The sequence below is a fragment of the Bombina bombina genome, chromosome 6 (assembly GCF_027579735.1).
Source record: "Bombina bombina isolate aBomBom1 chromosome 6, aBomBom1.pri, whole genome shotgun sequence".
NCBI classification, from domain to species: domain Eukaryota; kingdom Metazoa; phylum Chordata; class Amphibia; order Anura; family Bombinatoridae; genus Bombina; species Bombina bombina.
The window spans coordinates 743916827-743988915 of record NC_069504.1 but is presented as its reverse complement, the minus strand read 5'-3'; the positions used below and the strand labels follow the sequence as shown (position 1 = coordinate 743988915).

At 40.8% G+C, this 72089-nt stretch overlaps 1 protein-coding gene across 2 annotated transcripts; it reads right to left on the bottom strand.

Annotated features, from left to right (window-relative positions):
- Positions 1-29420: 29420 nt before the first annotated feature.
- Positions 29421-67987, bottom strand: AP3M2 (adaptor related protein complex 3 subunit mu 2). Of its 2 annotated transcripts, none has more exons than XM_053717998.1 (9): positions 67838-67987; positions 64242-64569; positions 61930-62101; positions 61101-61238; positions 42964-43049; positions 42752-42885; positions 41130-41337; positions 32012-32156; positions 29421-30172 (listed from the first exon to the last, which is right to left on the bottom strand). In XM_053717998.1, the coding sequence occupies exons 2-9, from the start codon at positions 64512-64514 to the stop codon at positions 30072-30074; spliced, it is 1257 nt and encodes a 418-aa protein (XP_053573973.1). In that variant the 5' UTR covers positions 64515-64569; positions 67838-67987; the 3' UTR covers positions 29421-30071. The 2 variants fall into 2 exon arrangements, with proteins under 2 accessions (XP_053573973.1, XP_053573974.1); XM_053717999.1 differs by having other exon boundaries at positions 64242-64521; positions 67838-67970.
- Positions 67988-72089: the final 4102 nt, after the last annotated feature.

Sequence of the window (72089 nt, the reverse complement as noted above, 5' to 3'; positions counted from 1 at the left end):
GTTTTAAAAAAAGGCCTGTCATTTGTTCCTACAGCTAAACTTGACAAGTTTGAGACTATTAAAGATGTGCATTTATTTACAAGGAAAATACTACTTAAGAAATATTTTTTCCTCTAATTCTGATATTGAGGGTTTAGATAGGAATGATGCAACTGCAATTAAAGATCTTATCTCCCTCTTAGAAGAATCTGAAAGGGATCCCAAAGAGACCCCACATAGTTATACAAAGTGGCGAGATGTATTAAAAACTAAATCTCAATTTATACCCCCATCGAGCACTTCATATAATACTGCAACATTTCTTGATTTAGTGTGCAAAGACATTTTGGCAATTTCACCAGAAATGGACACATTGGCTGATAACCTCTCTGAGGATGAAAAATTAGCACTTAAATCTATGAAACAATGGACGGATGTCCAGATTAAACGAAGTGATAAGGGAGGTAACATTGTAATATGGCCCACTGAAATGTACACTATAGAGGTTAAAAAACAATTAAATAATCCAAAGAATTACAAAAATCTCTTTGGTAATCCAACAGAGGACTTTCTTAAAAAGTATAAAAAATTGATTTGTTCAGCAGCTGCTGATGGCATCATTGATAAAAAAAAGAGCTACAATATCTTGATGTTAAGCACCCTACAATAGCAACACTATATCTATTACCTAAGATCCATAAAAACCTAGAATGCCCACCGGGGAGACCCATTGTCTCTGGCATTGGGTCAATGACTGAGAAGGCCAGTAGATATGTGGATGCTAGGCTTAGATATATAGTGGATGGTTTGACCTCTCATACTAGAGATACTATGCACATACTAAATAAAATTAACACATTAACTGTAAATTCACAGTCGATTTTAGTAACGTGCAATGTGGAGTCCCTCTACACAAGCATAGATAAGAAGTGGGGGTGCACTGCAGTGTCCCATTTTCTATCAAAAAACCCAGATTTTACAGATGAAACCAAACAATTTATCATTGATCTGTTAGAATTTGTGCTAGAACACAACTACTTTGTTTTTGATGGCAAGTTTTATCTTCAGTTGTGTGGAACGGCGATGGGGACATCCTGTGCCCCTACCTATGCAAATATATACCTGGGCTGGTGGGAGGAAACTGTAGTTTTTCACAATAATCTCTTACAGTTTACCAAACACATCACCCACTGGTCCAGGTATATAGATGATATCTTTTTTGTATGGGAGGGCTCTATAGAACTACTCCATGAATTTATCTCTACCCTTAATGATAACCCTTTTGGACTATATTTGACTATGACACATGATGTTAACAGGGTAGAATTCCTAGATTTAACGATTAACCAGGGTGATTATAATCTAGAGACGGAAACCTTTAGAAAACCTACGGCTACCAACAATATTCTGAATGCAAACAGCTTTCACCACCCCAACACTATTAGGAGTTTACCCATTGGGGAATATCTAAGGATCCGCAGAAATTCTACATCATTAGACTCCTTCAAAAGGGCTGCCAATGAACTAAGGGAGAGATTATTGTTGAGGGGTTACTCAAGAAAGTCTCTTAAGAGAGCCTATCAGAAAGCATTACAAAAAGATAGAGAGGAGCTTCTTAGACCAAAAAAGAAAGAGGAAAATTCCAACCCTGTAAGATTCATCTCTACATATTGTAGCCAAAGCCAACAGGTGTCTAACATACTATTAAAACATTGGCATATACTACAATTAGATGAACAACTAAATTCCACTATCCCACAGAAACCATTATGTACCTATAAACGTGCCAACAATTTAAGTGATCAATTAACTTGCAGCCACTTTGATAGAAATGCCAAAAAAGCCCCATTATATAAAGGTTCCATAGCATGCAGTAATTGTAAAAACTGCATATATATGGTTAAAAAGAAATATATGATGGATAGGTTCAATAGAAAATGGACAATTCAGAATCACATTACTTGTAAAACCTCAAATGTGATTTACTGTCTATCTTGCAGCTGCAATTGTTTTTACGTAGGCATGACTACAAGGCAAATGGGTGTTAGAATTACTGAACATCTTAGCAATATAAGAAATGCAGCAAAGGATGTAGAAAAAGGCAAACAAATCACCAGTGTTGCGAGGCATTTTTTACATCATCACAAAGGCAAAACTAACACATTTCAATGCTGGGGACTAGAAACAATACGTCCAGGTATACGTGGAAAAGATATGGAACAAATACTTCTTAAAAAAGAAGCAAGATGGATATTTAATTTAAATGCTGTCATGCCTAATGGCATGAATGAGAATAACAATTTTTGGGCCTTCCTCTGATGCTCTAAGTTTGCTGAACATATCATTGAATTTACTTTACTTTATTTATTTTCAATTCTTTTATTCCTTGTAAAAATATGACACATCTGGATAACCATCAATAAGCCGTTTTCTCATGTGCACCCAGAAATTAAAAATTCCCTTAGAGGGTTCCTAGATACAGTTAATGGAATTTGTTTTTTAATTGAATTAATTGTAATGTTTTTTGTTTTTTTCTCACAATGATACATGTAAACTATCGAACCTTTCTGTTCATATCTGTCTACACTCTCACTTTATGCAGTGTATAATCAAGGGCATTTAGTCGCCCAGGCACGCAGTGCATATATGATAATATTAATGACAGGATACTCATCATGTATAGGATTATTTTCATTGTGTCAAATCCTCTCTTTGGGAACAGTATTGAGGTAAATACCAAGCAGTGTTCCATTCATCAGTCTGTGTGGCGAAACTCACTACTATACCTTTCTGTAACAAACAAAAGTGCAGATCAACCAATAATAGGGAGATAATAACATCTACACACTATTAATTCATCAGAAATTAAACAAATAAATAAGTTCTTCCAATCCTTTTTACATTAACTATTTTAGTATCAATGGGCATAACTCTAATTTTGAGCCGCTATGTGTCTTTACAATCAGGAAGTGTCAGGCATGTTGTGCATAGGTTAACGTTATACCGCCATGCTAAATAAAGATTTTAAGACATAATTAGCCCTTGAATTAATAATTTGGGTGCACATAGAAACGACCTTGAAAGTGATCTTATCTACCGATATCCACATATCTATTTACATGTTGATTGTAGTTTAATAGTTCGGACGTAAATGGCTAACAGTGATTGGATGTGCATTGAAGTTGCAACATCCAATCGGTAACCCAGTCTTATCTCACAGCATGATAGTAATATATCGAGCGTGATTCGTCTAAAGGTGGGCGTGTATTATAGGCACGCTGTGATTGGGCAAATCACGCTAGAGGCGGATATATAAGCTACGGGTAATGAGACACTCGGCTTGTCATTTTTAACAATTTGCACATTGAGAAAGGCCGCTACTCGGCCGAAACGCGTTTGTGCACTACACAATAGTAGACTATTTTATATAGCTGCTTTTTAACAATTTGTATTTGGCTACTCCTGTCACAGTTAACCCTCTGCAAGGGACGTGTGCACACAGCAGAGAAACCATCCCTGTCACCTGAAGCCAGCGTATCCAGTTACTGGCCAGGAATACAGGGGGGTGGTGGAATCTGTGCGCATGGTCTGGGTATATTGCAGTAGGTTCATTACTAGTGTGTGTGTGGAGCAATTTGTTAAAAACCCCCCTGTGTGTTTTTTTCTTTTTTAAGTGGTTAAAATAAATTATAAGTTTTAATTAATAATTATCTAGTCATAGTTGAATGTATCAACATAAACACTACTAATTACAGGAATGAGTGCTTAATTAAACCCTTCTTAGCCAGTCTTCACCCTACCCCTCTCTATGTGCCAAAGAGTGTGGCCATTGTGACCTATAGTAGTATAAATATGCAACAGAGACTATATGACTGTAGTTGGTAATAAAGCTTAGTTGTAATGAGTGGTGAATGATGCTGGAGGAATGTTAGCACTTTCTGTAATAGGGTATATGCTATCTAGGAGCATAAAGAGCGGGAATGGAAGGGGAGCAAATAAACTACCTAGTAGAGTGAGCTGTAATTCGTTCAGGAGGCTACCGTCCGGCAGTCTCATAAGTCAATCGGATGATGCTTTTCAGCCAAAAGGAAAGAGAGGTAGCAGTAGCTTTTTGCCCTCTCCTCTTAACAGAATAAACAACAAACAAGGATGAAGTTTGTCTGAAATCCTTAGTTGCCTCTAAGTAGAATTTTAGAGCACGGACCACATCTAGGTTGTGTAACAAACGTTCCTTCTTTGAAACTGGATTCGGACACAGGGAAGGAACAACTATTTCCTGGTTAATATTCCTGTTGGAAACCACCTTTGGAAGAAAACCAGGTTTGGTACGCAAAACTACCTTATCTGAATGGAAAACCAGATAGGGAGTAGAACACTGCAGAGCAGATAATTCAGAAACTCTTCTAGCAGAAGAAATAGCAACCAAAAACAGAACTTTCCAAGATAGTAACTTAATATCTATGGAATGTAAGGGTTCAAACGGAACCCCTTGAAGAACTGAAAGAACTAAGTTTAGACTCTATGGAGGAGTCATAGGTCTGTAAGTAGGCTTAATTCTAACTAATGCCTGTACAAACGCCTGTACATCTGGCACGACTGCCAGTCGATTGTGTAACAAAACTGACAGAGCAGATATCTGTCCTTTTAAAGAACTAGCTGACAAACCTTTATCCAAACCCTCTTGGAGAAAGGAAAGAATTCTAGGTATTTTGACTTTACTCCAAGCAAAACCCTTGGACTTGCACCAACAGATATATTTTTGCCATATCTTATGGTAAATTTTCCTAGTCACTGGTTTTCTGGCTTGAATCAGAGTATTTATAACCGAATCAGAAAACCCACGCTTAGATAGAATCAAGCGTTCAATTTCCAAGCAGTCAGTTGCAGAGAGACTAGATTTGGATGTCTGAATGGACCTTGAACTAGAAAATCCTGCCTCAAAGGTAGCTTCCATGGTGGAACCAATGACATATTCACCAGATCTGCATACCAAGTCCTGCGTGGCCACGCAGGAGCTATTAGAATCACCGAGGCCTTCTCCTGTTTGATCCTGGCTACAAGCCTGGGAAGGAGAGGGAACGGTGGAAACACATAAGCCAGATTGAACGACCAGGGCGCCACTAATGCATCCACCAGTGCCGCCTTGGGATCCCTGGATCTGGAGCCGTATCGAGGAACCTTGGAGTTCTGACGAGACGCCATCAGATCCATATCCGGGTTGCCCCATAGTTGAGTTAACTGGGCAAAGACCTCCGGGTGGAGTTCCCACTCCCCCGGATGGAAAGTCTGACGACTCAGATAATCCGCCTCCCAGTTGTCTACTCCTGGGATGTGAATTGCAGATAGATGGCAGGAGTGATCCTCCGCCCATTTGATGATCTTGGATACCTCGCTCATCGCCAAGGAACTCTTTGTTCCCCCCTGATGATTGATGTACGCAACAGTCGTTATGTTGTCCGACTGAAACCTTATGAACCTGGCTTCCGCTAGTTGAGGCCAAGCCAGGAGCGCATTGAATATCGCTCTCAGTTCCAAAATGTTTATCGGGAGAAGAGACTCTTCCCGAGACCATAGACCCTGAGCTTTCAGAGAGTCCCAGACCGCGCCCCAACCCAAGAGGCTGGCGTCGGTCGTGACAATGACCCATTCCGGTCTGCGGAAACTCATTCCCTGAGACAGGTGATCCTGAGTCAACCACCAGAGAAGTGAGTCCCTGGTTACCTGGTCTACTTGAATTTGGGGAGACAAGTCTGTATAGTCCCCATTCCACTGTTTGAGCATGCACAGCTGTAATGGTCTTAAATGAATTCGAGCAAAAGGAACCACGTCCATTGCTGCAACCATTAGTCCTATTACTTCCATGCACTGAGCTATGGAGGGCTGAGGAATAGAATGAAGAACTCGACAAGCGTTTAGAAGCTTTACCTTTCTGACTTCTGTCAGGAAGATCTTCATTTCCACAGAATCTATTATTGTTCCCAGAAAAGGAACCCTTGTGGACGGTGACAGTGAACTTTTTTCTATGTTCACCTTCCACCCGTGAGATCTGAGAAAGGCCAACACAATGTCTGTATGAGCCCTTGCTTTGGAAAGAGACGACGCTTGGATTAGGATGTCGTCTAGGTAAGGTGCTACGGCAATGCCCCTCGGCCTTAGGACCGCTAGAAGGGACCCTAGCACCTTTGTGAAAATTCTGGGAGCGGTGGCTAAACCGAATGGAAGAGCCACGAACTGGTAATGTTTGTCCAGAAAGGCAACCTCAGGAACTGATGATGAGTTTTGTGAATTGGGATATGCAGATACGCATCCTTTAAGTCCACGGTAGTCAAATATTGACCCTGCTGGATTGTCGGCAAGATTGTCCGAATGGTTTCCATTTTGAAAGATGGAACTCTGAGGAATTTGTTTAATATCTTTAAATCCAGAATTGGCCTGAAAGTTCCCTCTTTTTTTGGGAACTACGAACAGGTTCGAGTAAAAACCTAGACCTTGTTCCCCTGAGGGGACTGGGTTTATCACTCCCATCTTTAATAGGTCTCTTACACAATGTAAGAATGCCTGTTTCTTTATCTGGTCTGAAGATAAGCGAGACAAATGGAACCTTCCCTTTGGAGGAAGTCCCTTGAACTCTAGAAGGTATCCCTGGGAGACTATTTCTAGTGCCCAGGGATCCGGAACATCTCTTGCCCAAGCCTGAGCAAAGAGAGATAATCTGCCCCCTACTAGATCCGGTCCCGGATCGGGGGCTACCCCTTCATGCTGTCTTGGTAGCAGCAGTAGGTTTCTTGGTCTGTTTACCCTTGTTCCAGCCTTGCACGGGCTTCCATGCAGGTTTGGGCTGGACAGCGTTACCGTCTTGTCTAGCGGCTGTAGAGTTATTAGCCGGTCCGTTCCTGAAATTGCGAAATGAATGAAAATTAGACTTGTTCTTGGCCTTGAAAGGCCTATCTTGTGGGAGGGCATGGCCCTTACCCCCAGTGATGTCTGAAATAATCTCCTTCAATTCCGGCCCAAAAAGGGTCTTACCTTTGAAAGGAATATTAAGTAACTTAGTCTTGAACGACACATCTGCCGACCAGGATTTTAGCCAAAGCGCCCTACGCGCTACTATAGCAAAACCTGAGTTTTTTGCCGCTAATTTCGTTATTTGAAAAGCGGCATCCAATATAAAGGAATTAGCTAACTTTAGTGCGTGAATTCTGTCCATGACTTCTTCATATGAAGTCTCCTTCTGTAGCGACCTTTCTAATTCCTCGAACCAAAAAGACGCCGCTGAGGTGACAGTAATAATACACGTAGCTGGTTGAAGAATGAAGCCTTGCTGAACAAAAATCTTTTTAAGCAATCCTTCCAATTTTTTATCCATAGGATCTTTGAAAGCGCAGCTGTCCTCTATAGGAATAGTTGTGCGCTTCGCTAATGTTGAAACTGCTCCCTCAACCTTCGGGACCGTCTGCCATGCGTCCCTTCTAGGGTCTACAATGGGAAACATTTTCTTAAATATAGGAGGTGGGGCAAAGGGTATACCCGGCTTCTCCCACTCCTTATTCACTATGTCCGCTACCCTCTTGAGTATTGGAAAGGCGTCATCGTGCACTGGGACCTCTAAGAATTTGTCCAATTTGCACAACTTCTCTGGGACTACCATAGAATCACAGTCATCAAGAGTAGCTAATACCTCCTTAAGCAGGGCGCGGAGATGTTCTAGCTTAAACTTAAATGCTACTATATCAGGTTCTGCCTGTTGAGAAATTTTTCCTGAGTCAGAAATTTCTCCCTCAGACAGCCCCTCCCTCACAGCCAATTCCAATTGATGTGAGGGTAAAATAGATAAGGCATCGTCAGCGTCTAATTGTTCATCCTTTTTATCTGTATTTAAAACTGAACAATCACGCTTTCTCTGAAATGCTGGCAGTTTGGATAAAATATTTGCTATAGAATTATCCACTACTGCTGTTAATTGTTGCATAGAAACAAGTACTGGCGCGCTAGGTGTCGCCTGCGCGGGCAAAGCTGGTGTAGACACAGAAGGAGAGGATGTAGAACTATCCCCACTACCTTCATTAGATGAATCATCTTGGGCAACATTATTAAATGTAACAGAGCTGTCCTTACTTTGTTTGGACGCTATGGCACAATTATTACAAACACTCGAAGGGGGGACCACATTGGTCTCTATACACACAGAACATAGGTTATCTGATGGCACAGACATGTTAAACAGATTTAGGCAGGCAAACAATGTAATAAAAACGATTTTAAGCAAAACCGTTACTGTCTTTTTAAATAATAAAATGACACACTTTATTTCTGAATGTTCAAAAAACTATGAAGGCAATATCCGATTTTTATGAAATTTGGACCCCAGTGTCTTAATGCTTTGAGAGTATTGCACACCAAAAATAGAGACTCTAGACCCTAAAATAAGCAAACCGGAGCTAATTGTTGAATTTAACCGGTTTTACACACTACAGTCCCTGCTACAGCTTTTGCTGTAGCTTTTACCTTCCTTAGGGGTCAACCACCACAGAAATAAGCCTTCCGGAGTCACTTTCTGAGCCACAGGACCCTCTCACATGAATCTGCATGCACTGCCTTGAAATCAACTGCGCAGCTGAAGCGCGAAAATGAGGCCTCCTCCCTCAGCATACTAGAGTGAAGGGGCCTTCCTGACTAGATTAGGCGTCTAAAACAAGCCAGATCTAATAAAAAACGTTCCCAAGTGTATATAAGTTTATAAAACATCTCAAATGCTATGAAATTGTAATAAAAATCAATCGATTTGGCCCACAATAGTGTCTACCAGCATAAAAACTAGAAAAAGGAAGCCTGTTATCTTGTTGCTGAGTTCTAAGAAAAATGGCTTACCGTTTTCCCTGAGGGGAAAAATGACTGTCTTCTAGCAATAGCCTGTGTTGTTAGAAAGGAGACTAGTCATACCTGAAGCAGATGAGTCTGCAAACTGTTACCCCCAACTGAAGTTCTCTGGTTTCAACAGTCCTGCGTGGTAACAGCAATGGATTTTAGTTACTTGTGCTAAAATCATAGCCCTCTTAAACAGAAATCTTCATCACTTTTCTGTTGTAGAGTAAATAGTACAAGCCAGCACTATTTTAAAATAACAAACGCTTGATAGAAGAAATAAAAACTACAACTAAACACCACAAACTCTTTACCATCCCCGTAGAGATGCTACTTGTTCAGAGCGGCAAAGAGAATGACTGGGGGGCGGGGCCAGAGGAGGGGCTATATGGACAGCTTTTGCTGTGTGCCTCTTTGCCATTTCCTGTTAGGGAGGAGAATATTCCCACAAGTAAGGATGAAGCCGTGGACCGGACACACCTATGTAGGAGAAATAAGGTTTACCATGCCAGAAGGAGTTTCAGGGTTATTACGGTATGTAATTAGTCCACATAACATTTAAAACTGAGTCAACAATCACATGCACTCCACTGTATAGAGCTCATGTAGATGCCCAAAAGTCCTAGCTATAAAGAAGCCTGATATTAGAGCGGGTGGTTACGGCTTCAGCAGCACAGCGTCTAGTATCACCCTATTCCGACTTTCATGGAGCAACTGAAGGGGAGGCCACATTCAGGCTGCCATGCGAGTCCACATGGCGTGTAGGTCTTGGTAGGGTATTTGGCAGAATGGGACCACAGTAGCGCTCTTGTTGGCGACTCCATCTTGAAACTGCTCCGCAGCTTATCCAAACCCTCTTCCCATGTGACTGGTATAAATTCAGCTAGAGTGGTTGCCGGGCTTGGTGTGATCCTCTGCTCTACGACTGAATTCACGAAAGCGGGATCATTTACCACCTCTCTCCTGAGCTGCACCGGGTGAACTAGTTCCTCTGCGGTAGTCATTAGGGAGTCCTTTGTCGGTATCTGAACAGAGGTAAGTAAAGCTGTAGGGTCTCGATCATAATATGAAGAGGAGTTTGTAGAGTAGACTATAGTAGGCGTGGGTTGATTGTGTAGAACATTACAGGCTTCTCCCGAGGTTATCCATTCTTCTTTGAAAATGTCTCGCAGATTGCAGAAGTGGGTGTCAAGCTTAGCCTCAAGTTCCTTCAGTATGAAAACAATTTCTGCCTCCATTTTAACTGTGTCACTATGCAGATGCGAAATCTCTCAGGTTTGAAAAAAGAAATGCTCCAAGTAACTAAGCCCCATAGATCCACTAGCAGTTATGGGTAAGTCCAGCTTCACAGTTTCAGGGTTAGAAAGATATAATTGTACACTCAGACAGGCCAGAAGGGAGGTTAAGAATAGTTTGACGTGGCTCGCAGCTTGCTTCTTAATAATATTAGGTTTAGGGCTCCTTTTGGTAGAAGAGTGGCTTGAGTATATCAATCCTTGACTTTTAACTTGGAACATATATACTGAGAAGGTAGATGCAAGGTTTGTCCTAAGATATATTGCAGATTAGGGGCGCGATCCGATATAGATCGTAGTTTGCGGCGCAAGCGAAGTAACCCGCGTCGCCCGCAGTTTCAGCTCGCAACTCGAGCTATCCAATATTCAGCGCCATCAGATGCTAAACTGGTGTAAGTAGGAAAAACCGGCGAGCAGGCAAAATGTGCGCAAATACACATTTTAGTCGTCGCAAGTACTTGCGCCTGTATTTTGTTCACGTAAAGTCTCAATAAAGTGTAGTTTTATGCAAATTAGCCTACGACTCGTAAAAAATAACGCCAGTTCTAAGAGATGCGCCACGTAATGACGAGATTCAAAATCCATACTTAAACCCCTGCACAGCCGCCATTTCTTTAGTGTGTTTGGTTGGTTCTTGGAGCTACAGCACACTACAGTGAGTAGGAGAAAGTCGTTAGAGTAGAGAGAGAGGCGCATTGCATAATTTTTAGTTAGGTCGGATTTGGAGGATTTGATAAGCTTGTACATTTACTGTCACTTTTTTACATATTGCACACATTTTGCATACACACATATACAAAATACACAACACTTTTTTTTGATAACACCTTACACATTTTATTTATCTTTTACACTTTGAAAGGCTGAGTGTCTGGTTGTGATTGTGTGTGATTGAAGTGGGAGTGAGTGTGAGTGTGTGTAGTGTGAGGATGTCAGGGAGAGCTAGGGCTGGGGGGAGGAGGGAAGGGGGGTTGCAGGGAGAGGATTATGGACAGGAGGAGCAGCAGGGTCCCCGTCAGGGAGTGAGCGGAGTGGGGAGAGGGAGAGCCAGAAGGGAGGATGGGAGTGGGGTTGCCCCAAGGCCAGGCACACTTAGAAGAGGGATAGAGGGTGCATATGGGGATAGAAGGGGGGAGGAGGGAGAGGATAGGGAGGAACCCACACCAGGGACATCCCAGGGAGGGAGCCAGGCGGCCCAGGACGAGGAGCGTATGAGGTGTCCTAACTTCAGTTTTGCAGAAAACCTCGCTCTAGTCCAGGCTGTCCTGGAGAACCATAATGCCCTCTTTGGACAAGAGAAGGGCAAAGGAGTTGCCCGTAGGCGTAAAGATGCTTGGCAGAAGGTGGTCGAGGCCGTCAATGGTGTGTCCCAACAGAGGAGGAATGTGGATGGCCTAAAGAAGAGATGGAATGATTGTAAGAGGAGAGTCAAGGAGAAGATGGGCCAGGAAGCAATGTCCCAGAGGGCAACAGGAGGTGGGCCTCACTATGAGGCGGAATACAATGAGTGGCAGGAGCTCATTTGTAGGTCCCTGAGCCTCACAGCAGTCCGTGGACTTCCAGGGGCTCGTGACTCAGGGGCTGCAACATCAGCACAGCATGCTGGTGAGTAACATCCCACACACCAGTATTATATGTATTTGAGTTATAACATCCTATATTGTCACACATTCATGTACACAATTATGAGCATGGTATTTTGCTTACTAACAAAAAAATATACAATGAGATTTAACATTAAAGGGACATGAAACCCAAATAATTTTATTTCATTATTCAGATAGAGAATACAGTTTTCAAAAACATCCCAATTTACTTCTATTATCTATTTTTCAGCATTATTTTCATAATCTTAGTTTATTAAATATCAATGCACATGGGTGAGGCAATCACACGAGGCATTGATGTGCAGCCACCAATCATCAGCTTATGAGCCTATCTAGAAATGCATTTCAGCTAAGAATATCAAGAGAATGAAGCAAATTAGCTAATGGAAGTAAATTAAAAAGTTGTTTAAAATTCCATGCTTGGCTAGCTGAATCATGAATGAATAAATATGGGTTGCATGTCCATTTAATGCTACTTAACACATTGAAAATCATGATATGAGGTGGAATAGTGAAATACTAACATGTCTCAGAGTAACACAGGCCACAAGCCACATGTAGACTTTTCAGTAAATGGACACTATAGTCATCACAACCATAGTGTCACTTAAAGAACACATTTTCTCCATCACTGACATGTACACAGAACTATTGTATGAAGCACATACATGTATACTTTGCATATTAAAACCCATCATATCACAAATCTCAATGTGCACATGCATGGTATAGAGTTTGACATGAGAATGTGGATAGGCCCTAGCATGTACATTGTATGCCCACATGGATATATATCTGACTGTACTAATCCCTCTCATCATTTGACTCCTCCACAGAACCTCCAGTCACCAGGGTGCCTACGCCCATGCATCCCCCTCCAACACCGGATCAAAGTATATCTCCACCTCAACCACCGGTCCAGAGAGTCCAGCAGGAGTATGCCAGGCATGACATGGGTTGGACTGCCTCAATTGAGAATCCCAATGTTATGCCGCCTGCATTACAGGAGGATACCTGGCATGAGCCCTGGCCGGAGGATTATTCCTTTGGCTTGGAGGGGGAGCCACGCCAGCCCCGAAGGGTAGATGTCTTTACCCCCCCACAAGAATATCATGCCACTCAAGGATTATACCAGCAGGCTGAGTGGATGCACACCAGCAGCCAATGGGACTATCAGTCCATCCGGACATCTGTACCATCGGCAGCAGTTGGAACAGCTCCACCAACTGAAATTCATCGCCCTGCACCCCCAGCTGAGATTCCGGGGCCTGCACCTCCAGCTGAGATTCTGGGGCCTGCACCTCCAGCTGAGATTCCGGGGCCTGCACCTCCAGCTGAGATTCCGGGGCCTGCACCTCCAGCTGAAATTCCGGGGCCTGCACCTCCAGCTGAGATTCCGGGGCCTGCACCCCCAGCTGAGGATCAAGAAATGGAACCAGTGTCTATAGTCCCTGCTGGGGAAGAGCCCATGGATCCACTGACTTCCGCCATGGGTGAGGAATACATTTCCCTACAGAGGAGGCAAACATTGACCTGTGAGAGTCTAACGTCAACCTGTGAAAGAATGCAGAGGGACCAACGCAGGTTCCATAGGAGCCAACAGCGTTTACAACAGCGATCCATTGAGCTGCAAAGGGACATGGCAGCATCTGTAACTGCTATGGTACAAAACCAATCACAAATGCTGAGAGTCATTTCGGACATGCAAATCCAGAGTGACCACAGATGGAGGGAACAGAACCAACTGTTGGGTGTGTTGGTGGAGCATTTCACCCACCAGCAGGACATCGCCTCAAGCATCTCGTCTGTGACCAGCACTCCTACTGGATCCACACAACCCAGGAGAGGCAGGAGACCCACTCCAGGCCCCTCAGCCCCCTCATCTAAGAGGCCTAAAAGAAAATAAATCTTATTCTATTTCATCCAAAATCTTGTCCTCTGTTATTTACCATATAATTGTCATCCACATCCATGTGAGGTGTGTTTTAGTACAGTAATATTGTTAAAACATATAATAATACCTGTGTTGAAATGGCCAAAAAAGGTATTATTATAATGTTTCTGACATATTCCTGTTCGATAAACCACATCACATAGTTGTGTCTGAACGGTACATATAGTAATATTCACTTCTAAGATGTAAATCAAGGTTTCTCACATCCAATATAAATTTACAAGTTGTTATATATAACTAATAATGTATTTAAAGAAGGTGTGAACATAAGGTATAAATATCCATTATCCTCATTCTTAATGATAGTGAACTAAACATGAATGAAACAAATGAGAAATATACAGTAATTAGGGTTGTTAAAGGGACATGAAAGCAAAATTGTTTCCTTCATGATTTGTAAAGAGCAGACAATTATAAACAACTTAATAATTTGCTTCTATTATTTATGTTGCTTCATTCTATTGATATTCTTTGCTGAAAAGCATATCTAGATATGCTTGGTAGCTGCTGATTAGTAGCTGTATATAGATGCCTCCTGTGATTGTTTCACTGTGTGCATTGCTATGTCTTCATTAAAGTATATCTAAAGAATAAATGAAAATAGGTAATTGAAGTAAATTTTAAGTTTTTTTCTAATTATATTCTCTATCCTTAATCATGAAAGAATATGTTTGTGTATAGTGTCCCTTTAAGGGAAGGGGGTTGGGATGTAGTAGTTTCACTTACATGCAGTGGAAATCCAAAGTTAGAAATTCTGCAAGACATGATATATACACATGCAATGGTTGGTGAGGTACTGTCAAACATCATAATACATGTGAATGTTACGGTTTACTGTACTTATGAATAAGTAACTTACAGGTGAAGTATTCCCGGATGACATAATCCCTCACTTCATTCCCCCTCAGTGTCCCCCTGTCCACATCCTCAGGTACAGGAACCAGCTGCTGCTGCTGCTCTGGGTCAATGTCCCCCAACAAACGTGTGTCCACAGCAATGTTGTGTAGAATACAGCAAGCATTGACAATGGAACACACTTTGTTGGGGTTATACTGTAGTGCTCCGCCTGTAACATCCAGACACCTGAACCTGGTTTTTAATAGGCCAAAGCTCCTTTCAATGACATTCCTTGTTCTTATGTGTGCCTCCTGGTACCTGAGTTGTGGCTCTGTAATGGGGTGCACCAAGGGGGTTAATAGCCATGGTCTGCAGCTGTACCCTGCGTCACCTGTCATGTAACATATGTGTTTGGATTACTACAGGTACATCATGTGCTTTAAAGGGACACAACATGAATTTCATATAAAAGATAGATTTAATAAAAACATTAAATTTGTGCATTATAAGCAATCTACTTTTATGCCAGTATTAGTCTAGACCAAAAATCTATTTTAAAGGACCAGTCAACACAGTAGATTTTCATTATCCAAAAATGCTAGATAACAAGACAATGCAATAGCACTTAGTCTAATATCAAAGTTATTTTTTAATACAATTTAAAGTGTTATGTATTTTGAAACTCCCCCTGTACCATGTGACATCCATCAGCCATTCACAAATGCATACACACTTATTCTTGCACATGGTCAGTAGGAGCTGGTGACTCAAAAATATAAAAGATACAAATACTGTGCACATTTTGTTAATGGAAGTAATTTGGAGAGTTTATTAAAATTAAAAGTCCGATCTGAATAATGGAAGTGCAATTTATACTAGACTGTCCATTTAATAAGAACCTGCAATTGTTAGCAGCTTGATAATTTACTTAGATTAGATCATTTTCTCCATTCTATAGATAACTTTTGATGACAAGCATATTAGATATGCTCAATAGCTGCTGATTGGTGGCTGCACATAGAAGCCTCATATGATTGGCTCATATATGTGAATTGCTATTTTTGTAAAATAAGATATCTAAAGAATAAATACAATGAGATAATAGAAGTGAATTGTAATGCTGTTTAACATTGTATTCTCTATCTGAAACATGAGATTAAAATTTGTGTTTAGTGTCCCTTTAGTAGAAATATACAGACAGAATGAAGGTACTCACCGAGCAGCCATCCTCCCGAGAGTGTTCCATTTTCAAACATATTGAATAAGGAGGTCTGGCGCAGGATGTAGGAATCATGTGCACTCCCCGGGAAGCCTGCATACACATGTAAGAATTTCAGATTGGCAATTCAATGAGTGAAACCCTTTCCTGTTAATATAGAGGAGTGGCTCCTCATGTGGGGCCACGATACGCACATGTGTGCAATCAATTGCCCCCATGACATTGGGAATACCCCCCAGTCGATAGAAGCCTTGTTTAAGACGGATCCATTCCTGGGGGGTACGGGGGAAATGAATGTATCGTTGTGTCTGGTTATCTAGAGCAGTCAGAACCTCCCCTAGAATCCTGGAGAAGGTAGACTGCGCTAGGCCAGACACAAGCCCCTCTGTTGACTGGTATGAGCCAGTTGCCAGGAAGTGTACAACACACAACAGCTTCTGCATACCAGTCAGAGCTTGGTTCCTATACGCTTGAGGGTCAATATCATCCTTCAAGACCTCATATAGGTTAATGAGGCTTGCAGATGTCAAGCGATATTTTTCCCTGACCTCCACTTCTGTCATCCCAAACAGGGTGACCCTAACCCTGTGTACCCTTGGTGCTCTTCCCCTCTACTGATGCCTTCGTCTTATAGGTCCTGCTGGCCTATGGGCAGCTGCAGCAACAGCAGCATGGGGAGCACCAGGAACAGGGACAACAGCAGGAGGAGCAGGGAGGGCAGCAGCAGCAGCTGGAGCAGGGACAGCTACAGCACCATGACCAGGGACCTCAGCAGCAGGGATACCATCCAAAACAGGGGCTTGTAGGGGTTCCAGCACCCCTTGTGCCCCACGACACTGTCTCACTCTAAATGCAATATACTGCAAGGGAAACATGGTGGCTAATGAGGGTGTGCATTTGCAGGTGTTTTAAGGCTGCAGGTGAGAGGTTGTGCTGTTTGTGATTGGTTTGACACACTTGCAGGGGCAGGAATAATAAATGCTTTTAAGAGGTTAACTATTTGTGAACAAGCTGCTGCTATGTATATTGTTAAGCATGCATTTGTTAGGCCTTCAGAGAGTTACGTTGGTTTCTAAGTCAGTGCAAGGGTTCCTGCGCCTTCAATTTGTGGCGAGCTGAGAATGGAGTAGATTTTGTGAAATCTGCGTGCGTAAGTCCTTACGCCGTATATTGGATAGCAAATTGCGCGTGTTTTGTATGTCAGTCTATGGGCGAAAAAACTACGGGCGACGCCAGGAATCTACGCGCGTAACTTCTAGCTTACGCCGTATATAGGATACCAAACCCGCGCAAATATTGGCGTCGCCAACTTTTGCGGGCGACGATTTTTATCTGATCGACCCCCAGATTGATAAAGGCACGGAGCTCTCAAATATGCTGCCATCCATGTCTGGTGCTTGGACACGCCCCCCAGTTTTGGAGATTCTAATTAACAAACCATCCTGTAACTTGAATTGTGATCTGGATTTCATTAAGATTTTCCTTGCCAATACCGTCCTCTTTTGAGATGGGGTTGCTTTCAGGATCTTCTATGTGTTTATAAAAGATGCCTACAATGGGGTCTTCTTTTTGACTAGTGATCAGGTCCTCACTAGGAGAATCCTGATTCCATTGTACCAGGTTAGGCTCACTTTGTTGTTTAGACTGGTTTCTGGTAATGGCTTCTACCTGAATTGCACCCACTAAATTGTCGATATTAAGGAGTTCTCCAGTTATGGCTCCTAGTTTGGCTAATGAATCCGCAAGGTCATTGCCTTCCTTATCAGGACCTAGAACCCTGGAATGACCTTTGGTCTTTTTCCAGTGTATGGTTAAATCATTGGACATCACTAGATTATCAATCTCGCAGAACAACTTGCCATGTTTGACTGGTTTGTTGTTAGTTTTCTGCATGCCATTTCTTTTCCAAGTTGGCAGGTATTCAGCAAAACTGTCACGCACGTCAGTAATGATCACAAATTCATTAATACCGTGTTCAATAGCCAACTCAATGGTTTTTAGAACAGCAGTTAGTTCTGCAACCTGACTGGATCTTGGTCCAATATTGAAACCTACAGAAATATTTGGGAATCCACTTGCCCAAGTTATACCAATGCCAGCGATTAGTCTGCGCTCATTATCAATAGTGGCATGGTAAGAACAACCATCAACATATACCCAAGGTAATGCTTGACAATGGTCCTCATTGTATAGTTTATATGGGGAAAGCAATTGTTCCTCCAGGAAATCATCTTCTAATAACTCTCCCCCATGATCCTTAGCAGTACAGTCGTGGAGCTCAGCAAGCCCCGGTGCGACTGAATTCTTTTTATTCTGCTTGTAGCAAATTTCTAAAGGCCAGCCTTGTAAGGAAAGAGTCCAAGCTGTTATGTGGCTGTTAGACAAATTCCCATCTCTTATTCGCTCACTTTGCAGATATAGCAAAGGCTGGTGGGCCAGTTCTACAATAATTTTCTCGCCCTGTTTAAAGCTGCGGAAATTTTGTAGAGCCCATACAGTAGATAAGAGGGCTTTTTTACAATCGCTAAATTTTATTTCTACTGGGGATAGAGTTTTGCTCGCATAAGCAATGACTTTGCCTAAATTATCATGCTTCTGGTATAAAACAGCACTCATGCTTATATATGTGTAACCTGTCTCTAAGTAGAAAGGTTTACCCCCTTCAGGGTACGCTAAGCAAGGTGCTTGAGTGAGTTTTCTCTTCAGCTCCTTGATGGCTGTCTCTTGAGTCTCACTCCAGTGCCATTTCACATCCTTCTTTAGGAGAAGTAGCAGTGGTTTAGCTAATTCTGCATCATTTTCAATAAATTTGCGAGAGTAATTTGTCATACCCAGGAATGATCTCAATTCCTTTACGTTAGTTGGGTTTTTAGAATTTATTATAGCTTCCACCTTTTTCTCCTGAGGATTTAACCTTTCAGAAGTAACTTCATGTCCTAAGAAGTTTACACGAGAGCGGCACCATTGAGCTTTTTGTAGGGATAATTTGACACCTGCCCTTTTAAGTTGGCTGAGGACGTATTTAAGTTCTGTGATGTGTTTTTCAAAGTCTGTGCTTTTGATTAAAACATCATCAACATAATATAAGGCCCCCCTTTCCAGTGCATCATGCATAGCCTTATGCATGAATACAGCAAATTCATGTCCTGAATTTATGTATCCAAACTGGAGCCTTTGGAATGCATACTGGACCTTTTGGAACGAGAATGCAAGCCTATACTGGTCCTCTTCATATACCTTTATGGTCCAATATCCCTGTGCACAATCAGTGGTAGTGAATATTTTAGATCCCTGCATCTGTGCTAGGCACTGGTAAATATATGGCCCAGGCCAGCCAGACATGTACACTCGTTTGTTTAGCTGTCTTAAATCAGCACACAAATGCCTAGAACACCTAGAATAGGATTGTTATAAGAGCTGTGCACCGGTCTGAAAAACATAATTTATGTAAGAACTTACCTGATAAATTCATTTCTTTCATATTAGCAAGAGTCCATGAGCTATGGGATATACATTCCTACCAGGAGGGGCAAAGTTTCCCAAACCTCAAAATGCCTATAAATACACCCCTCACCACACCCACAATTCAGTTTAACGAATAGCCAAGAAGTGGGGTGATAAAAAAGTGCGAAAGCATATAAAATAAGGAATTGGAATAATTGTGCTTTATACAAAATCATAACCACCACAAAAAAAGGGCGGGCCTCATGGACTCTTGCTAATATGAAAGAAATGAATTTATCAGGTAAGTTCTTACATAAATTATGTTTTCTTTCATGTAATTAGCAAGAGTCCATGAGCTAGTGACGTATGGGATAATGACTACCCAAGATGTGGATCTTTCCACACAAGAGTCACTAGAGAGGGAGGGATAAAATAAAGACAGCCAATTCCTGCTGAAAATAATCCACACCCAAAATAAAGTTTAACGAAAAACATAAGCAGAAGATTCAAACTGAAACCGCTGCCTGAAGTACTTTTCTACTAAAAACTGCTTCAGAAGAAGAAAATACATCAAAATGGTAGAATTTAGTAAAAGTATGCAAAGAGGACCAAGTTGCTGCTTTGCAGATCTGGTCAACCGAAGCTTCATTCCTAAACGCCCAGGAAGTAGAAACTGACCTAGTAGAATGAGCTGTAATTCTCTGAGGCGGAGTTTTACCCGACTCAACATAGGTAAGATGAATTAAAGATTTCAACCAAGATGCCAAAGAAATGGCAGAAGCTTTCTGGCCTTTTCTAGAACCGGAAAAGATAACAAATAGACTAGAAGTCTTACGAAAAGATTTCGTAGCTTCAACATAATATTTCAAAGCTCTAACAACATCCAAAGAATGCAACGATTTCTCCTTAGAATTCTTAGGATTAGGACATAATGAAGGAACCACAATTTCTCTACTAATGTTGTTGGAATTCACAACTTTAGGTAAAAATTCGAAAGAAGTTCGCAACACCGCCTTATCCTGATGAAAAATCAGAAAAGGAGACTCACAAGAAAGAGCAGATAATTCAGAAACTCTTCTGGCAGAAGAGATGGCCAAAAGGAACAAAACTTTCCAAGAACGTAATTTAATGTCCAATGAATGCATAGGTTCAAACGGAGGAGCTTGAAGAGCTCCCAGAACCAAATTCAAACTCCAAGGAGGAGAAATTGACTTAATGACAGGTTTTATACGAACCAAAGCTTGTACAAAACAATGAATATCAGGAAGAATAGCAATCTTTCTGTGAAAAAGAACAGAAAGAGCAGAGATTTGTCCTTTCAAAGAACTTGCGGACAAACCCTTATCTAAACCATCCTGAAGAAACTGTAAAATTCTCGGTATTCTAAAAGAATGCCAGGAAAAATGATGAGAAAGACACCAAGAAATATAAGTCTTCCAGACTCTATAATATATCTCTCGAGATACAGATTTACGAGCCTGTAACATAGTATTAATCACAGAGTCAGAGAAACCTCTTTGACCAAGAATCAAGCGTTCAATCTCCATACCTTTAAATTTAAGGATTTCAGATCCTGATGGAAAAAAGGACCTTGTGACAGAAGGTCTGGTCTTAACGGAAGAGTCCACGGTTGGCAAGAGGCCATCCGGACAAGATCCGCATACCACAACCTGTGAGGCCATGCCGGAGCTACCAGCAGAACAAACGAGCATTCCTTCAGAATCTTGGAGATTACTCTTGGAAGAAGAACTAGAGGCGGAAAGATATAGGCAGGATGATACTTCCAAGGAAGTGATAATGCATCCACTGCCTCCGCCTGAGGATCCCGGGATCTGGACAGATACCTGGGAAGTTTCTTGTTTAGATGGGACGCCATCAGATCTATTTCTGGAAATTCCCACATTTGAACAATCTGAAGAAATACCTCTGGGTGAAGAGACCATTCGCCCGGATGCAACGTTTGGCGACTGAGATAATCCGCTTCCCAATTGTCTACACCTGGGATATGAACCGCAGAGATTAGACAGGAGCTGGATTCCGCCCAAACCAAAATTCGAGATACTTCTTTCATAGCCAGAGGACTGTGAGTCCCTCCTTGATGATTGATGTATGCCACAGTTGTGACATTGTCTGTCTGAAAACAAATGAACGATTCTCTCTTCAGAAGAGGCCAAAACTGAAGAGCTCTGAAAATTGCACGGAGTTCCAAAATATTGATCGGTAATCTCACCTCCTGAGATTCCCAAACTCCTTGTGCCGTCAGAGATCCCCACACAGCTCCCCAACCTGTGAGACTTGCATCTGTTGAAATTACAGTCCAGGTCGGAAGCACAAAAGAAGCCCCCTGAATTAAACGATGGTGATCTGTCCACCATGTTAGAGAGTGTCGAACAATCGGTTTTAAAGATATTAATTGAGATATCTTTGTGTAATCCTTGCACCATTGCTTCAGCATACAGAGCTGAAGAGGTCGCATGTGAAAACGAGCAAAGGGGATCGCGTCCGATGCAGCAGTCATAAGACCTAGAATTTCCATGCATAAGGCTACCGAAGGGAATGATTGTGACTGAAGGTTTCGACAAGCTGCAATCAACTTTAGACGTCTCTTGTCTGTTAAAGACAGAGTCATGGACACTGAATCCATCTGGAAACCCAGAAAGGTTACCCTTGTCTGAGGAATCAAAGAACTTTTTGGTAAATTGATCCTCCAACCATGATCTTGAAGAAACAACACAAGTCGATTCGTATGAGATTCTGCTAAATGTAAAGACTGAGCAAGTACCAAGATATCGTCCAAATAAGGAAATACCACAATACCCTGTTCTCTGATTACAGACAGCAGGGCACCGAGAACCTTTGTAAAAATTCTTGGAGCTGTAGCTAGGCCAAACGGCAGAGCCACAAATTGGTAATGCTTGTCCAGAAACGAGAATCTCAGGAACTGATAATGATCTGGATGAATCGGAATATGCAGATATGCATCCTGTAAATCTGTTGTGGACATATAATTCCCTTGCTGAACAAAAGGTAAGATAGTCCTTACAGTTACCATCTTGAACGTTGGTATCCTTACATAACGATTCAATATTTTTAGATCCAGAACTGGTCTGAAAGAATTCTCCTTCTTTGGTACAATGAAGAGATTTGAATAAAACCCCATCCCCTGTTCCGGAACTGGAACTGGCATAATTACTCCAGTCAACTCTAGATCTGAAACACATTTCAGAAATGCTTGAGCTTTTACTGGATTTACTGGGACACGGGAAAGAAAAAATCTCTTTGCAGGAGGTCTCAACTTGAAACCAATTCTGTACCCTTCTGAAACAATGCTCTGAATCCAAAGATTGTGAACAGAATTGATCCAAATTTCCTTGAAAAAACGTAACCTGCCCCCTACCAGCTGAGCTGGAATGAGGGCCGCACCTTCATGTGGACTTAGAAGCAGGCTTTGCCTTTCTAGCTGGTTTGGATTTATTCCAGACTGGAGATGGTCTCCAAACTGAAACTGCTCCTGAGGATGAAGGATCAGGCTTTTGTTCTTTGTTGAAACGAAAGGAACGAAAACGATTATTAGCCCTGTTTTTACCTTTAGATTTTTTATCCTGTGGTAAAAAAGTTCCTTTCCCACCAGTAACAGTTGAAATAATGGAATCCAACTGAGAACCAAATAATTTGTTACCCTGGAAAGAAATGGAAAGTAAAGTTGATTTAGAAGCCATATCAGCATTCCAAGTTTTAAGCCATAAAGCTCTTCTAGCTAAAATAGCTAGAGACATAAACCTGACATCAACTCTGATAATATCAAAAATGGCATCACAGATAAAATTATTAGCATGCTGAAGAAGAATAATAATATCATGAGAATCACGATGTGTTACTTGTTGCGCTAAAGTTTCCAACCAAAAAGTTGAAGCTGCAGCAACATCAGCCAAAGATATAGCAGGTCTAAGAAGATTACCTGAACACAGATAAGCTTTTCTTAGAAAGGATTCAATTTTCCTATCTAGAGGATCCTTAAACGAAGTACCATCTGACGTAGGAATAGTAGTACGTTTAGCAAGGGTAGAAATAGCCCCATCAACTTTAGGGATCTTGTCCCAAAATTCTAATCTGTCAGACGGCACAGGATATAATTGCTTAAAACGTTTAGAAGGAGTAAATGAATTACCCAAATTATCCCATTCTTTGGAAATTACTGCAGAAATAGCATTAGGAACAGGAAAAACTTCTGGAATAACCACAGGAGCTTTAAATACCTTATCTAAACGTTTAGAATTAGTATCAAGAGGACCAGAATCCTCTATTTCTAAAGCAATTAGTACTTCTTTAAGTAAAGAACGAATAAATTCCATTTTAAATAAATATGAAGATTTATCAGCATCAACCTCTGAGACAGAATCCTCTGAACCAGAGGAATCATCAGAATCAGAATGATGATGTTCATTTAAAAATTCATCTGTAGGGAGAGAAGTTTTAAAAGATTTTTTACGTTTACTAGAAGGAGAAATAACAGACATAGCCTTCTTTATGGATTCAGAAACAAAATCTCTTATATTATCAGGAACATTCTGCACCTTAGATGTTGAAGGAACTGCAACAGGCAATGGTACTTTACTAAAGGAAATATCTGCTTTAACAAGTTTGTCATGACAATCAATACAAACAACAGCTGGAGGAATAGCTACCAAAAGTTTACAGCAGATACACTTAGCTTTGGTAGATTCAGCACTTGACAGCGATTTTCCTGTAGTATCTTCTGACTCAGATGCAACGTGAGACATCTTGCAATATGTAAGAGAAAAAACAACATATATATAAAGCAAAATTGATCAAATTCCTTAAATGACAGTTTCAGGAATGGGAAAAAATGCCAAAGAACAAGCTTCTAGCAACCAGAAGCAATAAAAAATGAGACTTAAATAATGTGGAGACAAAAGCGACGCCCATATTTTTTCGCGCCAAATAAGACGCCCACATTATTTGGCGCCTAAATGCTTTCTGGCGCCAAAAATGACGCCACGTCCGGAACGCCGACATTTTTGGCGCAAAATAACGTCAAAAAATGACGCAACTTCCGGCGACACGTATGACGCCGGAAACGGAAATAGAATTTTTGCGCCAAAAAAGTCCGCGCCAAGAATGACGCAATAAAATGAAGCATTTTCAGCCCCCGTGAGCCTAACAGCCCACAGGGAAAAAGTCAAATTTTAAGGTAAGAAAAATGTTAAATTAAAATGCATTATCCCAAATATGAAACTGACTGTCTGAAAATAAGGAAAGTTGAACATTCTGAGTCAAGGCAAATAAATGTTTGAATACATATATTTAGAACTTTATAAACAAAGTGCCCAACCATAGCTAGGAGTGTCACAGAAAATAAGACTTACTTACCCCAGGACACTCATCTACATATAGCAGATAGCCAAACCAGTACTGAAACGAGAATCAGCAGAGGTAATGGTATATATAAGAGTATATCGTCGATCTGAAAAGGGAGGTAAGAGATGAATCTCTATGACCGATAACAGAGAACCTATGAAATAGACCCCGTAGAAGGAGATCACTGCATTCAAATAGGCAATACTCTCCTCACATCCCTCTGACATTCACTGCACGCTGAGAGGAAAACAGGGCTCCAACTTGCTGCGGAGCGCATATCAACGTAGAATCTAGCACAAACTTACTTCACCACCTCCATCGGAGGCAAAGTTTGTAAAACTGAATTGTGGGTGTGGTGAGGGGTGTATTTATAGGCATTTTGAGGTTTGGGAAACTTTGCCCCTCCTGGTAGGAATGTATATCCCATACGTCACTAGCTCATGGACTCTTGCTAATTACATGAAAGAAATACCTCTTTTTTCCAAGTTCTTTATGATTTCTGCAAGAGAATCATATGAGGCTAACGGAAGTCTGTATTGTTTAACAAAGACAGGCGGTGCATTGGGATCTGTTTGTATTCTTGCAATGTGCAAGTCTGTAGTCGCACAGTCATAAGAATCCCTAGCAAAAATATCCTTGTACTCCATCAGGAGTTCTCGTAGCTGTCGGCGTTCATCATCACTGGAACAGCCATTAGCTAAGGAAATTTGCTCTTCGACTATTTTCTGAAATCCTGGAAAGATTTCAGGCTGTCCTACTTCATAGGCTTCTTCCAACCTAGAGGTGAGATCCCCTTGATTATAATTTACATTGCCCGCATGAGTATTGGGGTATTCTTGATCTTTGATCGGCTGATCAAATACTAGAGAGGGTTCTTCAATTTTACAGATGCCTTCCTCTGAGCTGAAGGGATAAATAGACTGAATTGTAAATAGTCCCTCTGGCATAGATGCAAAGGATTGTTCTATTAATTGTTCTTAATTTCTGACCTCTTTTTACCTGTAAGGATAAGAGGAATTTATCAGCCCCAGCAGGAATTATAACATCGTTAGACACCTGCATATTCACAGCATATGGCAAATGCTGGTTTGATTTCAGGGCGGCATTTTCATCCTGAAATTACTTCAGGGTCCCCCTTTAACCTGCTCCAGAGGCAAGAGTTAATCAAATCTATTTGTATGGCATATCTATGTAAGAGATCATTGCCAATGTATATTTGATTGTGGGGAGTATTTAAAACTAAAAACAGGTGCTTCGCTGATTTATTACCTATATAGATAATAAGCACATAGCTGTGTCATTATAGCTTTCAGACCAGTCATCCATTCCGTGGACACAGTGGTCTTGGGGAGAAAGAAATGTAATCACTTTAGGTTCAGCTATTTGCGCTAATAAGCCTTCGCTTATATAGCTAGCTTCCTGTTTTAAGTTCAATTTAGCATATTTGGTTTTTCCAAGGTCATGCACTTTCATAAGGACAAATAGATCCTCTTTAACTTTCGCAATCTCTGGGAGGAATTGCGAATGTTCTCCCCCTTTAGGGATTTTATGATCCCCCTTGTGGAGAGATATGGTTAATACATTGCCGTCTAAGGAAATATTTGCTATCTTTCCAGGCAAAATTTTAAAAGTATTACCATTAGAGCTGCTTAAAGGAGTCTGATCATCTATTTGTAGGATAGTGATTTCAGGTATAGAGTCATTCCTGAAATGAATCTCCACAGCATCCGGCTTCTCTTCCACCACGTGACAGTTATGTCGGGTGTGAGATATACCGGATCACTCATAATTAATAGGCCTTTTTACTTGTGACCAAATTACGTTATTTATGCAATCAATTATAGTACTTAATCGCTTCAGGAGATCACTACCAATAATTAAATGCTGAAAAATATGAAGAAAGAGAAGCGCAGCACGCTCTAAGTGTAATCTGTTTGGTAGTTATCAATTATCAAAACCCCCTTCCCTGGGTATTACTCACAGGATCGTTCTGTGTGATGTGCGCATCAGGTTGTATACAACCATGGAGTTTGTTCCTCAGATAACCTCCCTCAGTGACGTCTGGAAAGCCTGTCCAACCGGAGAGATTGTTTCACTTTCCCACGGCAGTCCACAATCAAACATGGAAGGGATACCACTCCAGTGTTTAAAGTATAACACGTTTATTGTGAAATAAAATATAAAAACTTCAAATTCAATTCAAATCAGGACACCTGTGCAAGTAAGGGGATATATAAGGAGCATATTTGTTTAAGGAACATACTCTTGAAAAAGTTTCTGGCATAGAAACGAAACGTACGTAGAGAAGTTCTGTTTTTAAATTTATTGTCTCAGGGAGGCTACCAGAGCTCAGATGTTGTGGGCACCTATTGGGTAAGCTGAGAGACATAGATTTGTAAGTTTTTATATTTTATTTCACAATAAACGTGTTATACTTTAAACACTGTTGAAAAGCAGGGATGTATGCTTAGGAGCCAGCCCATTTCTGGAGCACTATATGGCATCAGTTTTGCAAGAATTTTATCCATTTGCAGCAGAGAGGGTGGGTGGGAGTGGGCGTGGCTGGGAGAGTGGGTGGGAGTGACAGGGCGTGGCCTGACGGGACCGCTGCACTGCAGAAAATGGCAGTACCGAGTGTCTGCAGTATAATGGATGGACCTTTGTGAATGGGGTCCATTCATTATACTGCAGACACTCGGCACTGTGGGGAGGGGATTGTGGGAGGGTGTGAGCACTGGCGGTGATAGTCAGTCTCAGTGGAGGCCGCCCTCTGGGGGAGATGCCAATTGGCGGTCCAGTGTGCGTCTGTGTGTGACCACCTATTTATCGGAGACTCCATATCACTGCGGGAGGATAGCTTTCTGGACAGCTGATAAAGGTCCAGCAGACGTTTGTGGCACTTCTCAAGTGCATTATACTTTGTAAGTATAACTGTTTGTTGCGTGTCAAAGACCCAGTCTCACTGATTGTGCACTATTGGTGCCCTCTTCTTTTTCTACCTATCTACGGACAAGTTATAGAGCAGCGGTCTTTAGACTGCTGCTTCATAACTTGGTGTTTCTGGCGAGCCTGAAGGCTCACGAGAAACACAGGGCTTCAAGCTTCATACGGAGCTTGATAAATATGCCCCCTTGTCTGAACTTCAAATGAGTAGTAGATTTTTTTTCTGACAAATTTCAAAGTTACTACCCCTGTATCATGTGACAGGCATCAGCAATCACAAATGCATATACGTATATTCTTATTCTGTGAATTCTTGCACATGTAAATATAAATAGACTGTGCACATTTTGTAAATGAAAGTCATTTGGAAAGTTGTTTAAAATGTAATGCTCTATTTGAATCATGAAAGTTTAATTTTGACTTGAGTTTCCCTTTAAGTTAGAGGGTAGAAGATTCAGGAAAAAATGTGAGGAAGCAGGGTTGGTTTTGTTTTTTGGTGTTTTTTTACAGAAATGGTGGTTCATAGGGGACCAATTTATCAAGCCCCATATGCATGTTTCCGCTTGAACGTTCAGGCTCGCCGGAAACAGTAGTTAAGAAGCAGCGGTCATAAGACCATTACTCCTTAACTCATCTGCCACCTCTGAGGTGGCGGACAGCAATCGACCTGATCGGATATGATTGGGTTGATTGACACCCCCTGCTAGCAGCCGATTGGCCGCGAATGTGCAGGGAGCAGCATTGCACAAGCATTTCACTAGAAATGCTTGTGCAATGATAAATGCAGAGAGCGTATGCTGTCAGCATTTATTGATGTGCTACAGCGGATCATGTCCACTCACACTATTAAAATCGGCCCCATGGAATAAACTTCCAATAGAGGTAGTGAACACAAGGACTGTAAAATAATTTCAAAAATGTCCAGGACCCGCATAAGGCTATTCTAAGAAATAAGTAAGTTTACACTGCACAAGTAATATGTGTAGACTTGATGGGCCTTTTGGTTCTTATCTACAGACAAATTCTATGTTTCTATGAATGCACTAAATATATCTGTATATGTCTATGCTATAAAGAAACCCAATCAGCAGAAGCTTAGGCCTCACAATACAAATAGACAGCAATATGCGTATACCTGCCTTAGGGAGAGTCAAATATATTGTGTTACGTAAGATAGCCACAGTTGTTAGTAAAGAGAAGATCTAATTACCAGTCCTGTGATGAGTTACTAGACAACCATCTCCTCCCCCATTTTTTAAAGGGACACTAAACCTCAATATTTTCTTTTATGATTCAGATAGAGAATGCAATTTTAAGCAAATTTCTTATTTACTCCTATTATCAATTTTTCTTCGTTCTCTTGCTATCTTTGTTTTAAAAGCAGGAATGTAAAGCTTAGAAGCCAACCCATTTAAGGATCAGCACCCTGGATAGCGCTTATTGGTGGATACATTTAGCCACCAATAAAGCAAGCATAACCCAGGTACTGAACCAAAAATAGGCCAGCTAATAACCTTACATTCCTGCTTTTTAAATAAAGATAGCAAGAGAACAAAGAAAAACTGATAATATGAGTAAATTAGAAAGTTGCTTAAAATTGCATGCTCTATCTGAATCATGAAAAAAAAAAAAATTGGGTTTAGTATCCCTTTAAGTGACCTAAGATGTGAAACTTATATCTAATTCATTGCTTTTTGAGTTTATGTATGTATGCAACTTATGGTGCTAAGTATGTGCTGCCAATTTTGAACTCACTTTTTACGTTTTTTTTCTTCTTCTATTATATACAAAACAAATAAATCTAGTGATTTTGCAATCTAGCAGCACTTTAGCTGCATGATTTAGAAAGAGGAGGAGGGGATGGTTCATTGAGAAGATCATAAAATAATTCACCAAATGTCTTAGACTTAATAGGTTTTATTACACATTGCATCAAACATCTCACAAGATAATTTCCAGTAAACTGTCCAGCAGACATAGTCAGGTTTTACTGGCAATAGCCTCATGCATAACCCATCAGCAAGCAGTTGTTATCCAAGGGATATTTATCAATCAGAACGTGGAACTCTCCCATGTGAAGAAATAGGACTATAATATCAGTGCTATACTTATACTACAGTATTTCAAAAAAGAGTAGAACATCCAATTAAGATTGTATAATAGTGCAACACAATACAGAACACTGCAGGATCACACTCAGTAGTTTGTACCAATGGTTTAACACAGCAGAGCTGCAGTACAAGGGTGATGTTCAAACTACACTTATTCACTGCAAGGCAGCATGTAAACAAAACTATAAGGCTTTCCCTAAACACACACAATTTCTTTTCTGTATTACACCACGGAAAGATGACCCATCCTTTACAGTCATCCTGCAAAATAACGCAGCAGCAACTATACAGGTGTTTCAAAACACATGTATAAAATAGCACCCTCTCTAGACACACACACATACAGGATCGTCTTCACCATTCTTTTTTACGCATCAGGAATGGTTCAACAGATTGTGGTAACAGTAGTAGCTCTGGATACTGAATGGTTAAGATTCTCCATTACGTCCTGACTTGGAACTTGCCAGCCTTCGTCATGTATTTGATGCCTTTAAAAGGTTTATATTTCTCCCCATACATGTCCAGTCTGTTAACTTTTAATCCTGTAAAAAGTAAAAACAGATAAATGACACTGTGGCGTAAATAGCTAACTGCACTGATAGTATAATTAGTTAGATGCAAAGAGAGACACTATCTTGTGAGCTTGAACAAAAAGATCACAAAGGGTGACGATTCATCTCACGGTTTTACTATTACTTTGGCAATTATTATCAATGCCAATGGCACCATCTTACTGATTTATTACCATAGCTGGAAGTAAGATCTGGGCGCCTTATTTGTATGTGAGTGATGCTGATATCTTAGTTGATTTAGAGTTTGTTTCCTTTTTTTTTTTTACTATATGGACACACCTTTTTTTAAGCCCTGGCACAACAAGGGAGTAACTTTGTTTTAGCAACCGTCATCCCAGTTATTTTCTTATTTATGGCAGTTTTAACAACCTGAGTGCACCTAACAAAGCAGTGCAACCAAATAAACAGCAACCCCCTTCCTATGATTACTAAAGTTTGATATTTCTCTAGTTACCCACTCTAAAGGTTAGTTATATCACCTGACAAAATAGTTGCAATTGCCAGAGTGTAACCCTCCTCCTAACACCTACTAAAAAGTAATCCTACTCCTGATACCCACTAAACCTTAACCAAACTCCTGAGCTAACCTACAAACCCTTCCTGAGTTCTCCTTGTACGACTTTTATACCCAATAAAAAGGTAAACCTAATGTTCAGCTAAACTGATATGCCAACAATGTCCACTAAAATATACAACTCCTACTGAGCTATGATGATGACAGAGACAATCTATAAATGACCATTAAATACAGCAGAATTACATAATCAATAAATGCATAATAAAAAGACAATGCAATTGCACTTACTCTGAATTTCAAATTAACAGATTTTATTTCTGTCAAATCTCAAACTTTCTACCATAAAACCAACCCATTTCATGTGACAGCCATCACCAAATCACAGACTCACATACGTATATACACAATAAACTCTTGCAAGTGTACAGTAGGAGTTGGTGCCTCAGAAAGTTTGAATATGAAAAGACTGTGCACAATTTGATAGTAGAGATGTGCGTTTGGCAGTTTCGTTCACTGACGAATGCGGAAGAGAAAAGAGCCGAATATCGCAAGCTGCATCTTACTTCCATATTCTGTAGTTAACGAAACTGCCGAATGCACGTCTCTATTTGATAATGGAAGTATATTGGAAATTGCATTTGTTTTTTAAATAACATGCTCTATTTGAAAATCATGTACGTTTAATGTTGAATTTACAGTCCCTTTAATGGACAGTCTAGTCAAAATTAAACTTTCATGATTCAGATAGGACATGTAATTTTAAACAACATTCCAAATTTGCATTGTTCTCTTGGTATTATTAGTTGAAAGCTAAACCTAGGTAGTCCCATATGTATATATAATTCTAAGCCCTTGAAGGCTGCCTCTTATCTGAATGCATTTTACAGTTTCTCATAGCTAGAGGTTGTTAGTTCACGTGTGCCATATAGATAACCTTGTGCTCACGTCCGTGGAGTTACTTATGAGAGGGCACTGATTGGCTAAAATGCAAGTCTGTCAAAAAAACTGAGATAAGGGGGCAGTCTGCAGAGGCTTAGATACAAGGTAATCACAGAGGTAAAAAGTGTATTAATATTACAGTGTTGGTTATGCAAAACTGGGGAATCTGTAATAAAGGGATTATCTATCTTTTTAAACAATAACAATCTGGAGTTGACTGTCCTTTTAAGTAGCCCTTCCCTTGAACTCACCTGATATGACAATCAAGCTCTCTAAACACTAATCTTTCTCTTGAGCTCACATGATATGGCCATGATACCCAAAGAAAAATCACTGGACTCTTCCGTGCTCACCTGATATTGCCAGCTGCTGGATCTTAAAGTGAAGGTTGAGTGTGGGGTTCTCATCTGGCTTGGAAGTTCCAGCTTGAAGAATCATGGTCCCTTTCAGACATGGCAGCTTCTGAGGGTTAATCTTTCCTACATCCCATGACAACAACTACAAATAAAAAATGGACAATACAAAACAAGTTCAGGTATGAGCATATAAAAAACTTAATCCACAGATCCAATTTTTTTTTTTTTTTTTTAATAAGTAACAGAATTTATGCTTACCTGATAAATTACTTTCTCCAACGGTGTGTCCGGTCCACGGCGTCATCCTTACTTGTGGGATATCTCTTCCCCAACAGGAAATGGCAAAGAGTCCCAGCAAAGCTGGCCATATAGTCTCTCCTAGGCTCCGCCCACCCCAGTCATTCGACCGACGGACAGGAGGAAATATATATAGGAGAAACCATATGGTACCGTGGTGACTGTAGTTAGAGAAAATAATTCATCAGACCTGATTAAAAAAACCAGGGCGGGCCGTGGACCGGACACACCGTTGGAGAAAGTAATTTATCAGGTAAGCATAAATTCTGTTTTCTCCAACATTGGTGTGTCCGGTCCACGGCGTCATCCTTACTTGTGGGAACCAATACCAAAGCTTTAGGACACGGATGAAGGGAGGGAGCAAATCAGGTTACCTAAACGGAAGGCACCACAGCTTGCAAAACCTTTCTCCCAAAAATAGCCTCCGAAGAAGCAAAAGTATCAAATTTGTAAAATTTGGCAAAAGTGTGCAGTGAAGACCAAGTCGCTGCCTTACATATCTGGTCAACAGAAGCCTCGTTCTTGAAGGCCCATGTGGAAGCCACAGCCCTAGTGGAGTGAGCTGTGATTCTTTCAGGAGGCTGCCGTCCGGCAGTCTCATAAGCCAATCGGATGATGCTTTTAAGCCAAAAGGAAAGAGAAGTCGCTTTTTGACCTCTCCTTTTACCAGAATAAACAACAAACAAGGAAGATGTTTGTCTGAAATCTTTTGTAGCCTCTAAATAAAATTTTAGAGCACGGACTACGTCCAAATTGTGTAACAAACGTTCCTTCTTTGAAACTGGATTCGGACATAAAGAAGGTACAACTATCTCCTGGTTAATATTTTTGTTAGAAACAACCTTAGGAAGAAAACCAGGCTTAGTACGCAAAACCACCTTATCTGCATGGAACACCAGATAGGGCGGAGAACACTGCAGAGCAGATAACTCTGAAACTCTTCTAGCAGAAGAAATTGCAACCAAAAACAAAACTTTCCAAGATAGTAACTTAATATCTATGGAATGTAAAGGTTCAAACGGAACCCCTTGAAGAACTGAAAGAACTAGATTTAGACTCCAGGGAGGAGTCAAAGGTCTGTAAACAGGCTTGATCCTAACCAGAGCCTGAACAAATGCTTGAACATCTCTCACAGCTGCCAGTCTTTTGTGTAGTAAGACAGATACAGCAGAGATCTGTCCCTTTAGAGAACTTGCAGATAATCCTTTCTCCAGACCTTCTTGTAGAAAGGAGAGAATCTTAGGAATTTTGATCTTATTCCATGGGAATCCTTTGGATTCACACCAACAGATATATCTTTTCCATATTTTATAGTAAATCTTTCTAGTTACCGGTTTTCTGGCCTGAACCAGAGTATCTATCACAGAATCTGAAAACCCACGCTTCGATAGAATCAAGCGTTCAATCTCCAAGCCGTCAGCTGGAGGGAGACCAGATTTGGATGTTCGAATGGACCCTGAACAAGAAGGTCCTGTCTCAAAGGTAGCTTCCATGGTGGAACCGATGACATATTCACCAGGTCTGCATACCAAGTCCTGCGTGGCCACGCAGGAGCTATCAAGATCACTGAGGCCCTCTCCTGATTGATCCTGGCTACCAGCCTGGGAATGAGAGGAAACGGTGGAAATACATAAGCTAGGTTGAAGGTCCAAGGTGCTACTAGTGCATCTACTAGAGTCGCCTTGGGATCCCTGGATCTGGACCCGTAGCAAGGAACCTTGAAGTTCTGACGAGACGCCATCAGATCCATGTCTGGAATGCCCCATAATTGAGTTATTTGGGCAAAGATCTCCAGATGGAGTTCCCACTCCCCCGGATGGAATGTCTGACGACTCAGAAAATCCGCCTCCCAGTTTTCCACACCTGGGATGTGGATCGCAGACAGGTGGCAGGAGTGATCCTCCGCCCATTGAATTATTTTGGTCACTTCTTTCATCGCCAGGGAACTCCTTGTTCCCCCCTGATGATTGATATACGCAACGGTCGTCATGTTGTCTGATTGGAACCTTATGAATCTGGCCTTTGCTAGTTGAGGCCAAGCCCTGAGAGCATTGAATATCGCTCTCAGTTCCATAATGTTTATCGGGAGAAGAGACTCTTCCCGAGACCATAGACCCTGAGCTTTCAGGGATTCCCAGACCGCGCCCCAGCCCACTAGACTGGCGTCGGTCGTGACAATGACCCACTCTGGTCTGCGGAAGCTCATTCCCTGGGACAGATGGTCCAGGGTCAGCCACCAACGGAGTGAATCTCTGGTCTTCTGATCTACTTGAATCATTGGAGACAAGTCTGTATAGTCCCCATTCCACTGTTTGAGCATGCACAGTTGTAATGGTCTTAGATGAATCCGTGCAAAAGGAACTATGTCCATTGCTGCAACCATCAACCCTACTACTTCCATGCACTGCGCTATGGAAAGACGAGGAACAGAATGAAGAACTTGACAAGAGCTTAGAAGTTTTGACTTTCTGACCTCTGTCAGAAAAATCCTCATTTCTAAGGAATCTATTATTGTTCCCAAGAAGGGAACTCTTGTCGACGGAGACAGAGAACTTTTTTCTATGTTCACCTTCCATCCGTGTGATCTGAGAAAGGCCAGAACGATGTCTGTATGAGCCTTTGCTTTTGACAGGGACGACGCTTGTATTAGAATGTCGTCCAAGTAAGGTACTACTGCAATGCCCCTCGGTCTTAGAACCGCTAGAAGGGACCCTAGTACCTTTGTGAAAATCCGGAGCAGTGGCTAACCCGAATGGGAGGGCCACAAACTGGTAATGCTTGTCCAGAAAAGCGAACCTTATGAACTGATGATGTTCTTTGTGGATAGGAATATGTAGGTACGCATCCTTTAGATCCACGGTAGTCATAAATTGACTTTCCTGGATAGTGGGTAGAATCGTTCGAATGGTTTCCATCTTGAACGATGGTACCCTGAGAAATTTGTTTAGGATCTTCAAATCCAAAATTGGTCTGAAAGTTCCCTCTTTTTTTGGGAACTACGAACAGATTGGAATAAAATCCCATTCCTTGTTCCTTTATTGGAACTGGGGGTATCACTCCCATCTTTAACAGGTCTTCTACACAATGTAAGAACGCCTGTCTCTTTATTTGGTTTGAGGATAAGTGAGACATGTGGAACCTTCCCCTTGGGGGTAGTTCCCTGAATTCCAGGAGATAACCCTGAGAAACTATTTCTAGCGCCCAGGGATCCTGAACATCTCTTGCCCAAGCCTGAGCAAAGAGAGAGAGTCTGCCCCCCACTAGATCCGGTCCCGGATCGGGGGCTACTCCTTCATGCTGTTTTGTTAGCAGCGGCAGGCTTCTTGGCCTGCTTACCCTTGTTCCAGCCTTGCATTGGTTTCCAGGCTGGTTTGGGTTGTGAGGTATTACCCTCTTGCTTAGAGGATGCAGAATTAGAGGCCGGACCGTTCCTGAAATTGCGAAAGGAACGAAAATTAGACTTATTTTTGGCCTTGAAAGGCCTATCTTGTGGAAGGGCGTGGCCCTTTCCCCCAGTGATGTCTGAAATAATCTCTTTCAATTCTGGTCCAAATAGAGTTTTACCTTTGAAAGGGATGTTAAGCAATTTTGTCTTGGATGACACATCCGCTGACCAAGACTTTAGCCAAAGCGCTCTGCGCGCCACGATAGCAAACCCTGAATTTTCCCCCGCTAATCTAGCTAATTGCAAAGCGGCATCTAAAATAAAAGACTTAGCCAACTTAAGTGCGTGAACTCTGTCCATAACCTCCTCATATGGAGTCTCTCTACTAAGCGAGTTTTCTAGTTCCTCGAACCAGAACCACGCTGCTGTAGTGACAGGAACAATGCACGAAATGGGTTGTAGAAGGTAACCTTGCTGTACAAAAATCTTTTTAAGCAAACCCTCCAATTTTTTATCCATAGGATCTTTGAAAGCACAACTATCTTCGATAGGAATAGTAGTGCGTTTGTTTAGAGTAGAAACTGCCCCCTCGACCTTAGGGACTGTCTGCCATAAGTCCTTTCTGGGGTCGACCATAGGAAATAATTTCTTAAATATAGGGGGGGGAACAAAAGGTATGCCGGGCTTTTCCCACTCCTTATTTACTATGTCCGCCACCCGCTTGGGTATAGGAAAAGCGTCGGGGTGCACCGGAACCTCTAGGAACTTGTCCATCTTGCATAATTTCTCTGGAATGACCAAGTTGTCACAATCATCCAGAGTAGATAACACCTCCTTTAGCAGTGCGCGGAGATGTTCTAATTTAAATTTAAATGTCACAATATCAGGTTCAGCTTGTTGAGAAATTTTTCCTGAATCTGAAATTTCTCCATCTGACAAAACCTCCCTCATGGCTCCTTCAGATTGGTGTGAGGGTATGACAGAACAATTATCATCAGCGCCCTCCTGCTCTTCAGTGTTTAAAACAGAGCAATCGCGCTTTCTCTGATAAGTAGGCATTTTGGATAAAATATTTGCTATGGAGTTATCCATTACAGCCGTTAATTGTTGCATGGTAATAAGCATTGGCGCACTAGATGTACTAGGGGCCTGCTGTGTGGGCAAAACTGGTGTAGACACAGTAGGAGATGATGTAGTATCATGTTTACTCCCCTCATCTGAGGAATCATCTTGGGCAATTTCATTATCTGTGGCAGTACTGTCCTTATTTTGTTTGGACGCTATGGCACAATTATCACATAAATTTAAATGGGGAGACACATTGGCTTTCATACATATAGAACATAGCTTATCCGAAGGCACAGACATGTTAAACAGGCTTAAACTTGTCAACAAAGCACAAAAAACGTTTTAAAACAAAACCGTTACTGTCTCTTTAAATTTTAAACAGAAAACACTTTATTACTGAATATGTGAAAAAGTATGAAGGAATTGTTCAAAAATTACCAAAATTTCACCACAGTGTCTTAAAGCATTAAGAGTATTGCACACCAAATTTCAGAGCTTTAACCCTTAAAATAACGGAACCGGAGCCGTTTACAAATTTAACCCCTATACAGTCCCAGTTATAGCCTTTGCTGAGACCCAACCAAGCCCAGAGGGGAATACGATACCAATTGACGCCTTCTAGAAGCTTTTCCAGCAAATTTCAGATCCTCACACATGCATCTGCATGCCCTGCTCTCAAAAAACAACTGCGCAGTAATGGCGCGAAAATGAGGCTCAGTCTACAACTAGGAAGGCCCCCTGACTGGAAAAGGTGTCTAACATAGTGCCTGCCGTTTAATAAACGTTCCCCAAGTTTATAAATGCGAATTGCCAGCATAAATATGAATAAAATGCCCAAATAAAGCAATCGATTTAGCCCATAAAAATGTCTACCAGTTTTTTAGCCCATATTAAGCCCTTTATTCTGTTTGTTTTGACTAAGAAAATGGCTTACCGGTCCCCATGAGGGGAAATGACAGCCTTCCAGCATTACATGGTCTTGTTAGAAATATGGCTAGTCATACCTTAAGCAGAAAAGTCTGCTAACTGTTTCCCCCAACTGAAGTTACTTCATCTCAACAGTCCTATGTGGAAACAGCAATCGATTTTAGTTACTGTCTGCTAAAATCATCTTCCTCTCACAAACAGAAATCTTCATCCTTTTCTGTTTCAGAGTAAATAGTACATACCAGCACTATTTTAAAATAACAAACACTTGATAGAAGAATAAAAACTACATTTAAACACCAAAAAACTCTTAACCATCTCCGTGGAGATGTTGCCTGTGCAACGGCAAAGAGAATGACTGGGGTGGGCGGAGCCTAGGAGGGACTATATGGCCAGCTTTGCTGGGACTCTTTGCCATTTCCTGTTGGGGAAGAGATATCCCACAAGTAAGGATGACGCCGTGGACCGGACACACCAATGTTGGAGAAATAGAACTTATGATGTGTAGATATACTAATTTATTGATCCTTAAATGGATTTACTTGGAACTAAAAAAATCACTATTGTAATTTTACTCAGAGGCAATTTTTGTGAAGACACAAAAAGAGTTTTGCTTGTTTTTCAATGTTTTGTTCTTAGAAAAATAAGAAGAAAAATACAAATATAGGGGGGTGGGTGCGTTATAACTTCAAGTGAAGGTAAACTTGAGTGTACTCGCTCAAGTCATAGGATAGAATTAAAAAAATGAGTGAGACTTTCATTCATCAAATGGGTAATTTATCCTGATCTCCTGAGATTTTTACATTTTAATGCCAGAATGATAAGCGCCGTTCCTCCGCCTGCCATAGTCCTCAGTTGATTAACAGATGCCGAATCTGCAATCCACTAATCGTTGTTCCCCCCCGGGCCATGACATTTGTGCAAAGGTGCTGAGCACCCCGGTGGGGGAACAACAATCAGTCATCTGTCAATCAACTGAGGACTATGGCGGACGGGAAAACAGTGAGTGCGCTCAAGTTTACATTCACTTTAAAAGTTAGATTACAAGTGGAGTGCTATTTATCGCTCCAGCTTGTGATTTAACTGCACTAGAAGTAAAAATAGAAAGCAAAAAGAGAGAGCGCCTGATGGTGTAATATCGTCAAGATCAAGAATGGTACAGGTATAAAAAATCTCTGCCAAATGGATACTCACAAAGAGCTTGGCACTCGCAAGTAGTGCATATAGGCGGGCTGACCTTTATACAGCAGTCAGTACACTGAATCTATGGTGGTCGTATCAGAAATCTGTAGTAATAGAAAAAGAAACACAAAAGACCAATAGTGCAATATCGTCTGAAACCGAAATGGGCACAGCAAAGGGCACGGGGTCAGCAAGATGTATACTCACAATGGAGTTGGCACTCCCAAGTAGTGCATTAAGGCAGGCTGACCTTCATACAGCAGTCAGCGCGCTGATAGTTAATCGCTGTAGTTGGTGGCTGTAGCTGTTATCGGTTTAAGCTTGTCCTCTGCTCACCGGCGTGTGTGCTGAATACTCAGCTATAGCTAGGCTGTTAGCTGTAGAAAGTAGATCCTCAAGGTATGCCGTGAACACACCCAGAGATGCACCTGAGGCTCGTCACAGGCCTCAGAAAACAAGGTGCATACAAAATGGTCAGCCTGCCTTAATGCACTACTTGGGAGTGCCAACTCCATTGTGAGTATACATCTTGCTGACCCCGTGCCCTTTGCTGTGCCCATTTCGGTTTCAGACGATATTGCACTATTGGTCTTTTGTGTTTCTTTTTCTATTACTACAGATTTCTGATACGACCACCATAGATTCAGTGTACTGACTGCTGTATAAAGGTCAGCCCGCCAATATGCACTACTTGCGAGTGCCAAGCTCTTTGTGAGTATCCATTTGGCAGAGATTTTTTATACCTGTACCATTCTTGATCTTGACGATATTACACCATCAGGCGCTCTCTCTTTTTGCTTTCTATTTTTTCAGTTCTACCGACTTACCACCGGTTTGGAGTGGAGCAGCCTTCCAGAATTATTGATTTCAACAATTGCATCTATCTATCAATGACTCTGCACTATATGTGAAATCGTTTGTATTGTTTTTCACATATTTTCTAATAATATAATATTTCATTATATTCTATCTATTTTCAATATAAATAACACTGTATCACTTGATTTATATGTATACATTTTTTAGGGGATGAAGTTTTTGTGAAATATACACCATTGTTTATGTAAAGTCACTTATCTATTTTTCCAGAACTATATAGTTCCTTAGGTATACTCTTGTAATAGGACATCCTATATACATTTTGAGCGATTTTTATACTAATTGCACCATCCACTTCACATACATTTATTTGCACATACTTTGTATATTAATATAGCGCACCCTATTGTATGATTTTATATCGTACATATCATTCTTGCACTAGAAGTAAGCTTTTTGCAAGCGTTGGGTAGCGTGTTTTACAAGTTGAAAGTAAAAAGTTTTCACATAAGGGCTAACCCGTCGAGCACAAAAAGCAGCAGTTAAAGTATTCCCTCATAGAAGTCAATGGAGCAAAAATAGTGAAAAAAACCTAACACCCTACTTGCGTGCAAAATCTATGGCATTTTCTCAAGTGTGCTAAACCGACATAAAAATATTAATATTTCACATTCTAATGTTCTACACATAGCAGAATATGTTCTATTTATTCATAAATACATATTTCTACAAATATTTGATGGTATTTAAAAAAACAAACAAAAAAACACACACACACACACATATATATATATATATATATATATATATATATATATAGGTATAGATATATACAGATATACAGAAATACATATTTAAAATACATAGAACATATTCTGCTATGTGCAGAACATTGGAATGTGAAATCTCTCTCTGTCTAAATATGTGTGTATATGTATGTATATATCTCTATTTTAAAGCCCCTTGCAGTCCTTTTGAGACCTTATATATTTGAGCCCTTATAAATTTTTTGTGCAATATTTTTTAAAATAATTTTTAGCAGATAGTATTATGAGTGTAACTGTACTTTTCAAGATATTTTTGATGTTTCGTGACACTTTGTATCGTCGAACAGTTAACCAGAGCTCTGAGGTCACGGTAATCATTCTAGCGTAGATGGAAATTTCGCTCATGCGTTTGCATTTACTTTCAACTTGAATTATGAGAACACCTTACGACACGTGCAAACAGCTGCGATAAACCCGATATCGCTTGCAAGAAACAGCACGTCACTCATGATCTGGTCGTAAATTGGCAATGAAGCACAGGGTATTTATGTGTGTGTAAGAAAGGTTTAGATGTTTAATATGATCTAGCTGTGTGTCACATCTCATTATCACTGGTTAGGGGTATACAAATGGATTTGACAATTATGATCTTGATTATTTACAAATATACCTTTGTCACTGGGTCAAAGACATATGTCCCCTGAGAAGAAGTTAGTGTCATGTTGAGGACACCCTTTGGCATTTGTCCGGTGACAGTGACTCCCTCCACAGACTTGCCCATGCTCTGCTTGGGTCCCAGTGTCACCTCAAAGCGTCCAGAACTGCCCCCTTCACGGAAGCTTATTCCATGTTTGACATACACTGGAATTGCCACCAGACTACAAGGAACAATGAATGACAAAATAAGCATTGAAGCCATGGCTGATCTGCAAAGTCACACAAGTAATGAACAGTGACAAGTCACAGTAAATAAATCATTTTAATGAGAAGCTCAAAATAGGTTCAACTAAAAAGAGAACAGTTTTAAATGAATATTAAATCTGATATTTTATCCTTTAACGTGTGTTATGGAAGGCTTTGGTTTTTCGAATCTCCAGTCCTGCAATTTATTTAGAAAAGGTATTGGCTTCTCCAATATCACTAATAGTAATGAACTCAGTTATATTGGCTTTGCCATTGGCTAGTAAAGGCAAATCCTTTTGCAAATAAATACATAAAAACTGAACTTGCATGATTTCAATAATTTTATTTGTAATGCCTGTCCATACTGTATATATATTTTTCTTCTCTATTCCTTTAATTGCGACTCCAATAGCAGATGTTTCTAATTTTAATTGGTTGTTGTAATGTTTTTTTTAATGACTTGTTTTTATAAACTGGTTGGTCCCCTATACGTTTTCCTACTGTTTTGTAACATGGCAATAGACATTTCTACTTACAGGAATAATGCTGCTGCTTTTATAGCCTCTAAATAGGTGTCCTGGAAGTATTTTTTAGAACTGTAGGAACATGTCAAGCACTCTCGATGGAGCACTATTACAATGTATGCGAGTATAGCTACTGTATTACAAACATATTGTAGAAAAAATATACCTCTTGACTGGAATAGCATCTGCCCCAAATGTGTGGATCATCCTTTTATGCAATAGATTGCTATTAATGCAATTTAAAGGGACAGTATAGTCAAAATGAAATATTCATTATTCAGAGCATGGAATTGTAAGCCACTTTCCAATTTACTTCTGCTATTCGATTTGCTTTGCTCTCTTGATATTCTTTGTTAAAAAGTACATTGAGGTAGCCTGATAGAAGCTTAGGAGCATGCACGTGTCTTTAGCAGTGTTGCAAACCCTGCTGCCAGATGGCTAAAGACACGTGCACACTTCTGAGTTCATCTAGGATTGCTCTTTAAGAAAGGATACCAAGAGAACTAAGAACAATTGATAATAAAAGTAAATTGGGAAGTTGTTTAAAATGCCATGCTCTGCCCTATCCATTTATGTGTAATTTTGACTTTGTCCCTTTAATGTGGCATTTTTATGGGTTATGGTCTTTAATAAATTTATATGTAGGATGTATTATATTTAAGTAAGTTACTAGTGTAGAGGTAACTTTCTTTTATGGGGAATAAAATGGTGCTTAAACAATTCTAAGATAACTGTCTTGTAAAGAGTCTCTGCCTTAGATTTGTACATGGGTTATGGATTACTAAGGAAACTTGTCTACAAAAATGACTTAGTAACTGCAACCTCTTTCGATGTGTAATTTTTTTTTGTAGTTTTCCCAACTTACTTCTGTGCGCTAACATGATAGGACAGGAGGCGGAAGTTACCATCAGGAGGGATGAAGGATAGAATCCGCTCTGACTCCCATCGCTTGAAACGAACACATGGGTGGAAGCTGACATCATCCAGTAATCGAGGGTTCTGCAATTAGATGTCATGTGAGCGTGATTATGTCTCTTCCCAGTTTACATTTTAAAATTAAAGTTATAACGGTCTTACCATAAACGATAGTGTCAAATCAGGCATTCCACTCAGTTTTACACAAGCGTCAATCACACCCTGGATTTCAGCAGTTACTGTGCAGCCTAAAGTTAAATGAAGCACAATTAGTTTCTCAAAATTCGCCTAACATTACCATGGATATTATTATAATAATCACGTTGTGGAATCAGAGAGTTTAGAGTTAAGGGGCTATATGAAATGTGGAGAATGCAGTTTGGGTAATAATATTAGATAAGGTAGTACATCAGTGGTTATGTATTTTTGCAGTGGGGATATTTTTTATTTATTTTTTGGTTAGGGTTAACAGTAGTGAATGGATTGAGCCAGTGGCAGTTATGGTTAATTGTGGTGGTTGGCAAGATTAGGCAAATGGCAGTTAGGGTAAACTGCATTAGGACATGTTAACAGGGTAAATTATTTTAAAAAGGAATTGCCATTAGTTTTCATTGTGCTGGTACAGGGTCATGGTTTGGATAAATTACTAACTGGATGGCTGGGGCAGCATCAATATTTAATTGTATTTACTGCAGGTGAAGACATTGTTAGGGTAAAAAAGAATATAACACAGGCACTGTTGAAATAAAGGTTCCAGATTGATTTTAGCTATATTTTATATATTTATATATATATTTTATTTATATATTTGTGTTATTAAACCACAAATACAATTTTAAGAGCCACGTGAACTGGACTTGCTCACAAGTTTTAATATTGAAAAACTATGTAAACAGCCAATAAAATTAAGGAAAAAAAAAAAGATAGAAAATGTCCAAATATACCATAAAAATCTTTTTTTTCTCTCTCATGATTCAGATAGAGCATGCAATTTTAAGCAACTTTCTAATTAACTCCTATAATAATGTTTTCTTTGTTCTCTTGTTATCTTTATTTGAAAAAGCAGGAATTGTAAGCATAGGAGCCGGTCCATTTTTGGTTCAGCACCATTTTTTGATTGTAGCCACCAATCAGCAGACGCTACCCAGGTGCTGAACCAAAAATGAAAAAAAAAAATTGGGTTTTGTGTACCTAGTGACCAGATCATTTTTCAATGTTCTTACTGTTAAGGACCAGGGCTCTTTTTACATTTCTGCAATGTTTGTGTTTAGCTGTTTTTCTCGCAAATTAAATGGACTTTCTAAAGATACCATTATTTTCACCATATCATATAATTTACTATAATTTTTTTTTTATAAAATATGATGAAAAAATGGAAAAAAAAATACACTTTTCTCCTACATTGGTGTATCCGGTCCACGGCTTCATCCTTACTTGTGGGGATATTCTCTTCCCCTACAGGAAGTGGCAAAGAGAGCACACAGCAGAGCTGTCCATATAGCTCCCCTCAGGCTCCGCCCCCCCCCAGTCATTCTCTTTGCCGCTCTGAACAAGTAGCATCTCCACGGGGGTGGTAAAGAGTATGTGGTGTTAGTTGTAGTTTTTTATTTCTTCTATCAAGAGTTTGTTATTTTAAAATCGTGCCGGTTTGTACTATTTACTCTACAGCAGAAAGTGATGAAGATTTCTGTTGAGAGGAGTATGATTTTAGCACCAGTAACTAAAATCCATTGCTGTTCCCACGCAGGACTGTTAACCAGAGAACATCAGTTGGGGGGAACAGTTTGCAGGCTTAACTGCTTCAGGTATGATCAGTCATTTTTCTAACAAGACCATGTAATGCTAGAAGACTGTCAGAAATTCCCTCTGGGATTGCTAAGCCATTTTTTTTTTTCTAATAGACTCTGTATAAAAAATAAATAAAAAAAATGATGTCTTATATTTAGGGCTCTATGCTGGTTGACACTATTGTGGGCTTTAAAATCGATTGCTTTTTAGCATGTTTTTCACTATAAATAAGGTGTTTTTTCAGACTTTAAAACACTTTTGGGGTTTAATTTCGGCCTGGCACTTATTTGGACACCTAAATCTAGTCAGAAAGGCCCCTCCACTCTAGAATGAAGAAGGAGGAGGCCTAATTTTTAGGCCTAAATTGTGCAGTTGTTTTTGCCTAGGCAATCCATGCAGCTTCATGTGGGGAGTCAGAGGCATCATAAAAGACTCCAGGGAGGCTTATTTCATGCTAAAATAATCCCTAATGAAGGTAAAAGGCTACAGTGAAAGCTGTTTCTAGTACTGTAGGGTGTTAACTGGTTAATAACTGTTATTAACTCCGGTTTGGGCATTAAGGGGTTAATTGATCTGAAAATTTGTGTGCAATCTTTTCAAAGCATTAAGACTGTGGTGAAAATTTCATTAAAATCGGATGTTTATTTCATGGTTTTTTTGATGTTTCAGTAAAAAAGTGTGCATTAAGGGGTTAATTGATCTGAAAATTTGTGTACAATCTTTTCAAAGCATTAAGACTCTGTGGTGAAAATTTCATTAAAATCGGATGTTTATTTCATGGTTTTTTGATATTTCAGTAAAAAAGTGTGTTTTTTTATTATTTAAAGAGACAGTAACGTTTTTGTCAAAAATAATTTTTATTGCATTATAGTTCTGTTTAAGTTTGTTAAACATGTCTGAGTCTTCAGATAGCCTATGTTCTGTATGTCCAAAGGCCAAGGTGGTTCCCCCATTAAATTTATGTGTGAAGTGTGCCATAGCGTCCAAACAGCTTAAGGACAGTACAATCACACTTAAAAATATAGCCCAAGATGATTCTTTAGCTGAAGGTAGTGAAAATAGCTTGCTTTCCTCTCCTTCTGTGTCAACACCAGCTATGCCCGCGCAGGCGATGCCCAGTACATCTAGCGCACCAATTGCGATTACTATGCAACAGTTAGCAGCAGTAATGGATAATTCTATCGCAGCATTTTTATCCAAACTGCCAGCTTTCCTAGGAAGCGTGATTGCTCAGTTTTAAATACAGAAAATGAGCAAGTAGACGCAGAGGATAATTTATCTGTAGTGCCCTCACATCAATCTGACTTGGCGGTGAGGGAGGGCTTGTCTGAGGGAGAAATTTATGACACAGGAAAAGTTTCTCAGCAGGCAGAGCCTGATACCATAGCATTTAAATTTAAGCTAGAACACCTCCGCGCTCTACTTAAGGAGGTCCTGGCTACTCTTGATGATTGTGACCCTTTGGTGGTCCCAGAAAAATTGTGTAAAATGGATAAATTCTTAGAGGTCCCAGTACACACTGATGCGTTTCCGATACCTAAGAGGGTGGTGGATATAGTGAATAAGGAGTGGGAGAAACCAGGTGTACCTTTTGTTCCCCCTCCTATATTTAAGAAAATGTTCCCCATTGTTGACCCCAGAAGGGACGCATGGCAAACGGTCCCTAAGGTAGAGGGGGCAGTTTCAAAGCTAGCTAAGCGCACAACTATACCAATAGAAGACAGTGGCGCTTTCAAAGATCCTATGGATAAAAAATTAGAAGGTTTATTTAAGAAAAATTTTGTTCAACAAGGTTTTCTTCTTCAACCAATTTCTTGCATTATTCCTGTAACCACTGCAGCTGCTTTTTGGTTTGAGGAATTAGAAAACTCGCTCCAGAAGGAGACTTCTTAGGATGAAGTCATGGATAGAATTCACGCCCTGAAGTTGGCTAATTCTTTCATTACAGATGCCGCTTTTCAGTTAGCTAAATTAGCGGCGAAAAATTCTGGTTTCGCAATAGTGGCGCGTAGAGCGCTTTGACTAAAATCGTGGTCGGCGGATGTGTCGTCCAAAACAAAATTGTTTAATATTCCTTTCAAGGTAAGACCCTATTCGGGCCAGAGTTGAAAGAAATTATTTCAGATATCACTGGGGGAAAGGGCCATGCCCTTCCACAGGATAGACCTTTCAAAGTTAAAAATAAGTCTAATTTTCGTTCCTTTCGCAATTTCAGGAACGAACCGGCTTCTACCTCTACAGCCACTAGGCAAGAGGGTAACGCACCCCAGCCCAAACCAGCATGGAAACCATTGCAAGGCTGGAACAAGGGTAAACAGGCCAAAAAACCTGCTGCTGCTACCAAGACAGCATGAAGGGGTAGCCCCCGATCTGGGACCGGATCTAGTAGGGGGCAGATTTTCTCTCTTTGCTCAGGCCTGGGCAAGAGATGTTCCAGACCCCTGGGCACTAGAAATTGTCTCTCAGGGGAATCTTCTAGAATTCAAGGACCTTCCTCCAAGGGGAAGGTTCCACTTGTCTCGCTTATCTTTAGACCAGATAGAGAGACAGGCATTCTTACATTGCGTAGAGTACCTTTTAAAAATGGGAGTGATAAACCCAGTTCCAACAGCAGAACAAGGACTGGGATTTTACTCAAACCTGTTTGAAGTTCCCAAAAAGGAAGGAACTTTCAGGCCAATTCTGGATTTAAAGATCCTAGACCAATTACTCAGAGTTCCATCATTCCAAATGGAAACCATTCGGATTACCAGTTCGTGGCTCTTCCCTTCGGATTGGCCACTGCTCCGAGAATTTTCACAAAGGTGCTAGGGTCCCTTCTAGCGGTGCTAAGGCCAAGGGGCATTGCAGTAGCACCTTAACTAGACGACATTTAATACAGGTGTCGTCTTTTCACAAAGCAAGGGCTCATACGGACATTGTTCTAGCCTTTCTAAGGTCTCACGGGTGGAAGGTGAACATAGAAAAAAGTTCTCTGTCCCCGTTCACAAGGGTTCCCTTCCTGGGAACAATAATAGACTCGGTAGAAATGAAAATCTTTCTGACAGAGGTCAGGAAACTAAAACTTTTGAACACTTGTCGAGTTCTTCAATCCATTCCTCAACCCTCCATAGCTCAGTGCATGGAGGTAACAGGACTAATGGTTGCGGCAATGGACGTGGTTCCTTTTGCTCAAATTCATTTAAGACCATTGCAACTGTGCATGCTCAAACAATGAAATGGGGATTATGCTGATTTTTCTCCCCAGATTCAGATGGACCAGCAAACCAGAGACTCACACCTCTGGTGGTTGTCTCAGGATCACCTGTCTCAGGGAATGAGTTTCCGAAGACCGAAGTGGATCATTGTCACGACCGACGCCAGCCTCTTAGGCTGGGGCGCGGTCTGGAAGTCCCTGAAGGTTCAGGGTCTATGGTCTCGGGAAGAATTTCTTCTCCCGATAAACATTTTGGAATTGAGAGCGATATTCAATGCGTTCCAGGCATGGCCTCAACTAGCGGAGGCCAAATTCATCAGTTTTCAGTCGGACAACTTGACGACTGTTGCGTACATCAATCATCAGGGGGGAACAAGGAGTTCCCTGGCGATGAGGGAGGTATCCAAGATCATCAAATGGGCAGAGGATCACTTCTGCCATCTATCAGCAATTCACATCCCAGGAGTGGACAACTGGGAAGCGGATTATCTGAGTCTTCAGACTTTCCATCCGGGGGAGTGGGAACTCCACCCGGAGGTTTTTTGCTCAGCTGACCCAGCTATGGGCCATTACAGATCTGGATCTGATGGCGTCACGTCAGAAATTCAAAGCTACACGTTACGGGTCCAGGTCCAGGGATCCCAAGGCGACATTGGTAGATACCTTAGTAGCGCCTTGGTCATTCAATCTAGCTTATGTCTTTCCACCGTTTCCCCTTCTCCCCCGGCTAGTAGCCAGGATCAAGCAGGAGAAGGCTTCAGTAATTCTAATAGCTCCTGCGTGGCCACGCAGGACTTGGTATGCAGACCAATATGTCACCAGGAAAATTTACCATAAGATATGGCGGAAATATCTTTGCTGGTGCAAATCCAAGGGTTACTCATGGAGTAAGATTAGGATTCCAAGGATACTATCTTTTCTCCAAGAAGGATTGGACAAAGGTCTGTCAGCTAGTTCTTTTAAGGGACAGATATCTGCTCTGTCTGTTTGGTTACACAAGCGTCTGGCAGCCATGCCAGATATTCAGGGTTTGTACAGGCTTTAGTCAGAATCAAGCCTGTCTACAGACCTGTGGCTCCTCCATGGAGTCTAAATTTAGTTCTTTCAGTTCTTCAAGGGGTTCCGTTTGAACCTCTACATTCCATAGATATTAAGTTACTATCTTGGAAAGTTTTGTTTTTTTGTAGCTATTTCTTCTGCGAGAAGAGTTTCTGAATTGTCTGCTTTGCAGTGTAATTCACCCTATCTGGTGTTTCATACAGATAAGGTCGTTTTACGTACCAAACCTGGTTTTCTTCCAAAAGTGGTTTCCAATAAGAATATCAACCAGGAAATAGTTGTTCCTTCTCTGTGTCCTAATCTAGTTTCTAACAAGGAACGTCTGTTACACCATCTTGATGGGGTTCATGCTTTAAAGTTTTATCTAAAAGCAACTAAAGACGTCAGACAAACATCGTCCTTGTTTGTCGTCTATTCTGGCAAGAGGAGAAGTCAAAAGGCGACTGCGACCTCTCTGTCTTTCTGGCTGAAAAGCATCATCCGGTTGGCTTATGAGACTGCTGGAAGGCAGCCTCCTGAACGAATTACAGCTCACTCTACTAGAGCTGTGGCTTCCACATGGGCTTCCAAGAATGAGGCTTCTGTTGAACAGATTTGTAAGGCAGCGACTTGGTCTTCACTGCATACGTTTGCCAAATTTTACAAATTCATTACTTTTGCTTCTTCGGAGGCTATTTTTGGGAGAAAGGTTTTGCAAGCAGTGGTGCCTTCCGTTTAGGTTACCTGACTTGTTCCCTCCCTTCATCCGTGTCCTAAAGCTTTGGTATTGGTTCCCACAAGTAAGGATGAAGCCGTGGACCGGATACACCAATGTAGGAGAAAACAGAATTTATGTTTACCTGATAAATTTCTTTCTCCTACGGTGTATCCGGTCCACGGCCCGCCCTGGCATTTTGGTCAAGTTTAAATTTATTTTTTGTAAACTACAGTCACCACTGCACCTTATGGTTCTCCTTTTTCTCCTAACCTTCGGTCGAATGACTGGGGGGGCGGAGCCCGAGGGGAGCTATATGGACAGCTCTGCTGTGTGCTCTCTTTGCCACTTCCTGTAGGGGAAGAGAATATCCCCACAAGTAAGGATGAAGCCGTGGACCGGATACACCGCAGGAGAAAGAAATTTATCAGGTAAACATAAATTCTGTTTTTCTAACTTTGACCCCCAAAATCTGTTACACACCTACAACCACCAAAAAACACCCATGCTAAATAGTTTCTAAAGTTTGTCCTGAGTTTAGAAATACCCAATGTTTACATCTTTGCTTTTTTTGCAAGTTATAGCACTTTGCTATTTCCAAACCATTTTCTTTTTCAAAATTAGCAATAGTTACATTGTAACACTGATATCTGTCAGGAATCCCTGAATATCCCTTCACATGTATATATATTTTTTTTTTAGTAGACAACCCAAAGTATTGATCTAGGCACAAATGGTTGTAAATGCTTCTCTGGGATCCCCTTTGTTCAGAAATAGCAGACATTTATTGGTTTGGCATTGCTTTTTGCTAATTAGAAGGCCACTAAATGCTGCTGCGCACCACACTTGCATTATGCCCAGCAGTGAAGGGGTTATATTAGGTAGCTTGTAGGGTTAATTTTAGCTTTAGTGTAGAGATCAGCCCCACACCTGACACATTCCACCCCCTGATCCCTCTCAAACAGCTCTCTTCCCTCCCCCACCCCACAATTGTCACCCCCATCTTAAAGGGACATTATACTCAAAAAAATTATCCCTTTTAATTTGTTCCCAATAATCCATTTTACCTGTATTAAATTGTTTAAAAGTATTTTCATTACCCTTATATTGGCATTTGAAATAGTTTATTTAGCATGTGGTATCCCCACCCATCCTGAAAGTTTTTGGCCTCAAGGCCAAGCTGTGTTAACACAGCCAGTAGAAGAAATTACACTCCCACTGTGTTCCATTGTTCTCTCCAAGTATTGGTGATTGTTTTATGGACAGATATAAGATAAAGAAGCAGGTATATGTACACAATGTGATAAAGTAATGAGATCTGATTATACCTACAAGCTCAACCCATTTTATTAGGTTGTGACTTCAAAACACAAAATCAGCTTATTCATATACACAAACCTTAAAAAGCAAATCTCATTCATTTTATACTCTGCAGCTGGTAAAAAAAAGTAATTGGAAACACATTAAGGGAAAAACAATTGTATAGTATACTGTTCTTTTAAGTACTGGCAGAAAGTCTGCCAGTACTAAAATAAAAGTTTTTGTTTTAATTTTTTTTTTATAAGTATATATTCTGCAGTGTAGGATCCCCCTTAGCCCCTAACCTTCCTGATCCCCTGCAAACAGCTCTCTAACCCTCCCACCTCTACCTATTTGCCGCCATCTTGGGTACTGGCAGCTGTCTGCCAGTACCCAGTTTGCTAAAAATTAGGCTTTTTTTTAATAAAAAATAATAAAAATTTCTGTAGTGTAGCTGCCCCCCTCAATACCCTACCCCTAGATTCCAACACAGAGGTAACCATTACTTCATATATATTTTATCTACTTATTTATAGTAACTAAAGTAAAGTTATAGAATCAAACCCTTTACACACATACTACAGGTAAAACTTTAAAAATTAGAATATCGTGCAAAAGTTCATTTATTTCACTAATGCAACTTAAAAGGTGAAACTAATATATGAGATAGACTCATTACATGCAAAGCAAGATAGTTCAAGCCATGATGTTTTCATAATTGTGATGATTATGGCTTACAGCTCATGAAAACCCCAAATCCACAATCTCAGAAAATTAGAATATTGTGAAAAGGTGCAATATTCTAGGCCCAAAGTGTCCCACTCTAATTAAGCCATAACAACTTCAAAGGGTTCCTGAGCCTTTACATGGTCTCTCAGTCTGGTTCAGTAGGAATCACAATCATGGGAAAGACTGCTGACCTGACAGTTGTGCAGAAAACCATCATTGACACCCTCCATAAGGAGGGAAAGCCTCAAAAGGTAATTTCAAAAGAAGTTGGATGTTCCCAAAGTGCTGTATCAAAGCACATTAATAGAAAGTTACGTGGAAGGGAAAAGTGTGGAAGAAAAAGGTGCACAAGCAGCAGGGATAACCGCAGCCTGGAGAGGATTGTCAGGAAAAGGCCATTCAAAAGTGTTGGGGACTTTCACAAGGAGTGGACTGAGGCTGGAGTCAGTGCATCAAGAGCTACCACACACAGACGGATCCTGGACATGGGCTTCAAATGTCGTATTCCTCTTGTCAAGCCACTCCTGAACAACAAACAACGTCAGAAGCGTCTTACCTGGGCTAAAGAAAACAGACCTTGTCTGCTGCTCAGTGGTCCAAAGTCCTCTTTTCTGATGAGAGCAAATTTTGCATCTCATTTGGAAACCAAGGACCCAGAGTATGGAGGAAGAATGGAGAGGCAAACACTGCAAGATGCTTGAAGTCCAGTCTGAAGTTTAAACACAATAATAATTTGGCAGATTTTAGATTTTGGGGTATCAAAAAAGTAACTAGGAATTTGAGAGGGGGTAATTTGGAAACAGAACTACTTAGAATCGAATCTGAAACTATATACACTTTACAAACCTTACAACCCCAGGGACTTAATTCAGAATTAGAAATATCCATTTTTCTGTAACCATCTATCATTACTACTTTGGGGTGCATTATATAGAACTAAACCACCCACCACATTATTAGACTTTACATACTTCATTATTCAGTCCATATAGATGTATTTGTCTATTAGAAAGAATCAGAGTTATAATGAAGCAGATATTATTAATGTCAATATATAACTAGCCTGAGAGATTTAGCAGGCACTACATTATTCAAATATACATAATAAACATAGGTATATGTTTAGTAAACATTTTTTATTATTGAGATGTTCTATCCGGATTGCATTTAGACATGGTTGTTCATTAGGTTTCAAACATTTATGTTTCACATCATTATATTTACATCTTATTTACTACTCCAGTTTGGTTCTACTTATAACTGCTAGGGTTATTATTTAATAAGAAAGAATCAGAGTCAGCACTATATTTGATATCAAATTTGGTATCATCGCACTAAGTTAATATATGAATAGCACATGAGGTATAGGTGGCACCACACTCTTATATTTCCTACACTTAGATCTACACTTTATTTTTACCATGTTTAAAAACGTTGATAATTAGTTAAATTTATTAGTGTTATTTTTCTCTTTATATAAATCAGCATATGTAAGTGTCCAGATTTAGATTTAGGTTCTACTTATAACTCCTAGGGTTCTTATTCAATAAGAAAGAATCAGAGTCAGTACTATATTTGATATTAAAGTTGGTATCATCGCACTAAGTTAATATATGAATAGCATATAAGGTATAGGTGGCACCATACTCTTATATTTTCTTTATTAACAATAGATTAGGTTTACATTTCATTTTCACCATGTTTTAAAAAACGTTGACAATTAGTTAAATTTATTAGTGTTATTTTTCTCTTTATATATATCAACATATGTGAGTGTACAGATTTAGGAATTTCCACCTTTAAGAAAAAAGAGGTGGTGTTTATTGGCTCCAATAAGATTGGTTATCTACTGGCCAATGAGATCTAAGGAACACCTTTAAAAGGTGTGTGTAATATACCTGGAGTATCTTGATAAAGCCCTCCTGGGGTGAAACGCGTAGAATTTACTCCAGTGTTTTTGTTTTTAATATTGGACACTAAGAGACTTATATAACACTAACAGCTGCGATCCAGCCCCCTCTTGTGGACGAACAAAGCCAACTGCCACTTGAGGACCAGGGATCTGATCAGCGCCAATATTAGTTGTCCTATTTTGCTGCTAATACTGCATGGAGTGCAGTTTTTAAGGAACACTTCCACCGTATTTAAGGGTCACAGGCACCTTGTGACGTTGTGACATTGACCGGACTGTTACACCTATCATCAGAGGTACCGTCACACACACTCAGTAAGAGGATCCATCCGGCCTATCAAAGAAAGGGTGTGTGGCCCAAACCGCCAATCATTACGAAAGCGGGCGGTTTGTTGTTTAGCCGCGAAATACCCCGTAAGACACAGACGCCGAAGAAAGCACTAGGAATCAACATATGGTCGAGCTGCCAGCTCCCATAACTCCGAGTTCAGTAAGGTACCTTACTAGTTATAAAACTGTGACTTTCCCATCATACAGGAACTTTGTTATATCAGACATCCGTGTGATATATTCATTCTATTTGGAGCCAATATTTGTTTCTTGCCTATTACACTTAAGGGAGACGTCCCTAGTGTGAGTTTTTTTATAACAGTCAGCTACCTTTTTATATTAATGTTTAATATTAAATATATATATATATAATTTTTAAACTATAGTCAGAGAGATTTATTTGCATATACCGGAACCTATACACTATAACAGATTTTTGTTTCACTTAGCAGACCGCTTAACACTTCATTTGTATTTTGATTAATTTTTACACACTGTATCCTTTTTCCTGCATCATAATACTAGTTAAGGCTATTGTTAGATTCTAGTACACACCATAGCACGGATTAGACCACAGAGTTTCATTATTTGCTTTTTAAGGTTTGACACTAAGTAACAAGTGCACCTGTCATTTCTAGGTTAATTCACATATATGTTATTTTTGTAATACGAGTTGTATTTACCACAGATATTTAATATATAGGTATTGATTCTATTTCCACCGTAGGTAGTGTAATCCTAGCTATTCATTTAGCGCCAGTTATTCACCTCTAGTTTTCTTTAAAGACTGCTGACCTGACAGTTGTGCAGAAAACCATCATTGACACCCTCCATAAGGAGGGAAAGCCTCAAAAGGTAATTTCAAAAGAAGTTGGATGTTCCCAAAGTGCTGTATCAAAGCACATTAATAGAAAGTTATGTGGAAGGGAAAAGTGTGGAAGAAAAAGGTGCACAAGCAGCAGGGATAACCGCAGCCTGGAGAGGATTGTCAGGAAAAGGCCATTCAAAAGTGTTGGGGACTTTCACAAGGAGTGGACTGAGGCTGGAGTCAGTGCATCAAGAGCTACCACACACAGACGGATCCTGGACATGGGCTTCAAATGTCGTATTCCTCTTGTCAAGCCACTCCTGAACAACAAACAACGTCAGAAGCGTCTTACCTGGGCTAAAGAAAACAGACCTTGTCTGCTGCTCAGTGGTCCAAAGTCCTCTTTTCTGATGAGAGCAAATTTTGCATCTCATTTGGAAACCAAGGACCCAGAGTATGGAGGAAGAATGGAGAGGCAAACACTGCAAGATGCTTGAAGTCCAGTCTGAAGTTTTCACAGTCTGTTGGTCCACTGTGCTTCATTAAGTCCAGGGTCAACGCAGCCGTCTACCAGGAGATTTTGGAGCACTTCATGCTTCCTTCCGCAGACAAGCTCTATGGGGATGCAGACTTCATTTTCCAACAGGACTTGGCACCTGCCCACACTGCCAAAAGCACCAAAACCTGGTTCAATGACTGTGGGATTACTGTGCTTGATTGGCCAGCAAACTCGCCTGAGAATCTATGGGGCATTGCCAAGAGAAAGATGAGAGACATGAGACCGAACAATGCTGAAGACCGCTATTGAAGCATCCTGGTCTTCCATAACACCTCAGCAGTGCCACAGGCTGATAGCTTCCATACCACGCCGCATTGAGGCAGTAATTGCTGCAAAAGGGGCCCAAACCAAGTACTGAGTACATACAGTATGCATGCTTATACTTTTAAGAGGTCCGATATTGCTCTACCTGTATGTACAATCCTTGTTTTATTGATTGCATGTAATATTCTAATTTTCTGAGATTGTGAATTTGGGGTTTTCATGAGCTGTAAGCCATAATCATCACAATTGTGACAAATCACGGCTTGAACTATCTTGCTTTGTATGTAATGAGTCTATCTCATACATTAGTTTCACCTTTTAAGTTGCATTAGTGAACTTTTGCACGAAATTCTAAATTTTCGAGTTTCATCTGTATATTTGATATTTAAACAACTATGATAATTTAAAAAATATTATCAAGCTAAGCTTTGTTTTGAATAAGTTACTATAATTAACATGTATTTTAACGGGATATGAAACCCAAACATTGTATTCAGTGATTCAGACAGAGCATGCTATTTAAAACACAAGTTTCCAATTTACTTCTATTATCAAATTTGCTTCGTTCCCATTATATTTTTTGTTGAAGAGATACCTAGGTAGGCACCTAGAGCACTACATGGCAGGGAATAGCGCTGCCATCTAGTGCTCTTGTAAATGGATAACATTCTTGCAAAGCTGCTGCCATATAGTGATCCAGAAATGGGGACGACTCCTAAGCTTACGTCTCTGCTTTTAAAAAAAAAGAGAACTAGAGAACAAATAAAATTTGATAATAGAAGTAAATTAGAAAGTTGTTTAACATTACATGCTCTATCTAAACCATGAAATAAAAATGTTGGGTTTCACATCCCTTTAATATAGCTTTCGGCAATATTCTGTGATTAAAAGGGACAGTAAAGTCAAAATTAAACTTTGAAAATTGAGGCAGAAAATGCAATTTAAAAAACTATCCAGTTTACATATATTACCTAATTCGCCTCATTCTCTTAATATCCTTTGATGAAAAACCATACCTAGGTAGGCTCAGAAGCAGCAATGCACTACTGGGAGTTAGCTGGCAATTGGTGTTGCACATATATTCCTCTTCTTATTGGCTCATCTTTTATGTTTATCTAGCTCTCAGTAGTGCAGTGCTGCTCCTTCAACAAAGGATCACAAGAAAATTAAGCAAATTTGATAACAGAAGTAAATTGGAAAGTTGTTTGAAATTGTATGCTCTATCTGAATCATGAATTACAGATCCTTCCACTTATAGTACATATTGTCAATTAACTCTTTAGCTCTCCCTAATGACATTTTATATATTTTTATCTATATGGTCACTGTAATTCTTTCAGAAAAAGTAATTTTATTGAAATATTCTAATATATTTGTTGGTTAATGTTACATTCTACAGTCTTAATTGTTTATTGTTGGTCTAATTTAATTCAATTCCACTAAACACAGCAATTCCATCATTTAAAAAAAAAAAAAAAAAAAAAAAAAGATAAATCCATTTTAATAAAATAATTATATAGATAAAATTTAGCAATAGGCAACGTTTTGACAAAAGCCTTTTAAATGCAGTGTTAAATTTGAGTGAGGTTAATACAGGAGAATTATGTTCACTTACTGTCACGGATACCGGGCTGCAAGGTTTAAACTCCCACCCCCCTACAACCTCACTGTCACGGATACTGAACTGCAGGGGATGAATATTTTTTGGTTGGAGTATAAGGATACAGCCCAATTCAGTATTGCCTTTCCCAACCCCCCCCCCCCCCCCCCAGACTCAGAATGTTCGAGATTATTGCAACCTCCTGCTGTTATGTGTCTGTACATTCAGTCTAGGTGTGAGACACAGAGCAGGAGATTACACACAGCACAGACAATCGAATGCGGAGACCTCTTGCTGTTATGTGCCTTTCTGCTATTGTATGAGTCATTCATTGTCCTTTTGTGATTAGAATCTTGTTTAACTAACCATTGTCTGATGTTTGTCCCATTGTATAATATTTGTTATAACTACCCCCCTTTTCTGTTGGAAATGTATAAAAGCTGTGTTTTCTGTGAAATAAAGCAGTTCTTACTTCACCTGAATGCAAGTCTGTCTAGTCATTTAGGTGGGCTCCTGCTAGAATCATTTTCTTGGGCTACATAGCTGGAGTCACCAGGGAGGAAGAAGGACTCGTTAGGCGGAGCTACCCAGTCGGGGTAGCCGGGGTATCCGTCACATTGGCTGGCAGAGGTGGGATGCTTCCAACTTCCTGGGACATTCAAACCACCAGCTAGAAGTATTATTGAATGGAGACTCAAGGGAAAACTGCGGGTACCAGGAGCAGAACTACCCCCACCAGAGAAATGCTGGGGGAGGACCAGGCGGCCGGTGGGTCGGATGATGACCAGGGCATGACATCCCCTTGGCCGGGCATTTGGGCAACTCCCGAACACACCACCGCCTTACTCAGGTCTTTTTCTGGCCCAGAATCACAAGAGACATTAGGGAGTATTGCAAGACCTGCGTGGTGTGTCAGAAAGTAGGGAAGACCGGGGACCATACGAAAGCGCTCCTTAATCCTCTCCCCGTTATTGACGAACCCTTTAGCAGAATCGCTGTGGATATAGTAGGGCCCCTACCTCGACCCAGCCCCTCCGGGGAAAAATACATACTCACGGTAGTCGACTATGCCACTAGGTATCCCGAGGCAATACCTCTGGCGAATATCCAGGCGGACACGGTGGCAGGTGCTTTGCTCCAGGTATTCCCCAGGGTAGGCTTCCCCCGAGAAATGGTCTCTGACCAAGGGACCCAGTTTACAGCGGAGGTCACCCAGAAAGTTATGGGAACTGTGTGGGATAAAATCCCTGTACAGTGCCCCATATCACCCCCAGACCAATGGGCTTTGTGAACGGTTTAACGGGACACTGAAGCAATTGCTTCGGACGTTCTCGGCCACTCACAAAGACTGGGAAAAATTCCTGCCGCACCTCCTCTTTGCCTACCGAGAGGTGCCCCAGGAATCCACCGGGTTTTCACCCTTTGAGCTGCTATATGGCCGAAAAATAAGGGGGCCCCTAGACTTGTTGAAAGCCCACTGGGAGTGATCAGCCGGGGAGGAAGGACCCTCTATTGTGGCGTACGTCCTGAAGTTCAGGGATCGTCTGAAGGACCTCACTTCCATGGTGCGGGAGAACCTTCAGGGCGCAAAAAGGAGACAGAAACGGTGGTACGACCATAACGCTCGTATCTGAATTCTTACAGTAGGGCAGAGGGTTCTAGCCTTGAAGCCTGTCAAAACGGACAAGTTACAGGCTTCCTGGCAAGGGCCCTACCGGGTGGTGGAACAATTGAATAACACCACCTACCTTGTAGCAAAATACTCCGATGACCGGGTCTAATGGAACATGCTCAAGGAGTATGTAGAAAGACCCAAAGATGTATCCACTATCTGTGCTCCGGCTGTGGCAGACTCGGAGAGCCTCCCCATGCCGGAGCTCCCTGGGCCGGATGAGACCCCTCAAGGAGTAGCCAACATAATCCTGGATGAGAGGTTAGCGGCTGGACAGAGACAGCAGGTCTGGCATTTACTAGAGGACCGCCAGGAGATGTTCTCCAATGTCCCTGGGTACACCACAGTGGCTGGGCACCGAGTGGAAACCCCGGGGCAAGCTCCCCTGAGGCAGGCAGCTTACAGAGTACCTGAAGCTGTCAGAGACAGTATGCACCGGGAGCTCCGAGGAATGTTGGACCTCGGTGTTGTTGAACCGTCCAACAGTCCCTGGGCCTCCCCGGTGGTGCTGGTCCCCAAAAAAGATGGTACTACCTGGTTCTGCATTGACTACCGTAAGCTCAATGGCAGAATCACAACCGATGCCTACCCCATACCCCGCGTCTATGACCTCTTAGATAGAATTGCCAGAGGTCACTTCCTAACTACCCTTGACCTCTGCAAGGGGTATTGGCAGATCCCACTAGACCCTGAATCTGTTCCCATGTCCGCCTTCATCACCCTTTTCGGCCTCAACCAGTTTAAGGTCATGCCGTTTGGGATGAAGAACGCTCCACCCACCTTTCAGAGGACGGTGGATCGCCTGCTGGATGGTCTCTAAGACTATGCTTGTGCCTACTTGGACGACATTGCCATCTTTAGCGACACCTGGGAGGACCATTTGATCCACCTGGGCATTGTTCTAGATCGCCTCAGAGCCGCCGGGCTGACCCTGAAGCCCGACAAATGCACCATAGACCGCTCAGAAGTCCAGTACCTGGGCCACCAAGTGGGCTGCGGACAGCAGTGGCCGGAGCCGGCCAAGGTTGAGGCAGTGGCAAACTGGCCCACTCCTCGAACCAAGACTTAGGTCTTAGCCTTCCTAGGAACTGCCGGCTATTACCGAAGGTTCGTCCCCAATTATAGCACCCTCGCCAAACCCCTGACCGACCTGACTCGTAAAAGACTGCCCGACAGGTACTGTGGTCCCCAGAATGTGAAAACGCCTTTCAGAGCCTCAAGTCTGCCTTGATCTCTGCCCCCATCCTGGCCGCACCTAACCCCACCAAACGTTTTTGTGTCCACACAGATGCCTCCATGTTTGGATTGGGAGCAGTGTTAAGCCAGATGGACGAGGAAGGGCATGACCATAGTCTACATCAGTAGGAAGCTGCTGCCCAGGGAGGTAGGCTACGCGGCGGTGGAGAAGGAATGCCTGGCACTCGTATGGGCCCTCAAGAAATTACAACTGTACCTATATGGAAGACCTTTCACTGTCCTCACCGATCACAACCCCCTGGTGTGGCTTAACAGAGTGTTGCAAGATAATGGACGTCTACTAAGATGGAGTTTGGCCCTGCAGCCCTTTAATTTTGACGTTCAGTATAGGCCAGGAAAGGGCAATGGGAATGCCGATGGACTTTCCCGGCAGACTGAAATAGAATGCTCGTCGGACAGCCCCAAGTAGACCCGTGTGGATCTAGCCAGGTCTGTCGAACTGGAAGGGGGGGAGTTGTCACGCATACCAGGCTGCAAGGGTTAAACTCCCACCCCCCTACAACCTCACTGTCACGGATACTGGGCTGCAGGGGTTGAACTCTTACCCCCCTTTTTTGGTTGGAGTATAAGGTGACAGCCCAATTCAGTATTGCCTGTCCCAACCGCCCCCCCCCGACTCAGAATATTCGAAATTATTGCAACCTCCTGCTGTTATGTGTCTGTACATTCAGTCTAGGTGTGAGACACAGAGCAGGAGATTACACACAGCACAGACAATCGAATGCGGAGACCTCCTGCTGTTATGTGCCTTTCTGTTATTGTATGAGTCATCCATTGTCCTTTTGTGATTAGAATCTTGTTTAACTAACCATTGCCTGATGTTTGTCTCATTGTATAATATTTGTTATAACTACCCCCCTTTTCTGTTGGAAATGTAAAAAAGCTGTGTTTTCTGTGAAATAAAGCAGTTCTTACTTCACCTGAATGCTAGTCTGTCTAGTCATTTAGGTGGGCTCCTGCTAGAATCATTTTCTTGGGCTACATAGCTGGAGTCACTAGGGAGGAAGAAGGACCCGTTAGGTGGAGCTACCCAGTCGGGGTAGCCGTCACACTTACTAATTCTCTTATTCATTAGTCCAATTAGTAAAATGTTGTGAAAGCCTGGAGATAATGTTTCCCCATTGATGAATACCTGACTTGTCGATAATAGCATCGATTTCTTCTATAACATCGAAGTAAGCCTCATTGTTGGTATATTTTACACCTGTACGTCTCCATGGCACTACTGAGAGCTGTCCTGTGGGAAGCTGGTCACCGACGTTGGAGCTGCCTGAAAAAGATTAATGAAGAATAGTACATTAAGTTCATAGCACATAACAAAAATGTTAAGTTGTAGGTTGATTTTTTTTTTTTTTTACAATTGTCTTATTGACATCCCTATTCAAAAGGCATTAAAGGGACATTAAACCCAAAAATGGTCTTTCATGATATTATCTAATTTGCTTTGTTCTCTTGGTCCTTACATGTGCATAACAGAACAATTCTGGAGAAGATTAAATTGTGTTAAGTTAATACCAAAAATAACTAAAGAGAAAACTACCTTAAAGGGATACTGAACCCGTTTTTTTTATTTCATGATTCTGATAGAGCATGCAATATTAAGCAATTTTCTAATTTTTTCCTTTTATCCATTTTTCTTCGTTTTCTTTCTATCTGTATTTGAAAAAAGCAGGAATGCAAAGCTTATGAGCCGGCCCATTTTTGGTTCAGAACCCTGGATAGCGCTTGCTGATTGGTGAATACCATTTAGCCACTAATCAGCAAGAACAACCTAGGTGCTGAACCAAAGATGGGCCGGCTTGTAAGCTTACATTCCTGCTTTTTAAAATAAAGATACCAAGAGAACGAAGAAAAATTGATAGTAGGAGCAAATTATAAAGTTGCTTAAAATTGCATGCTCTATCTGAATCATGAAAGAAAAAAATGTGGGTTCAGTATCCCTTTAAACTTTACAATCTTACCTGTGATGGTGTTGACTACACTGCGAAGAATAGTTGGTGGTTTGATAAGCTCTTTCAGAATATTGGACTCAGTGGCAAGAGGGAATCCATTGTCCAGCATCTCTTCAAGAACTTCATACACAACTACCACATTTTCCTTGATGACAGCCTCAGAACATGAGCCAAAATAATCCTAAGGGAAAGAAGAGAGAGAGAGAAAAAGAGAGAGAGAGAAAAAGAAAAAGAGAGAGAGAGAAAAAGAGAGAGAGAGAAAAAGAGAGAGAGAGAAAGAAAAAGAGAGAGAAAAGAGAGAAAAGAGAGAAAAGAGAGAGAGAAAAGAGAGAGAGAGAGAAAAAGAGAGAGAGAGAAAAGAAAAAGAGAGAGAAAAGAGAGAGAGAAAAGAGAGAGAGAGAGAAAAAGAGAGAGAGAGAAAAGAGAAAGAGAGAGAGAAAGAGAGAGAGAAAAAGAAAGAGAGAGAAAGAGAGAGAAAGAGAGAGAAGGATTACATTTATTATGATCTTAAAGGGACTAACTTACCTCTTATTAACAAAGCAAAGCAAGATTAAAGGAACATTACATTTATCAAATATGATTTGTTCTCTTGGTTTCCAAAGGAACACTGAAGTCAAAATTAAAACTTTCATAATTCAGATAGAACACACAATTGTGAACAACTTTCCAATTCACTTCTATTATCAAAATTAAGCACAATTTGTATTTGCACACTTTCTAAGGCTCCTACTGAGCATGTGCAAAAATTCACAGAATATATGTATATGCATTCTGTGATTGGCTGATGACTGATGCAGGGGAAAAGAAAATTTAACTAACTGAAATTCAGACTAAGGGCCAGATCTAATGGTCTCTGGGCTGGCGAGATTATTAACCTCTTAAGGACATATGACGGAATTTTTCCGTCATAAAACAATTGAGCAAACTGAAAGCTGTGTCCTTAAAGGGTTAAAGAATGCTCAACAGTCCTATTTCCCTGGTGGAATGATCTAAAGACATTTTTTACTCTGAAAACAGGGTGTCTCGTTAAGGGGCTTTTATACTAAAACTAATAATTGAACTATTCACAAAAAAAAATAGACATTGTATTGTTAAGGTGCCTCAAAAATAGTAAACAAAATTCTTCACCAAAAATCGTATTTTCTCAAAAAGGTCAATGCTGTATGTAAATTACACAGGAATAAATTATATTAAATATGCACAGCATAAATAGATGTGCAAAAAATCGTACTTATAAGTGCAAAATACAAAGCGTAATTGTTGTTTTTTCGTAAAATGGGCTGAACACGGTCATTCCCTAGGCGTATATGAAATTGTCTCTCTAATCCCAGCGTAATTCCATAAAGATTTTCACACTACAGATCTCAGTTTTTTCTCGTCAACTGAAAGGTGGCAAGCTTTTCTCAAAAAACTGAAAATACTTATAACCCAAATAGACAAACACTGAACCCAATTTTTTTATTTTGTGGTTCAGATAGAGCATGCAATTTTAAGCAACTTTCTAATTTACTCCTATTATTAGATGCTGGCCCATTTTTGGTGAACAGCCTGGGTTGTCCTTGCTGATTGGACAGCACCAATAAGCCAGTGCAGTCCATTGTTCTGAACCAAAAATGTGCTGGCTCCTTAGCTTAGATGCCTTCTTTTTCAAATAAAGATAGCAAGAGGATGAAGACAAATTGATAATAGGAGTAAATTAGAAAGTTGCTTAAAATTGCCTGCTCTATCTGAATCACGAAAGAAGAAAATTTGGGTTTAGTGTCCCTTTAATTTTTAATGTGCGCTCCCTGCTAATTTCCCTCCACGGGGCAAAGTGTCCCTTTTCAGCAAGCTCCATTACTTTCAATAAGAGACATTTTGCCACTGACAGTGACTGCCCTTTTTAAACGATAATTCCACCAGGGCAGCCCCTGCGAAGGTCGCTGAGAGAAAAAAAACACGTCTGAAATTTCAAGGTTTAGATAATCGGGCCCTATGTGCTTTTGTATTGTCCTTTAATTATGCATTTGTTGATAATACCATTCTACTGTATTAAGTGGTAAACTCAGGGGCAGCAATGCACTACTGGGAGCTGGGTCCTAGTAGTGCATGTCAGCTCTGGAGTTGATTTTAACTATTAGCTTTTGCAGGGGCTAAGAACATAGTTATGTGAAAGCAATAGTCCAATAATAAAATGCTCAAACACATTTATTATTTTTGCACTTTTATGTCCCTTTAAAATGAATGTGATCTTTAAAATATAATGTGATCTATGTCAATGCGTCAAAGTAACATAGATGTCTAACAGAGGGTTCGGAAAATAAAACGTAAAGAAACCTCACCTGGAATGTGTCCACTACTCTGTGAAGGAACTCAATAGCAAAGAGTGGAGGAACCTCTGTTTGGATAACGGCAACAAAAAATATAGCATGTCTGTAAACGCTAAGCAGGTAATGGTGAGGGGTTGGGATGATTGGGGGGACGTTTTCAGCTTCTGATGCCCGCTCTTGAGCCTCAAAAAAATAGTCACAGACTGAGCGGGACACCACACTCTTCCAGTGTTTCTCCAGAAAGATATCCCCAGAAGGGTTAATCAGGAACAGACTATGGATCATGGCTGACCTTCAAGACAAGTAACGAATAATGTTGAAGAATTTCTTTGTACACCACCTGAAAATAAAAATGCAATGCTGAAAAAAAATGGTGAGTAGCCCTAAAAAGTGTACCATTCCCTCATAATAAGAAGCATGCACATGTTACAAAACATTTAGGTCCAGATTACAAGTGGAGCAATAAATACCGCTTGCATGCAAGCGATATTAGCGCTTTACTTTGTAATACCAGTGCACGATAATGTGCGCTGGTATTACAAGTTAATCGCATTTCGCCCCACAAGAGCATGCTGCCGTCTGTGAAGGCATCAGAACCTCACGCAGCTAAGGGGTAAGTAGTGCAGCTATGGCAGCATTTTTAAATATATATATGTATATGATTATATACATATATATTTATAGAAGGTAAAAAGGAAAAGGAGCCCACCATATGGTGTAGTACTCAATGATGAAATTTGTTTCCAAACAGTAATCAAATATTACTCACAAGTTTATACATATTAACACATAAATATATATGTATATAATCATATATTTACATCGTGGTCTATGGAAACACACAGTTTTTTTTTAACACCCCACTCCCACCAACTTTAAAGCACCAAAACTGAATAGTGCAGTTATTTTTAACCCTTTGAGTGCTAAGCACTTGCCCACCTGGGTGTAAGATTTTTTAAGGGATTTTTTTATTTTTTTTAACAATTTTTTGTTTTCTTTTTCAGATCCCCAAGACTTACACAAGGTTAGGTGATTACCTTTCCAAAGGTGGGTCTTGGGGGTCTGTAGCTGCTTAGATGCCTGAGATACAGGCTTCTAAGCAGCATGCCCCCTGCTCCTATACTTAACATTGTTAAAGGGACACTGAACACAAATTTTTTCTTTTGTGATTCAGATAGAGCATGAAATGTTAAGCAACTTTCTAATTTACTCCTATTATCAGATTTTCTTCATTTTCTTGGTATCTTTATTTGAAATGCAAGAATGTAAGTTTAGATTCCGGCCCATTTTTGGTGAACAACCTGGGTTGTTCTTGCTGATTGGTGGATAAATTCATCAACCAATAAAAAAGTGCTATCCAGAGTTCTGAACTAATAAAAAAAGCTCAGATGCCTTCTTTTTAAAATAAAGATAGCAAGAGATCGAAGAAAAATTGATAATAGGAGTAAATTAGAAAGTTGCTTAAAATGGCATGCTCTATCTGAATCATGAAAGAAAAAATTTTGGGTTCAGTGTCCCTTTAAGTATAAATAAAGTTGCGCGGTGACGTCATCAGGTTATTGTGCGTGACGTCACAGCGCATAACTTGAAGCCCCAGTGATGCCTGTCACTATGCAGGCCCGTTCGCCGGGGTAGGAGCGGGTGGGAGCCCCCAGATCTCCCTCAAGGTGGGAGAGTGCTAGTGATGGCTCTGAGCTGTCATTAGCACCGGAGTGGGAAACTCTGTGATGGCTCAGAGCCAGCATTAGCACTCAAGGGGTTAATTTAAAAAAAAAACTACATTTTTTTTAAAATTAAAAACTACAATACCCTCTACTTTGAGGGCATTTGGGGCACTTTAAGAAAATTAATAAGAGATCTAATCTCTGGTTAATTTTCAGATCGCTAGTTGCTTTAGGGTCTATTGTGCTCCTGCAAACACGCAAATTTGCCCATTTGCGGGGGCGCAATAATTTAGTGATCCAAACAGCAGCACTAGTTAGACAGGTGAGTGATGTGACTAGCTGCTTCCACTTTAGCAGTGCTCTGCAGGTCCCAGGCGGTAGTTCTACTATATGTTATCCCTTTGCAGGGGTTAAACACACAGGGTCAATAGTCTTAAAGGGACATTAAACACTAAATACATGCTAGATAGAATGATGCATTCAAAGAAAAGATTAGTCTGAGAATAGCAGGTATACGCATTTTTTAGTTTTATTTGTTGTTTAAATATTGACAAAATAAGTATAAAGTCTTGGGGGCTATAATACAATGGGATCTGCCATGTTGTAATTTAGGTTTCTTGCTCTGCTGTTGCCAATTAGGAACACTGATTGGCTAAAATGCATGTCTGTCAAAAGAAAAGACATAAGGGGGCAGTCTGCAGAAGCTTAGATACAAGGTAATCACAGAGGTAAAAAGTATATTAATGTAACTGTGTTGGTTTTGCAAAATTGGGGAATGGGTATAAAGGGATTATCTATTTTTTTTTAAACAATAACAAATCTCAAGTAGACTGTACCTCTAGGGTCATTATAGTTGAAAAATGACATGCTCTAATTTGTTAAAACTAGCAACCCTGCAACTCTATGGGGCCCATTTATCAAGCTCCGTACGGAGCTTGTGGGCCCGTGTTTCTGGCGAGTCTTCAGACTCGCCAGAAACACACATTATGAAGCAGTGGTCTAAAGACCGCTGCTCCATAACCCCGTCAGCCTGCTCTGAGCAGGCGGACAGGAATCACCGGAAATCAACCCGATCGAGTACGATCGGGTTGATTGACAGCTCCCTGCTGGCGGCCCATTGGCCGCGAGTCAGCAGGGGGCGGCGTTGCACCAGCAGCTCTTGTGAGCTGCTGGTGCAATGTTAAATGCGGAGAGCGTATTGCTCTCCGCATTCAGCGAGGTCTTGCGGACCTGATCCGCACTGTCGGATCAGGTCCGCAAGACCTTTAATAAATAGGCCCCTATATGTTTAACCCACTGAAAACAAAGAAGCTCAGAGCCGCAGAGAAATGCTGATCCCGAGCAGCAGTGGCAGTCACACAGCGGGCTTGTGCAACTATCACTTCTGTCTCACCTGCAGTCCAGCAGTTCTCGGAGGCTCCTGAGCAGTAATGTAACTATGTGTTTAAACCCTGCAAAGGGTTGAAGGGTCGCTAGTGTTAAAACAGAATTAGAGCATGTAGTTTTTTCAATTCTAATGACCCTTTAATGCATCACATCCTTAAGAAGGGTACTGTATACGTTTGTGTGACTTAAGTCACTTGCCTTTATAGCAATTTGGGCAGCAAGAACGTGTAGTGCTTTTATTGGTTTAAGGGCCCTAAAATGATATCTTACTTACTGACTGCTATAGTCTTCATCTGGCTCTGCATACTACTTTGGATTTCTATACATTATATTCCACACAGATATAACATATGCAGGTTCATATCCACATACAGGTAGCGATACATAGATAGAAAGGGAGAGATGCAAATACAACGGCAATGATAAGTCTATACCCATATGACACACTTTATACCACACCCCTCCCCCTTGATGCTATTATTCCACGGTGCACACAAATTCTTTTCCAAGGGTGATAGAGACTTGGAGATGGCATACAACAGGTTAAAGGTCTCTTACCTTTTGAGAGAACTTTCTCCGCTTACAGTGGCACAATGTCACACACATATACACTGCAGCTCCTTCCTCTGTATCAGATGATGCTTCCTCCCCTCACAATGCTCAGCTGACTCCCTCCCCCCCCTTCCTTCACCAGCTGCCGAGTGCTTTGTGCACAGGGGCGGAGTGAAAGAGTGTTTCTGTGATGATGACTGTGTGCCTGGATGTGGAAAATGGAAATAAAAGACTGCTTAACAGGGAAGGGACTGGACAATTGTGAATGATTAAAGGACCAGTAAACACAGCAGATTTGCATAATCAACAAATGCAAGATAACAAGACAATACAATAGCATTTACTCTGAATTTTAAATGAGTAGTAGATTCTTTTCTAACACATTTTAAAGTTATGTATATTTCCACTCCCCCTGTACCATGTGATAGCAATCAGCCAATCACAAATGCATATACGTATAGTCTGAGTTCTTGCACATGCTCAGTAGGAGCTGGTGACTCAAAAAAAGTGTAAATAAAAAAGACTGCACATTTTTTTTAATGGAAGTAAATTGTAAAGTTGTTTAAAATTACAGGCTGTATCTGAATCATGAAAATTTAATAAAACCTGAGTGTCCCTTTAAAGAAATGTGCTTATCACAAGGAGACATTTATGTTGAGTTTTTTCCCCTCAAAAAGTGTTTGTGTGCAGAATAAACCTAGCTGATATTTACAGGTTTGTGGGGCAAGTCATACCAACTGGCCTATAAGAACTGTCCCTAATACTTCATTAGTTTTAAAGGGATATTAAAGCCCAAACTGGATATAATGATAGCTGTTATTATACATGGGCATATGATGCATACATGTGTATGCTACGTGCACTGGCTTTTAAACACTTTTAGAGCAAGTGCAGTGCTTAAAAAAGTTGAAAGGGGAACATGGATATATGTTCTATATGCCCCGTGCACAGTAAAAATGATCACTGAAGCAGTGATCATTTTTACTATAAATATTTTTGCTAACACAGAATCAATCGAAACTGAAAAGCACCTGTGCATTTCAATTGTGAATAAAATGGGTCTTTAAAACATATTTAGTGCAAAATGTATCATCATTTAGCAAATAGTGAACCTGTCTGCCTGCAATTTAGGGTTGCCACCTCGGCCATGTTTTCCGGGACACTTATGAGTTACACATGCTGCAGGGTTTGTAGGGAGGAACATGTATTGTGCTGTTTATCAGCACTAATCATGTGATGTCCAGAGACACAATACATGTTCCTCCCTGCTTACCCTGCAGCATGTGTAACAGGTAAGTGTCCAGGAAAACATGGCCGACGTGGCAACCCTACTGCAATTGCCACTTGTGATGCGACACCGCACTGAGGTTTCTTGTACATAAATGTATGGCCATTAAACACTCAAATAATATATTTTCTAAAAAATCTCTGATGGCATAAGGACTGATTTAAGTAAGGTTGCAGGATATGCTCAGTTGTTCTCCCCTCCAGAGGATTCTTTTGAGTTGTGACACTCGTTTGCCTACCCATTAGATTCAGATAGCACGTGCAATTTTAAACAACTTTCCAATTTATATTATCTAAACTTGTTTTGTTCTCTTGGCACCCTTTGTTGAAAAGCATAACTAGGTAGGCTCAAGAACTGCCCTACTGGGAGCTAGCTGCAGATCTGTGGCGGCACCTATATGCCTCTTGTAATTGGCTCAGGTGATGTGTTCAGCTAGCTCCCAGTAATGCATTGTTGCTCTTTCAACAAAGGATACAAAAAGAATGAAGCAAATTTGATACCAGAAGTAAATTATAAAGTTGTTTAAAATTAGACGATCTATCTGAAGTATGTAAGAGAATATTTGGGTTTCCTGTCCCTTTAACAGGGGCAATGGAGTCTTTGTGGTTTATATGAAAACCCCGATAACACCTCTAGAAAGGCACAGAACATTCACAGTCAGCTCTTTGTCCTGTATGCAAGGTTTCTGAGACAGTTCTCGTTCTATCCAGCGGGACTCATTTATCCTAATAAAACAGACGCAAATATAAATATATTGCAATTACAAACAGTCATATAAACCATTGTGTTGTAATAATTCATTTTTCTCATTGCTTACAGTTGTTTTATATGTGAGAGTTCATGTATTGGGGCATTTAAAGGGCTGTTATAGTGGGGAAAAAAATATTACATGCTCTTATTTGATGCTTCATAGAACAATGTAGAGTATAGGATAAAAAAATATTCCAACACCAATCCGGGATTCTCATATACATCTAAATAAAAGATACCCCAAATGATAGATAGCTCTTTAAAGGGACATTATACACTAATTTTTTCTTTGCATAAATGTTTTGTAGATTATCTATTTATATAGCCCATAAAGTTTTTTTTCAAAAATAAATGTATAGTTTTTTTTTTCTTTTTTTTTAAATACTCTTTATTAAAGGGACAGTATACACTAATTTTCATATAACTGCATGTAATAGACACTACTATAAAGAATAAGATGCACAGATACTGATATAAAAATCCAGTATAGGGGGGGCGGAGCCGGCCGAGAAAGAGCATGGCCGCATAAATCTGAAGCTCCGATTCTGTCCACTGAAAGCTACAAGATAAGGGGAGAAAAACGTTATAAAATGCTAAGACTCAAAGCATATCACTAAAACTAACATCTGAGGAGAGATTGGAGAGCAGTGGGTACCGATTAGAACTACCGGGGAGCAGGAATTAGATGAGCCGCATCAGAGGCCTGGTGCAGAGGAACGGAATCACATACGCAGCTCCTAATTGGGGTCACACCAACCTAACAGCCATCCTCTGTGCTCGAATGAAACCGGACATCGACAGGCCACGGCACCATTAAGAGCCAGAACTCGCTAACGGATCACGCAGCGTGAGTGATCGTATCACTACTAAGGACTGCTAGGACTACCACACGCAGAGAAGAAGACGGTGCACAGATTCAAGTCACCCAAGACTCAGAGCGGTAACTACCTGATCCGCTGTGTACAAGGTTAGTGTGCCGAAGGGCTTAATAGGGGGCCAGTGGAAAACGAACACTTAAACCAACACTTAAACCAAGCTGGGGCCCAGACACAAAGGGGAATACAGCAACAGAGCTACTTTTTATAAAATAAAAGGATTGGCTGATAAAGACTTTCTATCGACTGTTGCTACATAACAGCCACTAATTGCCTTTATATCAACAGTTAAAATAAGGGGAATACACACTTGGGCTCACAGAAAGAGCTCTCCAGATAATCAGTTTTGACCGCCACACATTATCTAGCTATGGCAGCCAGAAAACAAAAACCCGATAAAATACAGAAACAAACTGCCTCAGGCGGCAGGAAACTAAACTCCTTCTTTAAAACATTTGAGAGTGGGTCCCAGGCTATAATTGAAGCCTCACAGACAGATAGCATGGATTCTACAGACTACCCCGCAGACCCAACCCCCATCACCAGAGCAGATTTGCGCTCACTGCCCACGAAAGAGGACCTGAACTCTTTTATGACCCAAGTCAGCAAACTCATAAAGGATGGCTTGGCAAATGTCAAAAAAGACATAAACGCCCTAGGCCACAGGGTTCTCCATCTGGAAGAACAGGCAGACGAAAGTGCTAAAACTTCTGACGACATGGCCATAACCCTACAACAGCAGAACTCCACTATATTACAGCTTCAATCCCAAGTAGAAGACCTAGATAATAGGGGGAGACGACAGAATTTGAGAATCAGGGGAGTACCTGAGCAAATATTACCGCCACAGATACCGTTCTACTTACAAAATTTATTTAAGTTCCTGCTGGGACCAGAAAGAGAAGATACCATACTCTTAGACAGAGCGCATCACGCTCTCAGAGCCAGACCATCGCCATCAGCACCACCTAGGGACATAATTCTTTGCTGCCACAAATTTACAGACAAAGAAGCAATCCTAATGGCAGCAAGAAAGAAATCCCCCATTAGGTTTGGCGAAGACTCCCTCCAGATTTTTGCAGACCTCAGTCCCCTCACTCTTGCAAAAAGGAAAGAGGCAAGATATCTAACTTTACATCTGACAGACCTGGATATCCCATACAGATGGGGTTTCCCATTCTCCATCAGAGTCGTCAAAAATGATAAGACTTTTATATATAAAGACCCAGAAGATCTGGAATCATTCTGTCTACAACTAGGCATCCCACAACCCTCTCTGCCTTCTATTAAAGATTTAATGGTAGACAAACCGACACAAAGGAAGCTCCCAAACAACAACCAACAA

Excerpts from the sequence above, each read along its gene's own strand:
- AP3M2 (XM_053717998.1), bottom strand. The coding sequence starts at position 64,514 with ATGATCCATAGTCTGTTCCTGATTAACCCTTCTGGGGATATCTTTCTG. Across the intron at positions 41,338-42,751 it reads TATCATGTTAGCGCACAGAA|TCTGGTGGCAATTCCAGTGT; the intron begins GTAAGTTGGGAA and ends TGTTCCTTGTAG. Across the intron at positions 30,173-32,011 it reads CCAGCAGCTGGCAATATCAG|GATTAAAAGTTAACAGACTG; the intron begins GTGAGCACGGAA and ends TACTTTTTACAG.